This window comes from Benincasa hispida, chromosome 9 (genome assembly GCF_009727055.1).
Source record: "Benincasa hispida cultivar B227 chromosome 9, ASM972705v1, whole genome shotgun sequence".
In the NCBI taxonomy this organism is placed as follows: Eukaryota; Viridiplantae; Streptophyta; class Magnoliopsida; order Cucurbitales; family Cucurbitaceae; genus Benincasa; species Benincasa hispida.
Genome location: NC_052357.1, coordinates 72,659,812 through 72,731,900, shown reverse-complemented (window position 1 = coordinate 72,731,900; position 72,089 = coordinate 72,659,812). Strand labels below are relative to the sequence as shown.

Sequence of the window (72,089 nt, the reverse complement as noted above, 5' to 3'; positions counted from 1 at the left end):
ATTCGAGTGCACAAGCAGTCGAATTAAGCGTTCGGGATAAAAAAGCGTTAAAATGATGAAGTTAGGAGCCAAATTGAACAAATGAAGAAAGAATGAAGAACTCTGCCTTGCCGAGCATCGCAACGCTCTTCATATGCTTAAGTCCAATGCTAGCTCAACGCTGGAAGACAGAATGCGCAGCGGTGCAATGCCTGTCTCTTATACACATCTAGATGTGTATAAGAGACAGACGCTGGAAGACAGAATGCTCGGATGCAGGTCAGCGTTGCAACTCTTCAAAGATGTCCCACCGCCATCGTCGCACCACCATTCAACACTTCACATCAACGCTCTTGGACAAAATAGGTAGCGTTGCAACGCTCTCCCAAAGCATTGTGACACTACGTAGTTTGACGGACAGTCAGCCTCAAGCACGTGCAACCGAGCGTCAAGGTTGCTACACCGCGACAATTCTATAAAAGGGTCATTTGGGTCAGCCGATTACATCACAACACTTACACTCGATTTTGAGTGCTGCCACCATGTTCCAACTCCGTTTTAGCATACGTTTTCATAAGAATTTTGTAATAATTTCTTTCCCTTTGAACATGCATCGATTTTGAAGATGTTTTGTGGCTAAAAATAACATAGATTGGGTTTTGTAGTTTAATTTCGTTCCAATTCGAGTCTTGAGACTTTGTTATGTAATTTTGTGAGTTTATTTTAAATTTATGAGAATTTATCTTGTGCTTATTCTTCAATTGTCTTGTATAGGATAATCTGACAAATTAGCTATGCATGTATAATTGATTGTTTTGATTGGCACTAATTTGTAATCGTTAGGTAGTCGTCACCTAGAAGCAAAGGTTAAGTTTGTTGTGTTAAATTGGGATTCCATTTAGCAAGCATTTACTTTCTAACTTAGATAATTCTCACTCAATTATTGGTTAGACGATGGAAATCAATTATTTGGCTTAGCTTTGCCTTAAATCTTAATGCCTGTTGATTGATTGATTAGTTGAGGATTCTCGATTTTCCTTTAATTAACTTGATTTTATGGACTACCGGTTAGGATTCTAATCGAGTTGGCTATGTTGTAGTTCAAATTTCTCACGCATCTTTTGAATAGTCTGTGATAGAATTGAAAAGGAACGAATAAACTAAAATTACCCAAGTTAAGTATCTTGTTCAATTGATAAATTTTCGCATTCTTTCACATCGTGGACTTTTCATTTTCTTGCAATTTTTATTCACAATTTTCACAAACCTCCTCCCCCTCTTTGGTTACTTTCTACAAGTATCATTTTTTTAGGAATCCAAATTGACTCTCTGTGGTTCAACCCCAGACTTGCCGCTTATACTATTAGTTAGTATAAGTAGTTAGTTCAGTGCATATAAATATTACTTGTGTAGCACGGGTTCACGGACGACGGTGAATCCAACGGCCTACCAACACCTCCTCCTTGTATACAAGGTTTAAATGTCTTCACCATGCATAGGCCAATGCATAGATTCCCTTGAGGTGGCATTCTAACCCTTTGCATGTCCTCCCATGCGCCCATCTCATCCTTGGCTCAGCCAAGACTTCACTTGGTTGAGCCACGTACCTCACTTAGTAGTCAAATTGATTCTTAATGCCCAAGAAACTTATATTAATGCATGGTATCCTCATGTTGGGCACATGGTAACTTCACCATGCGTCCAACCCTTCCTAAGTAGTCATTTCTTGACTCTTGTTTCCTTTTCATAGCATGGTTTCCTCCCATGAGGGTTTATAACACACTATTACTCCTTCTCAAGCTCTTCTATGCATCCTCTGTTGGGTTTTATGTCCTAAAACTTGCAGTTTGTAAAATGATAAAATTTTATATAATTAATATACTTATTATTGATTTCATAAATTATATGAAAGTCTAAATCCAATAAACTAATACCATGACTATTGTATAAGTACTTGAACTTTATATGGAGACATAAGAGTGTATCAGGTTCGAGTAAATAGTCAAAATGATCTTTGGTACATGAATAAAGTTGGGTACCTTATTCTGGTAACACCATTGGATGCGGCCTACTCTGCAGTTGTTACAAATAATTGTAAAATGCTACATATGATGTGATCCTAAGTCCTATATGTTATGACATAAGGAGTGTGGGCGTCCTATGCAATGAATTTGCATAAGATCAGGACCAAGAAATAAGTCACTCTTACTTTATAACGTTGTTTATTTTTTAAGATTGACTATTTCACCTAGATGACCTAGGTAACTCAATCTTAATCTTGAGCTAACTATGAACTCCTGTTTATTCGGAATTGCCCTTAGATTTGCATAAGTGAGGGTTGGCTTAACAGCGCCGGCTCAATAAGACTCTCATTTCAGGGGTAAGACCAAATAGATAGCTAGGGACATAGGGTGCAAGACGGAGTTCACGCCTACCCGATTTAAGGATAGGAGAAAGGTTGTTCTCTCAAGTACTGAATCCAGGTCCTGAACAAAGGGTCTCATCCTCTCACTGGGTTGAGAGAGTTTGGTTTAGTGATTGGATCACAAACCAGATGTTCATTAGAGGATTAGTAGGGACTTGAGGAATAAGACGTAATCTCAAGGGTAAAACAGATATTTGACCCAGCCATTATTATGAACAACCTGTGAAGGGTCAACTTGCTGATTATGGTTAAATCATGTGGACATAATATATCTATAGTGAGGGGAGTGCAACTATGAGCTTTAGTGGAGTGACCCATCAGTTAACAAATAGGGATTAATCTTATCTAATGAGTTTAGCCAATTAATCTTGTATCGTTGAAGCCCATGATCTGTAGGTCTGCGAGGTTCCCCTACTAGCTCGTAACGGACTAACTCTAGAATAGGGTGATAAGTTAATTTGAAACATTCAAATTAGAATTAAGGGAATTAGTAATTATATGAGATATAATTACATGTTTAATTTGAGAATTAAATGGAATAGGAAAATTTATATATTTGAATATGATTTAAATATATAAAGATGAATTTGTGTAAAAATTAATTTAATATTTGATATTAAATTAATTAAGTTTTATTTAAAATTAATTTATGAAATTAATTTTATTTTTCAGTTTTAAAATAAAATTTTGATTTTTAGAGATAAAATTGAAAAAGAGAAAAAACAAAACACAAATGGAAAAATTGGGTTTTCTATTATCCATCACTTAAGTTGCTCACACAAATAGCATTCTTTTTGCCTTGTCTCCTCCAAGCATGAGCTGCAACTCATGCAACTCTCTCCTTTGTATGTTGATCTACAATATAATGAAGAGATTGGAGTGAAAATCGGGCATGCAATCTATAGAGAATTTTAGAGAAAATTCGGATTGAAGAAAGGGTTCTTCAACAAGATTACTGCAGTGAGCATTTCTCCTTCATCCCTTGATTCAAGCTTGTTTTGAGTTCCACAACTCAATCAAAAGCACCAAGAGAATAGTGGGGAAGATCTTGAGGTGGTCTAAAACAAGATTTGGAGAAGATAGCAGCTGGAGAAGGAGCTTTGAAGAAGTTCTACAAGAGGTATGTCTTGAAACTCACTTGTTTTCTACAAAAGCATGCTTTATATTTTGCCAAAACTAGTGAATTATAGTGCTTAGATGATTCTTGTGCTTCCGCTGTTGCTGATACAATCCTTCATCCCCATGGCCCCCTATGTGCCCATGTTATTCTCCATGTGCCCACATTCCAACTCTTAGGGTTTTCTCTACTCGTAGTGTCATATGTTGTTCAACACTTAGCCTCATTCTTACCACAACATCCCCATGCGCCCAATTCCTCCTCCATGCTTCCAATTTTTCCTCAACTTCCTTCTTCCTTAGTTTTCATCTCCTCCCCATAGCCTAACTTTCTTCCTTGAGCTCATGGCACTGCTATATGTCTACTCCACCTCCCCTCACCTGCGCCTAAACCTTTTTTTTCCATGCGCTCAACCTCTCTAGGCTGTGCATAGTTCAATGCATGGTTCATTCATTACTTAACTAGCTCTTCCCTAGAAGTCCACCTAACCCTAATTCTCCAAAGAAGGTTCTTCCATGCAAGCAACACATTCTAGTACGCGCCCAAGGTGTTGTTCCTATACTATGAGTTGAACTTATGTTACAAGTTTATGCTATTATGCTATGACCTACTTCTCTAACTATGCTATGAGTTGAATCCCTCTATTAACACTTAGCCAAAATTTTCCCTTTTTTTCTTATACTTATGGACTCAACTCCCATTCTCATAGCATAGTTCAGATATTTTGCCAAATTTTAGGTTCCTTAACTTAGCCTACAAGTTCTTCTTAATTTCATGGCCCAAGTGTTAGTTGGGCTTTCTTTTTAGTTCAGATTGAGGGTTTTACAAGAAGGATTGTCTCCAAGAAGGGGGTCCATTTGAATTTATCGCACGAATACGGCTTTAGCAAGACTCTCTAGTGCATCTTCTGCTCCCGACGCTTCCATTTTTATTCTCATCTCCGACACTGAAAAGTCCTTTCTATTTTAGAATCTGGTTGAAAAAGGTATGGTCTTCTTCTCATGCACCAACTCCTTCTCGCAAAACAAACAACTGAAGGGAACCTAATTCCCATGGAAGCGTGTGATCGCCTTATAATTTTTAAAAATGATTTTGTGAGAAATTAAATTTAGTGAACTTATGAAAATATTCAAAGGATAAATATACAAAAGGACTTAAGCATGCTTCTAATGAATAAGAAGAGAAGAAATAAACTCACCTTTGTGGATTCTTTTCCTTCTTCATGTTTTTCCTTCCAAAGGTCACGAACAATCTCGAGCTTCTCAACAAACAAGAACACCACCTCAAAGGCTACCTTGTTATTCTCTTAGAATAAAAAAAAGAATTAGAAGTATGGGCTCTAAGACCTTTTGATGTAGGAATTTTTAGAGAGAAATTCTTTTTGGAGAAGAGAGATTAAAGAGGAAGGGTAGAGGCTAAGTCATTTTTCACAAAAGCAAACCTTACCCTAAAAAAGGTTATAATAGTACATTTATAAGGAGAAAGGGTAACCCCTTCTCCAAGCTTTTCTACTTTCCTCCTTTTATCAAATTAATTAATTAACTATTATTTAGTTAATTAGCATACAGATTAAATAACTATATACTAAATAAAATTTAATATAAAGTTAATTAATTAATTAACATACAAATAATCACATATTATATGCATATATCTCTTCATGAATCTGATTCATATAAATCTAATATTTGAGTCCCATTCAAATACATCTCTCTTATAATATAGTTTGGATTTTAGATCATATCTAGTATAATTCACTATACTTTATATTAATCATATTAATATAAAATTCCTTTAATTAATTTAAACAATTCATATCATTCCTTTTTACTATCTTTAGCGAGCTAACAAGTGACCTTATGGACATACAAATTAGAAGCTTCAATGATATGAGATTAATTTAATTAAACTCTTTTAATAAATCAATCAATATTCATTAAATACCAATCACTTCACTAAAGATCGATAACTGCACTATTCGCATTGTAGGTGTATTTTTGTGTTCATGGATATAACCAATCAACAGTGAGTCGACCCCTCACAAATTGCTCATAACTACAGTTGGGTCAAAATACCATTTTACCTCAGTAGTTACATCTAACTCCTTAAGTACCACTAATTCCTCTAATGAACAAACAGTTTATAGTTCAGCTACAAACGAACATTTTTCAGGCGAGTGAGAGGTTGAGGTCTTATTGTTCAAGACTCGGAAGTGGCTGTTAAGAGAGAAATTTATCTACTTTCCCTATGATCAAGAAGAAGTGAATTCCTTCTTGTGTATGTGTGTTCCTAGCACCCTACTCAAACAAATTCCCAAAATGGTAGGCTTGTTGAGTCGGCTAACATAATTACTCTCATCCATACATATCAAAGGATTGCTATCATAAACAAGAGTTCACAACTTATTTAGGATTAAGGTCAAGCTACCTATGGTCATCCTGGTAAACTATTGGTTTTTTCGAGTAACGGTGTTATAAAGAGAACAATATGGCTCATATTGTCTATAACAATTACAACTCATGTAACAATTATAAAGTAGGTCGTTTCCACAGTGTTACCAAGATAAGGCATCCAACCTTATCCATTTACTGCAAACCTTTTAAGTTATAACTTGAACATGAACTACTTGTATGTCTACCACAAATTGTTCAAGTAACATCATATAACCTTGGATCTTAGTTTATTGGATTGAATTAATGAAATCTGAATATAAATAAAATACCACTTATTTTATTAAATAAATAAATTGTTCTTTCAAAATACAAGCTACAAGATATACGAGAATTAGGCAAAATCCAACAATCTCCCACTTGTCCTAAAGCGAGTGGGACATGTAATATCAAAGACAATACAATAAATTAGGGCATACAATATACCTAATAAAATCTCCCACTTGCCATAGTTTAAATGACTCATATCCCATGACTGTCCTGGTGACCCTAAAAAACCTTTAGTCGTGAGAGCCTTTGTAAATGGATCAACAACATTGTGCTCCAAAGAAATCTTTGTGATGATCACATTTCTTTGTTGCACAATCTCACTAATGAGACGATATTTGTGCTCAATATGTTTTCCTCGTTTGTGAATTCGAGGCTCCTTATAATTTGCCACAACACCAATATCATCACAATAAATGGTGATGGGTAAGGTCATGTTAGGAACGACTTCCAAATCCGTCAAAAAATTTCTGAGTCAGACAGCTTTTAGTAACTTCAGAAGCAGCTACATATTTTGCCTCCATAGTGGAATCCGCAATACATCTTTGTTTAATGCTACACCATACTATAGATCCTTCATTTAGAGTGAACACTGATCCTGATGTGGATTTCTTAGAATCCTTATCAGTTTGAAAATCAGAGCCAGTGTATCATTTAAGGTTCAAATCCTTACCGCCATACACAATTATATAGTTTCTCGTTCTTTAAAAATACTTGGAATAGTTATAACCGCTGTCCAGTGATCAAATCCTAGATTGGATTGATATTTGTTGACCATTCCCACTACATGGCAAATGTCGGGCCTAATACACAACATGGCATACATAAGGCTACCTACTGCAGATGCATAGGGAATCTATCTCATTTCCTCGACTTCTTGAGGAGTCTTAGGACTGTTGGGTTTTATGTCTTGAAACTCGTGGTTTGTAAACAATAAACATATTCTATTTTACAATAAAGTTGCTATTGAGGTTTATTCAGTAAAGATGGTATTCAATACATGAATTGCATTTAAGAACCCTAAATCTAATAAATCAATAACCCCTAGTTATAGCATGAATACTTGAACTATATGTGGAGACATAAAAATGAGCCAAATTCGAGTAATAGCTAAAACGGTCTATAGTATAGAGATAAGGCTAGATACCTTATCCTGGGGACAACTTGGATGTGGCCCACTTTATATTTGATATCTGATGTGATTTTGAATCATTCATGTGAAGGCATGCAAGTTGGGGTGTCATATGCAATGAGTTTGCATAAGATCGGACCATGAAATAGTCACTTTTACTTTATAACACTGTTTACTATTAAGACTACGATTTCAATATGATGACCTAGGTAACTCGATCTTAATCCTAAGCTAACTTTGAACTCCTGTTTATTCGAGATTATCCTTTAATCTGCATAGGTGAGAGTGGCTCGAGTTTTCCGACTCAATAAACTTACCATTTTAGAGATAAATCTGGGTAAATAGCAGGGGACATAGTCCTGCAAGTTGAAATTCACTCCTACCCGATTCTATGGATAGTAGTTAGGTTGTTCTCTTAAGTGCTGACTTCGGTTATTAAACAAGGGGCCCCATCCTCTCATTGACTCGAGAGGGACCCAGTTTGGTGGTTGGATCATAAACCAATTATTCATTAGTTGATTAGTGAAACTTAAGAAACAAAATGTAATTACAGGGGGTAAAACGGTAATATTGTCTCAACTGTAATTACGAACTGAATGGATCAAATCCCAAGCAGAAGCATGTGATCGCCTATTGAATATTTCAACAAAATGTGACTTTGTTTGTTAAACTTTTTAACAAAGTCAATCACTTATTGCATGCTTATAAAATATTTGCCCAATTCATCATCCAGATCGGTTCCTAGGTAGAGGTGTTCTGTTTCCGTCAGCTTAAATACCTCAGCCTAGACAAGACTTTCCTTAGACAAAGATCCCTTATGGGCAATTATTTTATAAATCTAATCTCTTTTAAAATTCATTCTAATCCTATTAAAACGAATTAAAAGATTAACCTATTTTTAATCTCATTAGAAATATGTTTAACATAAGTCTAGGTGAATTAATTTTAAACTATTTAAAATTAAATTGGAGCTATGTTTGCATGCAACTCTTTATAATAAATTTTAATTCTAATTTCATTATACTTATAACTATTATAAAATAATAAATAATGAAATCTATAATTGCATTCAAAGACAATGATAAAATATAACATTTATGTATATCTAAGTAATGTCATGCTCATTGCAAGATCTATTTTAATTGAAAAACGGAACACTTATATCTAACAATTATTAAGCACACATATCCATCATGTCATCGTATATTATAACAATTATAATCTAGTATGATGCATGAACATGCTTAATGTACCATACATTTAAAATAATATAACACTTATATTAAGATGCATAAGCATGCTAATTTAATCATGCATCCAAAAAATATAACACTTACATTTTGAAATGATGCATGAACATGTTTATCCTAAGGTGGGATTTTGAATCTAAATGACATACTTTATGCACCATTCAAAAATAATTTAAATCAAACGTCTCATACATAATTAAATTAACAAAATAGGAAAGTTAACCAGCTATTGGCATTCCTAGAAAATAAAATAAAATATGAACCTAGATTTTAGAAAATCCTAAAAGAAAATAGAAAACTACTTCTATTCAGCGGCAACAACAGATAAACCAAGGCTCAAAACACAATCCAACCATTCAAAATGAGACCTTAGGTGTCCTGAACATACTGACCAAATTTCAGTACGATCCAACAGTTAGAACTCCAGTTATCGATAAATTTGCAAAATTTGTCCCTGAAAAATCGAACTGCACTGCATTATTTTTCTCATTTTTTTTTCTTGTTTGGCTTTGTTTTCTCGGATTCTTTTCATAACAAATTTTGCCACGAAAGACACGGACATACAGACTTGATTTACAGTAAAAAAAAAAAAAAAAACATAAACATTTGGTTTTACATTGATCTCATTAACTAAAACTGTAAATCTAAATACCAAAAGCCTAAACAGTCAACCTGCAAACCACAATTAAAATCACATACATATCCTACATATATTTTAAAAGCAACCCACCATTCTATTCTGATTTTGTTTCTAAAAAATCGAAAATCAAAATTGCACAAATTGGGCTCTGACACCAACAGAAGGGATCGAATCTCAAGCGAAAGTGTGTGATCGCCTTACAATTTTGTTTTTTATTTTACATAAACAAAATACGATATAAAAATAATAACATAATGGATAAACAATCAAGATTAACATGCATTCAAGAGAAGAAGAGAGGAATAGTCCAAACTTACCTTTATAGATTCCCAAATTATTCACGATTCCTTCTGCGTCTTCTCCGAAACATCTTTTCAATGATCAAGGGACACCATCATAAGTGAAACTTTGTTATTCTCTAGGATCCCAAGAATTGGATGTGTAGTCTCGAAGACTTGGAAAAGGAAGAATAAGTAGTAGAGAAAATAAGAGAGATTTTAAGAGAATTAGTAAGAGACTATGATTCAAAATTCTCAATTCAACTGTGTCCTAACATAGGCCACGAAGACCTATTTATAGATAGGAGAGGTGACCCTCTTCTCCTAGTCTTTCCTATTTCTACTCTAGTTCTAGTTTAACTAAATAACTTTTATTTAATTAATTTGTCCAATTATCAAATAACCATATATATTAAATCCACATATATATATAATTAATTAATTAATTAACATCACATATTTATTTATCTATACTTCTCAAAAATTAATTAATTATTTAATTGACCATTAATAATTAATTAAACGACTATATTAAATCGTATTTAATATAGAATTAATCAACATATAATTATCACATATTTATATGTATACATCTCTTTAATATATGAATCTTATTCAAATATTTTTCTCTCTTAATTATAGATCACATCTATAATTAACCATATTATATTAATCTCATTAATATGCAATTGATTTGAACAATTCAAACCATTCCTCTTATATATCCTTTGATGAGCTAACAATAGGGTCTTATGGACTTACATTAGAAGCTCCAATGATATAAGATTAATTAATTAAACTCTTTAATTAAATTAATCATTTTTCATTAACTATCTGTCACTCCATTAAAGATCGATAGTTGCATTCTTTGAATTGTAGATTTATTTCTGTGTCCACAGATATAAACAATCAACAACGAGTCGACCCATCACAAATTGCTCAAAACTATAGTTGGGTCAAAATACCGTTTTACCCTTTTAGTTAATCTAATTCCTTAAATACCACTGATCCCTCTAATGAATAAACAGTTTATAGTCCAACTATAAACTAGCACCTCTCAGGACAGTAAGAGGTTGTGTAACAACCCGACCCTCTAGGACTCAAGCTAGGTCGTTACTAATGTATGCATGAATTTAAGTTAAAACGACATTCTTTTATAATGAAACAAATGCTAAATAAATGAGATAGCTAAAAAGATTTGCATTAATTTCAAATACTTAAAGTTAAATGATAGGGTACCCATAAATCATGAAAATAAATAAATAAGTCTAAAATTGAACGATAGCCTCAAATCTTAAAACTGAAAATGTAAAATATAATAGAAATATTAAAATCCGAGCGGAAGCATGTAAAACTAGTCCCCCATGGCTCAATCAAGGATTCCTCTTGTCAATCGTTGGTGCATCTCTACCCTTATCTGAAACAACAACATGAGAAAGAATGAGTATAAAAATACTCAGTAAGTAACCCCACTACTAGGGTCAGGCTAGGCATCTATGTCCTCTAGATGCCTATCTCTGGTGGAACATAAATACTCCTCTAGTCCTCGTGGAACTCATACTTGAAAAACCGATTTTTATCTTACTGTAGTTAAGTATGCTCACTACCTCTAGTAAGTCCCGTAGAACCCACAACTTCTGGTGAACCTCGAAGGAAAGCACCACCTCTAGTGAATTCTGAAGGAAACACAACCTCTGGTGGATCCTGAAGGAAACCACCACCTCTAGTGAATCTCGAAGGAAACACAACCTCTAGTGAATCCTAAAGGATAACACCACCTCTAGTTAATCCCGAAGAAAACACAACCTCTGGTGAATCCGAAGGATAACACCACCTTTAGTGAATCCCGAAGGAAGCACAACATCTAGTGGGCATCTAACTAATCAGTGAGGACACTATCACAATCTCAACATCACAAGTATCACAACATGGTTCTATAACATACATATACATCTCAACATCATAGTTCTACAACATACATATACATCTCAACATCATGTCTCTACAACATACATATACATCTCAACATCATGTCTCTACAACATACATATACATCTCAACATCCTCATATTAAATACAACCCCATGGAATCAAATATCATCTCATACTAGCATTCAAGTATCTATGTGCACAAACAATTTTTCAGATCCTCACACAAGAACATACATCGGTTATACTGTACTATCAGTCTCATGCTATCGTTTTGTCATAATATCCATCTATCATGCTAGCATATATCTAGTGCTTGGCCCGTGGGCAGTTTCCAGTAGTAAGATTACTTACCTTAATATTAGGTCGAACCAAAAAGCAATTGAATCTTTGTGAAATTCTCGAATCCTTAATCAAGCCTAAACATAAACCAAAATTTAAAATTAATAACTCGATTCTAATTCCATACACCTAAATATTACTAAATATTTCCAAATAAACTTACCTAAGGCGTGGTCGAATTCAAATTCACCTCCAAACGTTGAATTAAGCCCAAACAATTATTCAAAATAGCTTGTCTATGCGATAGACTTTCTCATTCACACGATAGTGTTGTTTGTTTACTTGATCGTCTTTGTAACGGTGAAATTTCTTCCTTGTTATACATGCACTGTGATGATAGATAATGTGCTACAACCTCATGTCCCCGACAATGGCACCATAAACTTGCAACAGTAATTTATATCATTAGTCTTTATGTGATACTACTTCTAAATATGCATTGTTAATGATATGCTTGTCGTATGCGATATAGTAATGCATGTCACAAGTTTCCTTGCGCTGAAACCAAGTATAATTCCAACACAAGTTTCTCAGAATAATCCAAGGTCGAACACAGGGATTGTTTGGTTAATGCATTACTTTTGTGATACATGCAACCGGTTTTTACAATTAATAAAGAATTGGGTTTATACAAAAATCTAAAGTGCGATGAAAATAAAATTGCGTTAATAAAATAAAGTTGCGTTGAAAATAAAATCCTAAACTAAGATGATACAAGATACAAGATACATGATACATGATACTGAGTTCGAGACTGACTATGAAGTTATACAGAGGATCGTGGTATACGATGACAAGTCTTTATGGATGAATCAGAAAGAGAAAGAGTAGATAGTAAAAACAACGTAAGTTTTTCAATTGCACTAAAGATGCAACTAAGGTTCCGCTTTCCCTTGGTGTATACCTCTCGGTGATCGGCCGCGTTCCCATATTTCTATGGTGAAACAGGGATGAACGTGATGAATGCAAGGTTGCTTCCATCTCTAGAAGTACTTCTCGCTTTAGATAACACATTCTTCCAACCTTCTCTCACTAGGCAAAATAACATCTTCACTTCTGCTTTCACGGGTGAAGATGCCGTCGAGCATGCTTTAGCTAAACTTAATTATTTCCTTAACACAAATTAATTTACTTGCTTAATTCTTGCTAATTACCCAGAGAATTAGGAAAACATCATGGAGAAAATGGATTATGGATGAACGGAAATAGATAGAGAGATGATAATGGTAATGATCATAACATTTAATACTAAGATTAAGCGGTCGATACATGGTGTGAATGAAAGATTAAAAAGATAAATACATATGATGAAATAAAGATTAGAAACGAATACAGAAAGAGTGTCAACGTCTTGACATAGATCTTGAACGGAGGTTGTGCTTGTCGGCGTGTGGAAGTAATGGAGAGGAGAGCTTCCCTATCAGGCTTGCTTTTCTGGTAGAAGTAACCTTCGCACAGAGCTTCAACGGCGGGGATTGGAAGGATTCTTTTCTTGGAGACTCACCTCTCGACTTGTCTCATAATTATCCCAGATCTACTCTGGAAATCGCTTCAGACCAGTCTCTCTCTCATATCAGTATATGCACGTCTCTATGTATTCGAGTATATCTTTCAGTGAATTTGCAGAAGCTATTTATAGGCGAAGCTTGGCTCTTTGACTTTGTGGTCCCCACTATATGGTTATGGTAGTTCCTGAAATGGCGGAGTGAATATTTCTTCTGTTACGCAATTAACCCGTCAGAAATGCACAACTGAAAGCTGTACACTTGTCAGAGTCCTCCACAAATGCGTTGCTCTTTACATCTTCGATCTATTGTCGCATGCGGTGTTATTTTTTATTACCGCATGCGGTTGAAATTGCGTTGATCGCTAGAGCTCTTGATTGATTGTCACATGTGCCGTCATTGCGTTGATCATCTCTTCATTCTCGATTGATGGGTGCAATGCGACGAGATGCGTTGTTTATTTTATCTTTGAGCCATGAACACATGCGGTGACTGATTTCCTACAAAACAGAAATTGAAACATTCTATTCTACCATCGCAAATGGTGTTAGTGGGTGTATTGACGACAATTTATAATTTTCGTATTTCTTAGCCAATTTCTATACTATCGACGCAACTTTTCTTTCTTTTAGCCGCAATATCTAAATAAAATAGTATAAATAACTTGTATTTCTACAAGTTATCACACCCCCAAATTTAAATATATGCTTATCCTCAAGCATATAACTTCTACTAAGAAAATATTGCTCAATTCCTATCCTTATGTTGCGTCGATTGGTTGCTTCGAATGCTCCACCTAGACAACATTACTTAACAATGCAATTTCCGTCCATCCTTTAATAATTCATAAGCATGCCCTACTTTATTCTTTTATACACCAAATCTCTATTAAAAAATTCTCTTTTTATTTCGAAAAGAATGTTTACCTCTTCATGCAAAAACAACTTGGTGCGTCTGTATGCGGTAGTCTAGTTTGCGTTATTTTATTAGAGACTGTTGATCATGGTTACACCCTTCATTTTGGCTTGTTCCCACGGGTGTCATGCGAACATCCAACTACGGTTGTGTGCCAATCTCAACTTCAACTCTTGATTTTCAGCTAAGTTTAACTTTTGTTGGTCAAAGGAGTTGTCCCTTATATTTTTTTTTTCATTTTTTTTCTTTTATTTCATATTCCGTCAATCTTGGAAACCCACCTTCGTTTTGGCTTGCTCCCACGGGTGTCATGCGAACATCTAACTACGAGCAGGTATGGAGAATGTGTTGCACATTTCTACGAAGCTGGTCAAATGAGCATGCAGGTCTTTTTCTTGTATCCGAATTGTCCTGCATTTTGGATCATTTGAAGCACGACCGGCCTTATCTCAAACCTTACATTCTCCGTACCGTAGGTCTTGAAATTCCAACGCTTAATTTGGTTCTGATGTGTTCCTGCGCGAAAAATACATCTGATCTCTAGGTCAGCTTAGAATTTTTGGATTAATTCCAGTACTCATAAACCATCAGACTGCTCTTCGCGATAAACAGCCAGTACAAAGAGATCTGTCCTGCAACATACCACAAGAGTATTCAACAGTAACCATTACCAATCCCTGACAACGGTGCCATAAACTTGTAACGATGAAATTTCTTCCTTGTTATGCATGCACTGTGATGATAGATAATGTGCTACAAGCTCATGTCCCCAGCAACGGCGCCATAAACTTGTAACGGTAATTTATATCATTAGTCTTTATGCGATACTACTTCTAAATATGCGTTGTTAATGATATGCTTGTAGTATGCGATATAGTAATGTGTGTCACAAGTTTCCTTGCACTGAAACCAAGTATAATTCCAACACAAGTTTCTCAGAATAATCTGAAGTCGAACACAGGGATTGTTTTCATTAATGCGTTACTTTTTTTATATATGCGACCGGGTTTTACAATTAATAAAGAATTGGGAGATACATGATACATGATACTGAGTTCAAGACTAATTGTGAAGTTATACAAAGGATCGTGGTATGCGATGGCAAGTCTTTATGGATGAATCAGAAAGAAAAAAAGTAAATAGTAAAAACAACGCAAGTTTGTCAATTGTGCTAAAGATGCAACTAAGGTTCCGTTTTCTCTTGGCGTACACCTCTCGGTGATCGGCCGCGTTCCCATATTTCTATGGTGAAACGAGGATGAACGTGATGAACGCAAGGTTGCTTCCATCTCTGGACAAGATTCACATTAATGATGTACATGGGTTGGGTTGAGGGGATTTTTTGGACCAACCTGAAATTTTGGGTTGGTAGGGTTAGCAACCCGAATGACCCGAATAAGGTCTCCAACCCAACCTTAAAATTCAGGTCGGGTTGGGATGCTGGGTTATTTATTTATTTATTCTTTTTTTTTACGTTTTTTATTAACTTAAAATACTTAAATATGTGTACAACACATACTAATAATTAAAATTTCATAAAACTCAAATGTTAAATATCAAAAACTAAGATATCTATTACAAATTTCATACAAACATCATAAAAATATATATGAGTTATAATATTTATAAATAATATATACATATATATATTAATNATATCTATTACAAATTTCATACAAACATCATAAAAATATATATGAGTTATAATATTTATAAATAATATATACATATATATATTAATAATTCGAATTGGGTTGGGTCAAATCGAATTTTTAAAAGTGCAACCCCAACCCAACCCAACTTGAAAAGAAACATAAAAAATTCAAACCTAACCCAAAATTAAAACTAATCCAACCCAACCCTTACAATTTGGGTTGGGTAGTCTAGGTTGTTTGGGTTATCAAGTCATTTGAACACTCCTAATTTACATACTGGTAAAGAATTTTCTTCTAACTTGTTTAGCAGTCCACTCTTAACCAACCTCTTAATCCTATTTAGATTAATAGGACTTAGTCTTAAATGCCAAAGATGAGCATTTTCTTTTGGAGAAACCTTTCTTCTTTTTGTTTTATGTGGTTGCAATGTTGAACATTTCAACATTATGAAGTATTTTAAATACTAACGACCTTAGTACGTATAAGTTACTTTCGTTTGTTGCAAAACATTTAACAACACCATTTTCGAGACAAATACTTTATCAAAAATAAAAGATATATTATAAGAGTGTTTTAACAAACATGAAATTGAAATCAAGTTCCTCTCAATATTAGGAACATAGTAAACATTGCCCAACAGTATAAACTTTGAATCGAAAAATAACTTTAAGCTCCCAACTGCAACCGTCAAGACGACTTCCCCTATTCCAATCCGTAGAGTTATCCCTCCAGCCTCAAGCTGCTTCTAGGAACTAATTTCCTGTAAAGAAGTACAAACATGATTAGTGGCTCCTAAATCAAGTATCTAAATATTTTTATCATTTTCTACTAAACATATTTCTAGAACCAGTAAATCATATTTACCTTATTCTTTTTGGCCAAATATTTAGGACGATTTCTCTTCTAGTGCTCATCCTGATTGCAATGGAAGTAGGTTCCTTTTGCAACTCTAACCTTTTTGTCCCTTTGGACAGTAGTAATAGTGGTGGCTTTATTCCCCCTTTTCACCATTTTTCTTATTCCACTTCTTGAAACTAGAAGAGGACGAAGGTACAAACTTAGTTCCAGAGGTTGAACCTTTGTGGAACTTCTTATTGGATAAGGCAACATTTTCCTCCTCACTGGTCTTTTTGACTTTCATTAAAGACTCAAAAGTCTGCAACTCATTAAGAATGGTGGTAAGGTTGTAGTCAATTTTGTTCATAACACAATTGCTACGGAATTGTAGAAAATTATCTGGTAGAGATTCCAGAATAAAGCTCACTTGATTGGGCTCATTGTTGAGACCTCCGTTCATCTGGGCAACATTGAAATGAAGCATCATGTTAAGGACATGTTCCATAACAAACAATCCTTCTGCCATCCATGCATTGAAGATGAACTTAAGACCATCATGCATGGCTTGTGAGGAAGGTTTTCCAAACATGTCATATAGTGATTCTGTGATCTCGCATGCAGTCATCATGATCTCATGTTTTTTTACTAAGACTTCAGTAAAGCATGCCACAATGTAGACTTTGGCCTTATCATTGGCCTTGATCCACCTCTCATAAGCATCATGAACATTTCATGAAGCATTGGGCCCAGGGATCGGAGGGCATTCCTCTATCGGAATGAATTTAAGGTCGCCTATGACCAAGACAGTATCTATCGTATCATTCCTATTGGATCTATACCAGCACGCAGCAGAAGAAATCGGGATCTATAAGCATTCTAATTCATTAATTTTGGTTGAAAAGAAACATGCTAAAAACAGAGTTTAATGGGTTTCATGAACATACCTTGGCCAAACCAACAAAATCTCCATTTCCAACTGCAAAATCCTCTGAATCCTTGTGTAGACCACCACAAGATCTTCCCTACTATCCTCTTGGTGCTATATATTGAGTTGTGGGACTCAAAATAAGCTGAAATCAAAGGGAAAATGGAGAAAACTCACTGAACAGAACCCATTGAAGAACACCTTCTTCATCCAAAATTTTCAGCAAAAATGCAGTCGGTTCTCATGCCTTTCTTCACTCCAATCTCTTCAATATATTACAGACTATCATGCAAAGAGATGTGCTGCATGGAAGACAGCTCATGCTTGGAGTAAAGCAAAGGAAAAAGTGGGTTCCATGTAAGTTACTTTGAAGATGAACTTGAAAACCCATTTTCAAGTTTTGTGTGATTTTTCCATTTTCCAAAAATCCAAAATTGATTTAAAAATAATTTTTTATTTCTAAAATCAAAATTTATTAATTTTACAAATTAATTTCAAAAATTAATTTTCTAATAAAATTAATAAATAATTATTTAAACGTGAAGAAGAAAAATAATCCACAAAGTTAAGTTCATTTCTTCCCTTTTTCTTCATTAGAAGCATGCTTAGGTCCTTTTGTATGTTTATCATTTGAATATTTCCATGAGTTCACTGATTTTAGTTTCTCACGAAGTGGAGACTAGGTCTTTTTTCACGAAACAAACCTTACCCTAAAAAGGATCATAATAGTATATTTAAAGGGAGAGATGGTAACCCATTCTCCAAGCTTTTCCACTTTCTTCTTTTTAGCCTACTAATTAATTAACTATTATTTAATCAATTAGTATACAAATTAAATAACTATATACTAAATCAAATTTAATATAAAGTTAATTAATTAATTAACATACAAATATCACATACTTATATACATACATCTCTTTATGAATCTAATTCATACAAATCTATTATTTGAATCCCATTCAAATACATCTCTCTTATAATATAATTTGGATTATAAATCATATCTATCATAATTCACTATACTTTATATTAATCATATTAATATAAAATTCCTTTAATTAATTTGAACAATTCAAATCATTCCTTTTTACTATCCTTAGCGAGCTAACAATGGGACCTTATGGACCTACAAATTAGAAGCTCTAATGATATAAGATTAATTTAATTAAACTCTTTTAATTAAATCAATAAATATTCATTTACTACCGATCACTCTATTAAAGATCGATAGCTGCATTATTCACACTATAGATGTATTTCTATGTTAATGGATATAATAAATCAACAGTGAGTCGACCCCTCACAAATTGCTCATAACGACAGCTAAGTTAAAATATTGTTTTACCTCTGTAGTTAAATTCAACTCCTTAAGTATCACTGATTTCTCTAATAAACAAACAGTTTATAGTCCAACTATAAACGAACACTTCTCGGGCCAGTGAGAGGTCGAGATCTCATTGTTCAAGACCTGAAACCAACTATTAAGGGGGTGATTTATCAACTTTCCCTATGATCGAGGATGAGTGAATTCCTTCTTGTGTAGTTGTGTTCCCAGCTCCTTAGTCGGACAAATCCCTAAAATGGTAAGCTTATTGAGTTGGCTAATACAACCACTCTTACCCATGTGGATCAAAGGATTGCCCTCATAAATAGGAGTTCACAACTTACTCAGGATTAAGGTCAAGTCACCTATGGTCATCCTAGTGAAATATTGATTTCTTCAGGTAGAAGAGTTATAAAGAGAAACCAATTATTTCGCGGTCCGGTATTGTATAAAATCTTTATACATGATACCCCCACCCACATATCTCAACATAGACAATATAGTCCATATTGTTTGTAACATTTACAACTCATGTAACAATTACAAAGTGAGCTGTATTTATAATGTTACTAGGATAAGACACTTAACTTTATCCATCTACTGCAAACCCTTTAGGATATAATTTGAACGTGAACCACTTGTATGTCTACCACATACTGTTCAAGTTATATCACATAACCTTGGATCTTAATTTATTGGATTGAAATAATGCAGTTTGAATGTCAAATAAAATACCTCTTATTTTATTAAATAATTGATTTGTTCTTTCAAAATGCAAACTATAAGAGATATGAGATTTAGGTCACTAAATCCAACAACAATAACAAAAAGGAATTAGATTTTCCTGGAGCAGGGTCAATGCAGTCGCATTGATGAGTCACAATCAACAATAAACTAAAAATTTCACTAGTCCCCAGCAACGACACCAAAAACTCAATTAATCGGATGCATGAGCAACAAAATGTTATGTATACGTAAGGTCTAAGTGCAAGCATACACTATCAATGAAGCAATAAACTCAGAGTATTCCAAATGTCAAATCTCACATGACTAGATTGATTTCAAGTTAATCATGACTATAAATCAATGAAACAGAGGTACCAAGAAGAGTTTGTATTATGATGAATGAGATAAAGCTTTAGAAATAGTAAACAATGATAATCAAATATGGGCAAGCAAAGTTTCAACATTTCAAGTGCCATGCCTTAAATGATGAAGCCACATCACTCCTGAAAAATGAATTACACATGAACAAAAAACTACACCTATTCGGTCTTATATAAAGTTTCGTTAGGTGGTATAAGCAGCTAATGCCTAATGTTAAGTTTCTTTATCCTATGATGCCCAAGTCCTATTTCTAGGCTCGAAGTCCCATATCGCTTTGTGGCATCCGCTTACGCCCTAACCTTCTCGACATTAGAGCTTCACTAGATCGTTAAATTAAGTGGCCAATTTAACTTACCGATTTTATCTTTTAACTCGACAAGAGAATGTGTAAAATAAGATGGTTTGTTGTGCTACATAACTTAATTCATAACAACCCTAAGGCATCCACATTGTCGAACCCTTAGAAAGATTTAGCCCACAGTAAATGATAAAATAACATACTTTATTAAATCATAAATCATTGCTACAATGTAGAGTATGGTTGATGGGGATGAAAATAAAAGAACTACAATAAATAAATGAATGCAAATGCTAGAAAATACAACTCAAGGAGTCTTGGAACCAATCCTCAATTTATAAATCAAAGCGCACAAATAAAAGCCATAAAACATGTCATGTATCAACGACTCTTTATTTAGAGGGGACAAAACCCTAGGGTTCCCTTTGACCTATTTAAAATAGGATTTAGTGAGGCTGATTCAGTCTTTTGAGGTAGGTCGAGGATGTGGGGCACGAGAAGTGGATGTTGAAGGAAATCGGAAGCGAGATTTCTATGAGCAGTCGAAGAAAGATAATCCAAATCACAATCGTGAATGAACATAAAATTTATAGTCGACTTCAAACAAACGGTTATACAAGTAATACAGAAATTACAGCATGAAAAACTCAAATGAACATAGAGCAAACTCTACGCACATTTGAAGATGTGTCTCCACACTCTATTGCGCGACCGCTCGAGCAATCAGCAACCTCGAATGCTCGATCTACGCGACTGCAACATCGCAATGAACACAGCATGAACACTTCGTGCTCCTCCTCAACGATCTCCTCGGTCACGAACTCTTTCGCACCACGAACGACCTCCAAAAAACCTTGATGGTGTTGAGGTGAGTCTGACACCACCAAAAAGGCCACCTTGGTATTCTCGGTGTGAGAATCCAGAGGGTGGGCTCTATTCGGACTTGGTATGAGGCAGACGAAGGAGGAAACACCGATCGTGTACACGACCGAGCAAGTGGAAGATGGAGGAGACCTATCATATAGGTCGATGCCCAATCGTTTAGCTAAAGCTAAGCGATCGTCTAGCAAAAGCTATGCGATTGTTTAGCTCGGTCTGTCGCCTACAGACTCTACATGATCGTTTATTTTGGGTAAGTGATCGTCTAGCAAAACTATGCGATCGTTTAGTAAATACTGCACGATCATTTAGCTCACCACTACATGATCGTTTAACTCGCCCAGCCGTCGTTTAGTAAATCCGTATTTACTTGACGACTCTATGAGTTTCTTTTGCGTGAGAAATAAAAACTAAAAAAACTTTTTAGCGTCTATAAATGATCTTTTCAAAATAGGAAAATCATTTTTTTAAAAACTCACGGTTACCATGAATCCAATAACCACCCACTCATTTAGTTATTTAAAGAAAAAGAATTAATTATCCAATAATTAATATTATTATAAATATAAATGATAACCAACTTATCATACTATATTTATAACCTATAGCTTTAATATTTCATCGCGTGAAACATATAAACCATAGTTCTTTTTCTATTTCATGATACTTAATGTAAATCTCACTTACATCATACTGATTATATCATATATAATCAAAATATATCTTGTCAGTTTGAACATTTCAAATCAACACCAATAACTGATCCTCAACTGAATCTATTAAGCTACCAAGGGGACCTCATGGACCTGTAGCTCGAAGCTCCAACTGTATGTGAATAGCTGACTAAACTATTTAGTCATATGATCTACCATCTATTAACTGCCAGACACTCCAGTAAAGACCGATAGCTGAACTCTCCTTACCACAGATAGATTATGTGTCAATCTTAATCAATCAGTAGTGCGACAACCCTTCACAGATCACTGTAAGTACAGCTTGGCCAATAACCGTTATGCCATGTAGTTACATCTAACTCCTTAAGTACCATTGATCCCTCTAATGAGCATAAGTTATAGTCCTACTATGACTGAGTCCTCTCTTCCAAAGAGAAGTTGTGGCCACTATGTTCAAGCCCTAGAATCAGCCCTTGAGGGAGCAATCTCTCTACTTATCCTTACTTCGGAAAAGGAGTGAATTCCATCTTGTGGATTGAGTTCCCAACTCCCATATCAGACAAGTCCCCAAAAAGGTAAGCATGTTGAGTTGGCAATCTGGCCACTCTCACACATACTAATCAAAGAACTGCTCTCAAAGGTAAGAGTTCTCAAAACACTCGGGATTGAGGTCGTGTCCCCTATGGTCGTTTAGGTGAGATGTAAGTCTCTAGTATCAACGACGTTATATATAGAGTTTAGTCATCTCGTGGTCCAGGTCTTATACAAACTCTTTGTATAGGACATTCCTGTTCGCACGTCTCCACGTGAATGGTCAGGATCTACCATCTGTAGGAGTTTACAAACTTGCAAACCTCTACAAAGCGGGCCGTATCCGTAGTGTCACCAGGATCAGGTATCCCACCTTAATTCTTATACTATAGACCTATTTAGGTTATCCCTTAAGGCATGATCTACTTGTATATCACGTATACATGCTTAAGTTCACATAAGATAACCAAGAAGTTTTATTTATTGGATATGAGTAAATGCCATGATTAAATAATACTTATTGTATTCATTGAACAATGTGTATCTTTACAAAACAACGAGACTCTGGGAGAATTAGGACACCAATCCCAACAGATGTCCATAGAGGAGATGAATGACCTTGCCCCCAAGGCCAAGGTAAACTAACTTCCTTACCTTTTATCCCCCTCGCCCTTTTCCTGCACTATTTCAATCATCGTATAACTTGAGCATTCCCAAAATACTCCTAGTGTTATGTCCTGTTTGAAGTTTTCCATTCTTGGTAGGGATGCAAGGGTAAACCGAAAAACCCCAAAATACCAATAAAAACCGACCAAAACTGCTTCGACTTAGTTCATTACCGATTCGGTTCAATTTTTTATTTTCACATTTCAAAAATCAATTAAAATGAGTTAGTTCTGGGTCTGGTACTGAACAAGGATGAGTCCCTATGTTTCACAATGTTACATTTTTAGTCATTATGAGTTTGATTTTAATTTAGTTTATAAGTTTCAAAATGTTACAATTTTACTACAAAGACTTGAGTTTTCTTTCATATTGGAACTCAAGTTTGAAGATTTACACACTCAATGTTGATTTTTCACTAAAACTCACTTTCAATTTCTAGTGTTAATATCTCTTAATTAATTTTAAAAATAAAAAGAACTACGACTAATGGTGTTTACTATTTTCCACCACCACTAAAATTAAATTTTCATTCCATAATTATTTAAAATTAATTAATAGATATTAACATTAGAGACTGGAGTGTGTACTCAATAAGAAATTAATGTTAAAAGTGTAAATATTCAAATTTAGGAACCAAATTGAAATAAAACTTGAATCTCAAGGGTAAAATTGTATCATTTTGAAATTTAAGGACTAAATTAAAATCAAACTCAAAATGTATAACATTCTAAAACGTAGGAACCAAATAATAATTAGACAAAAAAATTAGAGACTAACAAGGTATTTTTTTCTTGTATAATTCAACCTTATTTATTTATTTATTTATTTTTTTATGAAAACTTCCTTAAAACAACTAAACATCAACATAATCTTCATGGAAAATAGAGGACGACCAATCTGAAAAGTAGAACTCCCAACAAGCTTCATATACTTCATGAACAGGAAAAGTGGAAAAAAAATAATAATAATACACCAATATAATATTTCAATATTTCATTCAACAAAAATTTAAAGTAATTATTTTAAATAGTAAAACTGTTAAAAAAATTTATAAATATAGTAAAATGTCACAATCTATTCGTGATAGACTGCAATGGACATACTTATAGATGTTGATAGCTCGTGATACATGTCTATTATGATTTATCGTGGATAGACAATGACATTTTATTATATTTATAAATAAACTTGTTACTTTTTTTTTTTTTTTTATTTGAAAACACCTGTGAAAATTTAATTTTCGCCTCAAATTTAATATTAGCTAAAGCTAACGGTCGAAGAAAATATAATTAACGGTTTGACTAGGTCAAATGTACGTTGTTGTACAAGAAAATATACGGTTGACCAGTCAATGGACGGATGGGCTACATACACTAAAACCTCATCTCACAAAAGACAAAACCCTTCCCGCCATTTTCACTCTCACTCGTTCCCTCGTCTGATTTCCCACGGAATCCTCTCGCTCGTCGGAGCTCGTCGAGAAAGGTGGTAGACGAAGCAACGGCCGAGATGCTGAAGCCGAAGCCATTCGCCGGAGCTAATGTGTTTGTCTCCCGCAATCTTGTCGCTCCGGAGATGTTCGACGCTCTTCACGACGCTCTCAAGCAGAATGGGGCTGAGGTTTTCCTTTGTTGCGATCCCTCTCGAAACGGCCCTAATGATTATCATGTTATCTCCTCCCCCGATCATGTATGAAACGCCCAATCCATTTCTTGTTCAATTTATGACCCTACTTCGGATTGGCTATGTAATTATTGGTTTTTGATTATTGCTTTCAGGAAAAGTTCGAGGATCTTCGTGCGAAGGGATGCAATTTGCTAGGTATGGTTGTTGTAGGTTTAGTTAATTTGTAGTTCCGACTTTTTTTTTTTCTTTTGCGGGGATAGGATTGGAGAGCAATTTTCGACTGGAGAATGAGATTAATAGGAAATTGAATGTCTCGATTAATTTGACGAATGTTACAGTTACCGAGTTGCAGTTAAACTTTCTCAATGACGTGCGTAGTAGCCCAGTATTATATACTTCAGTGTTCTCTGTTTTCGAATAGGCAAACCTAGTTGTTTGAAATTTTCATTACAGTCCGACGCCTGGAACTTGGTGCGTCGCTGACGACTTGCATTTCTGTTCGGAAGGTCCTCAGTGCGTGATGTCATGTGCAAAAGAGCACAGACCCCTTCCTCAACAGGGTTTTACTTGCTGCCTTGCAATGGATGGTGTGAAAATTCTAGCATCCGGATTTCAGGAAGATGAAAAGGTACGTTGCAAATGTTCCTATTTCACCCCTCTTTTTTAATGACTAATTTTATTTTTGTAGAAGTATGTTTCTTAATTGTAACACAAAATTGCATTGCAGGTTGAGATAGGGAAGTTAGTTAATGCAATGGGAGGAGTATTGCATATGAAAGCATCACTAGATGTCAGCTTTGTTATTGCGAAGAATGCATTGGCTGCTAAATACAAGGTCGTGTTGCTTGACGTGATGTGTATGTGTATTTAGGCTCTTTCATTCATTTTTTTAAAATATCTCCACAAATTTTTATACTCCAAAATTTACAATTTCTGACAATTATAATTCTAAATTTGAACAAGAGGAGGGATTGAAAGACCAGATCTTGAAAGAGGATGGTTTAGGGTTGGCTCAGGTGGGGGTGGGGTTGGAAAGGAAAGGATTAGTGATAGTTGAAACATGATTATTTGAAACACTATTGTAATTTGTGACCTAGAATACTGGCAATGATATGGGAAATACTAATAATGTCATAGCCTTGTTTAAATTACCAGGAAGAATTATGAGGAAAAGGCCTGTAATCTTTATGATACTAAAAAACATTATAACAATCATGATGCAACAGCGTCGTTATCTTAAAATCTTTTGCATGCAGCATAATTGATGTCATCAATTAAGGCACAACTAATATCTAATGTCGTTTTTATTTTATTAAAGGCAAAATGACTCCAAAGAACTACTGCTTGAAATCACTTTTCTGAACTCAAAGTATTTATTCTATGCTTCATACTGAAGTCAAGTTTGTTACTTCACCACACTTTTAACTTAATGTAGGAACAATTTTTCTCTTTGAGTTTAAGAAATTGGCTGAATTTGTTCGTATTGATTGAATAAGGTAAGCTGCTGGCTATATGTTAACACTTAACTGTACGTGATAGATGAATTTAATTAACCGAAGCTTATGGATTCCTTAATCTGCATTTGCTATTTCTTCTCTTGTTTTCTACCCTAAATCCATGCTAGGTTATATTGAGACACCGTACACATATGTTCTATTTAGTTAAGGTAGGTTTTTAGTTTGATACATTACAGCAATTCTTTATGATGGATATCCTGTATGTCAAGTTTTGAAAGAAGCTGAACTTCTCTGGTTGATGGTAGAAAAATGGTCTTGAACTGAAGGTGGTGCTTCTTTTGGACATGCATGGTTATTGGATGGTTGGCATGATTTTATATTTAATTTTAAGGGCAAATATCAATTTATACCTCTAAACTTTGAGTGTTGTATCAATTAAAACTCCGAACTAATAACTGTATCAATTTAAGCCCTAAACTTCCATAAGTGTATCGATTTACCCCCTCCTCCAGATTTTGTTCCGTCAATATTATATGAAACATATGATTTGAGTCAATTAAACTCCAAAATTTTCATTATCCAATCAATTTAGACCTATAATTACGATTACATTTGGAAATCATCATTATCAAATGTGCAGTAGACTTTTTCAAATGTTGGTTTGACAAAATGGATGACTAGAGTAAATGCTTGAATGATTCTCGAAAGGAAAATTCTGATTAAGAGTCTAAAATGATTAATTTATGAAAGTTTAGGGGTTTGATTGATATAATTATAAGTTTCGCACGAGCTTTTCCAAAAAGAATGTAGTGGAGGGTGTAAATTAATACACTTATAAAAGTTCAGGGTTTAATTCTATTCTGTCTTAAATGTATTGCAAAGATTTTGACATATATGTTTATGTTATTTTCTCTGTTTGCAGTGGGCACTAAACATTTCAAAGAAACCAATTGTGACATTTGCTTGGTTACAACAATGCTGGATTGAACATCGTGTAGTGCCTCAGGAGGGATATCGAGTCCTTCCATTTTCTGGATTGAATATATCGGTATCTAGGATTCCTGCAGGTTGTGTTTTATAATATTTTACTTCTTCTCAGGGAAAATTATTCCCTTGTATTTTTTCTTGTATTTTTTCATTTTTAACATCTATAGTCCTTTTGGGGACATCTGATAATATTGTGTTTGTTCCATCATTTCTGGGTCTCAGGTGAGCGCAAGGAGATTGAAAAGCTTATCTTGCAAAATGGTGGAAGATATTCTGCCGATCTTACAAGAAAGTGCACACATTTGATATGTGATATATCCTTTTTGCAGTTTTTTTTTCTAGATCACTTTTGATATTTTCACTCTCTTTTTCGTTTGAAGCAGTCAAATTTATATACTGAACAATATTTTTCTCTTCTTCTTTTTTTTTTTTAAATAATAATAAGAAGCCTCTGGATCTTTCAAAGGGCCTCTATTTCTTTTTAAGTACTATTATTGGTTGTATTTGGCTGTAATGGTCGTAATTGCTTTATTTTATTTCATTGTATTTTGAGCGTTAAGTCTCACTCATATATGAGTATTAACTTAATCATTCATTATTCTTTCCCATCTGGTAGCAATGACCCTTCCCAATGTCAGGTGATTCACTTATGATGATAACCATGCTTTTAATGATCTTTACTGGCTGTAGTTTCTTTGCCATATCTCTTAGAACAATTTAAGAGGATGTGAAATTGACATGAATGAGATACTGCCTCATCCAAGAACAAAATTGATCACAATTTTTTGTTTCTCGACAATCTCTCTAGTCTCTGTTTCAGGTGGAGTGATGGGAATGACTAACCATTCTCACGCATGTTTGTTTGTATGGTCATTGTAAGCATGCTGCTTGCATAGTCAATCCATTTCTAATAGTTGCATAATATGTTTACTTATTGGTATTCAATATTCTTGTTTGAATAAAAAGTTTTCTTTAATGATTAAGTAAGCTCCTGAAGGTGACAAGTACAAGGTTGCACGGACATGGGGCCGTATCAATATTGTTACTCGGAAATGGTTTGATCAGTCCATAGCTAGAAAAGGTAGTAATTCGGGTTGTATATTTGAAAACAAATATGATTTTTAGATTGTTGGCAGTTAGTATTTAGTCGTCAAACAATTTTATTATTTTGCTAACTTGTTTGAAATCCTTTTTTTATCCTTTTAATTGTTAGCATGTCTTAATGAGGAGTTGTACCCTGTTGGTAGCGTTTCTGGAACTTCGAATAAAATGACAAGGGGTTGTTTGACTGCTCACAATAGCCAAGAGAAGATTACTGGGAACTTGCAAGCTGTACCATCCTCATTTATTGCTGATTCAAATTTCTCAGCAGTTTCTGGTCCTGGGTTTTCAGATATGGATTTTGAAGCTACTCTTTCACAGAGCACATCTATGTTTTCAGATGCTTCTCATTTTATAAATGAGGTTGATGTTGAAGTGCCAGTTGTGATGGGAAAGAACGAAGAAAACACTGATAATTGTATTGCAAATGACTTTCAGTCTGAAAACGACCTATATTTGTCAGCATGTAGAATAAAAGTTGTTGGGTTTGAAGCTTCTGAGATGCGGAAGATTGTGAATATGATTCTCAGAGGTGGAGGCTCCCGATACATGTTGTTCAATGACAAATTAACACACATAATAGTTGGAAATCCCTCGGAAATGTAACTATCTTTTTTACTTTAATTGCAACATAGTTTTAGTGAACTGTATCGCGTGAATTTGTGAGCTTGCCAGTGCTGTGAGCTTTTTGATTTTATTTGAATGATCTATCCGCCTATTTTGAAATTGGTTTTATCATATGTCAAATGGCAGGGAGAAAAAGGAGGTCAGAGATATTGCAGCTTCAGGAGTCATTCATGTTGTTAGAGCCAACTGGCTTGAAGATTGTGATCGTCAGAAGAAGGAGATCCCTATTCTTGGTAGACACATGGCATATGATGAACTTATTCCTAAAGGTTTGATATGTATGGTTCATATTCTAAGCTATCTGTCTTTTTGAATGGCAATCTTAAACTACCATCATGCAGAATAACTGCAAATTTCATCTGGATGCATGACCAGTATTTGTTTGGAGATCCCTAGCCTGTTTGTCTTGTTTGTCTTATTATAAATTTTCAAGCGGGTTACTTTGCAGCATCCAGTAAAACGAGCACCATCGTTATGGATCCAAATAAAGTTCCGAATGTTCATCCAAGCGTGCCATCAAATGTGTTAGAAGGAAATGTTCATGTTAGAATTGGAAAGACATCGACGACAGAGGAAAAAATTGAAGAAAAAATTGAAACAAACGTGAGTGGTGACAGGACCATGAAATTATCCCAGAAAAGCCACCAATGCGTAGCAAATGGTACAAACAAGAGTCAAGAAAAGATGTGGCGTGATTTCATGGTTCCAAGTGGGAAGTCATCATGTGTGTTTAAGGGGAAAATATTTTGTTTTTCTAGTTCCTTTCCAGAAGATCGGGTATGTTGTGAAGATTCCTTCCTCTTGTTTTGAGCAACATGATTTAAATTGTTCATTATACACCTTAGGTTTTAGATACATTATTGTGGTACATAGCATCCATTTTGTAAAAAAGAATAAAGTAGGGTCTCTGTATTCAATATCAGATGAGTTGAAAGTAGGTTATTAGTGCAGCTCTGGGAGCTGTTTCTAGTTCAAAAGTTCCAGCTCCAACTCCATGATTTTGAAAGCATGAAAATGGAGTAGATATAATTCTCGATCTGGTGTTTCTTTAACACTTCCATTGTGTTAAGAGAATGATATTAAAAAATTTAAGATAATTTGGCATTTGAAAATATTACCATTTTCATTTAGCATTGAAGAATATGCCTTTGAAAAATTTATCCATTTTATTTTTTAACATTGTAACAAAATTCCATCAACTTCTGACTTCCGTAATCCCAAATATTATATATATATATTCTGATGATCATATTTGAAACTCTTCTACTAGAGGGCTGAAATTGTAGAGTGGATAAATCAAGGGGGAGGGGAGGTTGTTGAAGATCATACAAAGCAGAAAGTGCACTTCACTGTTGAATGTCATGGTGAGATACCAAGGAGTACAGATGTTCATACTACTTACGTGTCAAGTCATTGGGTCCGATCATGTTTAGAGGTACAATTGATTGTCTTATTGTGATTTCTATTTTCGAGCTCTACTATTGGATTTTGTTTGTGTTTCCCTTTTTGGACATAAAAACTCGTCCAAAAAGTTTTGACGGAGTAGTATGTTTTATTGTCCAATTTCTCTTTGATGAAATGTCTATCAATCTCCACATGTTTTGTCCTATCATGCTGAACAGGATTATTTGCAATACTTATTGGTGCTTTATTGTCACAAAAAAGTTTCATCGGGAGTTCACTGTCTTGATGGAGATCCGTCAAAACTTTCTTCAACCAGATCTCCTCACATATCCCTAGGCTCATGGCCCTATATTCAGCTTTAGCGTTACTTCTGGCTATAACTCCTTGTTTTTTACTCCTCCAAGTAATCAAATTCCCCCACACAAAGGTGCAATACCCAGACATTGACTTTTTGTCAACAACAGAACCTACCCAGTCAGAATCGGTGTAAGCTTCAATGCAACGTTTATCAGACTTCCTGAACATCAAGCCCTTACCAAAACTTGTCTTAAGATATCTTAAAATGCGTTCAACAGCCGTCATATGTCCTCGTAGGAAGCTTGCATAAATTGACTGACAACACTCACCGCGTAAGATATATCAGGTCTAGTATGGGATAAGTAAATTAATTTCCCAACTAGTCGCTGATATCTCTCTTTATTGATGGGAACTCTGTTATCCATATTACTAAGCTTTGTATTATATTCCACAGAGGTGTCAACAGGCTTACACCTGGTCATACATGTCTCTTTAAGTAAGTCAAGAGTACACTTCGGTTGAGAGACTGAAATACCCTTTTTTGATCGAGCAACTTCGATCCCGAGAATGTATCTCAGCTTTCCAAGATCTTTAATCTCGAACTCCTCGACCATTTTCTTTTTTAGTCTCATAATCTCAGTAGCATTGTCTCCAGATAAAACTATGTCATCAACATAACAAATGAGGACTGCAATCCTCCCTTAGATCGACTTCTTTGTAAACAACGTGTGGTCTGAGTGCCCTTGATTATACCCTTGGGATTTTACAAAAGTGGTGAATCTATCAAACCAAGTCCTCGGAGACTGTTTTAACCCATACAACGACTTTCTCAGTTTGTAGACTTGATGCTTAAACTGACTCTCGAATCCCAGGAGGAGGACTCATGTAGACTTCCTTTTCCAATTCCCCATCAAGAAACACATTTTTTACATCTAGTTGATGAAGAGGCCAATCTTTGTTCTCTGCTAGTGATAACAACACCCGGACAATATTAAGCTTGGCCATGGGAGAGAAGGTTTCTGAGCCGTCTATCACGAAGGTCTGAGTAAAGTCTTTGGCAAACAGTCTAGCCCTATACCTGTCAATCGTCCTATCAGACTTGTATTTTACGATAAACACCTATTTTCATCCAACCGTCTTATGTCCTTTGGGGAGAATGACCTGATCCCACATCTTGTTCTTCTCAAGAGCCCTCATTTCTTCCACAATTGCAGCCTTACATTCAGGAACCTTCATTGCTTCATGTATGCTACTTGGTATCATTACTGTGTTTAGGCTGGTGGTGAGAGCCTTGAACTTGGGTGACAGGTTATTGTAAGACATGTAACTGTGCATAGGATACTTTGTATAGGACCTAGTGCCTTTCCTCAGGGCAATGGGAAGGTCGAGAGAAACGTCAAGATTCTTCATTTCGTCCAACTTTTCACTGCATTCGGATCACTCTCATTTTCTTATTCTTAACTTTTTTCTTTTGAACGACCTTGTTAGAGCAAAGAGGGAAGATTTCGGGAGACTCTGCTTGGCAAATTATACTGAAATAATTTAACAGAAATCATATTTCCACATTGATATTTTTGTTCCATAGTAATCTATACTCTTATGACATGGGTAGTTTTTGAATTTGTATAGGACCATTGAACCGGCCCAACCAGACATAAAAACATCCCTTTCCATGTCTTCGGATACAACCCGGTCGTCTGCTCTAGTGGTTTATCTTCTGAGGGATCTTCCACATATTCATCCTCCTTAGTACCACTTTTAGTATCTGGAGTTTCCTCAACACTGTTATTTTTAATTGTTTCTTCATTGCTCATGGTGTCCTTGGCAGAACCGTCAACTATTTTTTTCATCTTTACCCACACTGCAAACATCATTCTTAGCACAAGTACCAATATCATTAGTGGCAGGAATACAAATACCTGAAATTGATGTTGGGTCAAACTCATGGACTGGAGTCGGAGAAACGATAGGTGGCATTGTTTCCTTCCTGAGATTCTTCCTATAGTATGTTATCCATGGGACTTGATTGGTAGGAAGGACTGTGTTGACAGGCTCAGGTTCAAAAGACAACTCTAAGGGCATTGAAGATGTGTTCCAATTAGTCTTTCACTGGAATTCTCCCCCTAAAGATGACTAATGGGAAAAAACGGTTGATCCTCGAGGAAGGTAACATCCATGGAAATGAAATATTTTCGAGAGGATGGGTGATAACATTTATACCCACGCTAATAGAGTGGATACCCAACAAACACACATTTCTGAGCACGAGGGGTAAACTTCGTGCGATTAGGACCATGGGTGTGAACAAAGACTACACACCCCAAACACTCGGAGAGACACATCAGGGATAAGACGGATGGTTGGATACGACTCTTTGAAACAGTCAAGAGGATTATGGAAGTTCAGGACACGAGAAGACGTGTGATTAATTAGGTGGACGGTAGTAAGTATTGCATCCTCCCCTAAATAGGAAGGAAGAGAGGTAGATAACATGAGAGAACAAGCAACTTCCACCAAATGGCGATTCTTTCGTTCGGCCATTCCATTCTGCTGAGGAGTATAGGCACAAGAACTTTGGTGGACAGTTCTCTTTGATGCGAGGAAATTTTGGAAGGAGTTGTTAAAGAATTCACGCCCATTGTCACTTCGCAGAATTGCGATTTTTGTGTTAAACTGTGTCTCTACAGTGGTATAGAACTGTTGGAACATCGATGCCACCTCAGACTTATCTGTAAGAAGGAAAACCCAAGTAAGTCGAGTGTGGTCATCGATAAAGGTGACGAACCAGCGTTTACCGGTAGTGGTAGTGATGGGTGAGGGGCCCTAAATATCACTGTGGATAAGGGTGAAGGGCCTGGATGGTTTGTAGGGTTGAGAATAGAACGAGACACGACTCTGTTTAGCCTGAATACACACATCACACTTTAAGGATGAAATATTAACATTGCGAAACAGATGCGGAAATAAGTATTTCACGTATTGAAAACTGGGATGCCTAAGGCGAAAATGCCATAACATAAAATCATTCTCAGAAGTAGAATAACACGAAGAAACGAGACTAGTCCTATAACAATCCCTAGAGGAAGTATCATCAGTCAGGAAATAGAGTCCCCTATCGTGCGGGGCAGTGCCAATCGTCATCCCCAAGCTCAGATTTTGAAATAAAACAGAGTTTGGTGAGAAAATGGCTTGACAACTCAGATCTCTTGTAATTTTACTGACAGACAATAATTTATACGAAATCTTTGGAACATGTAAAACATCACACAACATTAAACCCTCAATCGGGGAAAGATGGCCTTTGCCTGCAACCGGAGCCAAATGACTCATCTGCAATTCTAATCCGTTTGTAAATTGATCAAATGAGCCGGTTAAATGGTTTGTAGCTCCTGAATCAACAATCCATGGTTTTTTACCATTAACACTAAGAAGGCCAAAGTACTGAACCGTATCTGACTGTGCAATGGCACTGACACCTACAACACCTGAATTATTCTGACCGTCTACTGGAGGTTGAACCTGAGGGTTTCCATTTGTCGAGTCACTCACAAAAGCACGCCCGGAGTTTGACTTGTCATGGGATTGTTGCCGTCTACTATTTGGAGGTCTCCCATGCAACTTCCAACACTGATCTTTCGTATGCCATGGCTTCTTGCTGTGTTCACAGACAGGAGGAGTCTATTCTGCTTATCATTGTCAGACCTGGAAGATTTCATAGCAAAAGCCGCGACATTTGTTGATGAGATTATCGGGTTATTCATGGCACTTGATCTGTCCTCTTTCAGACGTACCTCCGAACAAACCTCCATGAGGGAGGGTATGGGACGCTGGCCCAATATCCAGCTACAAATAGCATCGAACTTTGAATTCAACTCAGCCATAAAGTCATAAACTCGATCAGTTTCCTCAATTTTGAAGTGTTGGACTCCCCTGCAAGGACAATCCCAGACCATCTCTCGACACAAGTCCATTTCCTGCCACAGTAGAGACAATTTATTAAAGTAGGATTTCACGTCCATTGATCCTTGTTTATATTCATGGACCTGTTTGCGTAATATGTACAACTGAAAATCATTCTGTCTTTTTTAATATAATTTCTGTACGGCATCCCAAATGTCTTGGGCGGTTGTAGCATAGAGTAATGGCTTGCCAATCTGGGGTTCCATGCTGTTAACCAAAACCGATCGCAATAGAGAATCTTCTCCTTTTCAGATACGTTCCCGAGGTTCTCCTCGCCTCGGTTTCGGTATCTCTCCGTTATGTATCCAAATTTATGACGCCTTTCCAAGGCCATCTTGATTGATTGAGACCAGGAAAAATAGTTTTGACCATTCAACTTCTCTCCAATAATAAACTCTGTAGAATTTCCCATTGATCCAAACATAAAATTCGTTGTGGGTAAAGCAAGGAAAGAATTTACCGAATTCTCAGAATACATCAATATGTTAGCGGAGGGATCTGATTGGACTGTTTTTGAGTTTGTACCAAGAATGGCTCTGAGAGCTGCAATCTGCTGCTGGAGGTGGGCAAACTGATGTTGGACCTCATTTGGGCACACACTGATAGGTCCTATATTGCCCTGATTTCCTGGAACCTGTTGCGGTACAAGAGACTGAGACGAAGACTCTCCAAGTTCAAAGCCGCTTGAAGCCATCGGGATTAAACTATGACCTGCGTTGCTAATGCTTGGTGCGGCTAGAGGACCTTGCTGATAGAAGGAGGCACCATGGCTTGGCTGAAGAGAGCTGCCACTGATCGGCTCGGGTTGAGGACAGCCGTTGGGTTAGCGTGGCTGGAGGAGTTTGCAGGTCGGTTGAAGGAGTCGGTTAGGGCAGCGCCTAAAGGGAAGCCGATCTATTGGCTAAAGTTGGCGGTTGGAGCGATTGCTATTGGGCAAAGACGAACGGATGCGATCGGCGGGAATGGGTAGACGGATCGGCGTCGATTGACGGAAGAGCCACGACTGGATGGCCTTCAATCTAGTGAGCGGCGCAGGTGGGATCTGTGCTGATCGGAAGCATCGGGCCTTCGATCTGGTGAGCGGTGCAGGTGGGATCGGCGTGGATCTGAAGCGTCGGGCAAGTTTCGGCTGGGCGGCTCCATTGGTGGCAATCGGCTGAAGAAGATGAGGCAGCATGGTCTGAAGGTATCGTTCAACGGCTGCCTGTATTGTGGCTGCAATATCAACGTTTGGAGTTGATAGAGACTGTGGTTGATTTTCGTCAATGACGGCTAGGGTTTTGTTGCTATACTCTGATACCATGATGAAAAAAAGGAGAAGAAGAGAACACACAAGTTTAACGTGGAAAACCCTAGAACAGGAAGAAAAAACCACGATAGGAACTGATTTTTTATTATTTTCTGATACACTGATTACAAGAAGACTGCTCAAATAAATAGACAAGTAGGAAGCCCTAGGTGCATGATAAATTACAAAAAAGCCCCCTAGAGTAAATATTTATCTTCAACACATTTTTTTATTCTTTAATTTCCGATTTCGTAACATTGATATTTTAATGTTTAGGGGAAAGTGGTTACGTAAATTTCTCAGATGATCCATTAAGGGTGGTCAATTTTGGAAAACATATTTTGTCGCTCTGTTTTTTCTTCACTTTGTCTATATTTAGAAATATGAGTTCTATCATTTTGTGAGAGGTTTCTTTATGGACAAAATTAATAGGAGTTCAACATCTGAAGAAGTCTTTCTATGACCGTCCCTTGAACTTCAAAAGGTTTTCACTCCGTCCCTGTGGCAGCGACTAGATGCGTCTCAAATATTTTTCTGGAGGAATTGAGAAAGAATTGATGCATGCATCTGTTAAATGTGTTAAATTATGGCTTTGAAGTTTGAAGCCAATTTTGAATTGATAGCTAGAGTTGAAACTGCCATTTTTTGATGAAGTTTGATACTATTGAATCTGACGATGTTTAATTTTAATTTTAGTTTTATTATTTATTTTTACTGTTAACTTAATTATGTTCAATATTATAAACTGATATTGGAAACGACAATTGAACATTTATCTTGCTTTTGTTTGTTTACTGACTACTTCAAATAAATCCGTTGTGAAGGATGGATGCTTGTGGGATACCAATGGGCACATTCTCTATTCTCCTCTTCCTTGCCGTGTCCCTTTGTCTGGGTTTGAAAACATACGGTTCTGTGTTTCACAATATGATGATAAAGACAGAGTACTGTTAAGAAATCTGTGTTTTGTACTTGGGGCCAAGTTTGTGGAGAAGTTGACAAAGAAGGTAACACATCTAATATGTAAGTTTTCCGATGGGATGAAGTATGAGGCTGCTTGTAAATGGGGAATACATTCAATTACAGCTGAATGGATATATGAGTGTGTCAGACAGGTACCTTCAGGATTCTGGTGCTCTTCAATTATTTATGTGTTCATATACAGGCATGTCCTGATAGAAATGTAGAACCGGTTGTGTTTATCTTTCTTTTCTCTTAGACATGGAATGATATTGTTTGAATACAAATTTTTCAGAGTAAGATTGTTTCTCTTGATTTGTATCGCCCAAAAGAAGTTACAGCTCAAGACAGAGCGGCAGGCTTATGCACTGTCAGTCAGTTTCCTACTCAAACTGTCCAAAGGATAGCCAGCGAAAGTGAATCCCAGTTTCCTATCCATTCTGCTATCCCGAGAGACCAATCAACTGGAACTAACAGTAGCTCTATAGGAGAAGTTGAACAAATAAGTTTTACTAAAAAAAGGCGCAAGTTCCTTGACGAAGCTATACAAAAGCGTTCACTTTTTGTTGGAAACAGTTCCACTCATTTTGACTGCAATTTGAACTCCACAAAAGAAACTACATCAAAATCTTCTGTGGTAACTTCACACGTCCCTGATGTCGCTGCCGCAATTGAGGATTTGTTGGAGCAGACAACTAAGGTAAAATCCGGATAGGGCTTCAATACCATTACTTTTTTTTTTTTAATTAATATTCGTGAGTATCTGGACCAGCTTATGTGCATCTCGTGCATCTCGACTAATCTCCCGATACTATTGCTTTATTCTTTTTTCTTTTTTCCTCAAATCCTTTTTTTCCCCTTTCTTTTTAAAGATTCACGATCAGAAGTCACCTGGAAAGACTGACTGCGACAAAAGTGTATCCTTCTATTGGGATTTTGATTATTTAAACTTTTGGTTTCATTTGCATTTGGTTTAATCCTTAACAATACCAGATTTTCCCGCCCGACTGTTCGGGCGTTGGTCAAGACCATTCAGAAGCTCCTCCAATTGGTGGTTTATCCAACCAGTGGTCAAAAAGGTAAATTTTGACATTTTCTCCTCGATCTTCTTATAGAAAAACCATGCTGAATTGGTGTTTAATAAGAACGGTTGCTGAATGGAAATTTAGTGAGACCATCCAACAAAGTCATTATGAAAGTTGGTTTATTTCTCTTCTCTTTTCTTTTTTTTTTTTTTTAAATAGATTTTTTTTTGTATATTTTTTTAGTCTTCACTGATGAATTGTTTCCTAGAATAATAAAATTTATACTTTCTTTCAAAATAGGTTATTTTGTATAATAATATTAATTGCAGAACTCAAATAATCCAGATTGCTATTCTTAAAATCCAGCATTCAGAAATAAATGGTATCCTTGAGTAGTAATTTTTTTTCCTTATAAAAAAATCAATTTTGGAAATAATGGCAGTAGCTTATTTTTTAAAACTAGCTATTAAAGACCCCTGTATTTTGAGGTGATTTTAGCCTAATGAAAACTTTAGTGTTTATTTCCATTAAAAATATTGATTAAAAGAGCATTTCATTACTCAATCCTAAAAAGGCTACATTGAAATTACTCTGAGACTATTAAGTACAAACACAATTCAGTTTTGCCTTTGTAACCTGGATTTTGAGACTTTTGTGTCCTGTATGTGCTCAGAGCTGAAAGAAAAGAAGACGTCAACAATCCTACTACTGGAGATGGGAGTGTAGGCATATATGATGGCTTTAGTGAAACACAAACTGAGTCTCAGGTGTGTGCACATTTTTTCTTTTTGTCAATTATAATTATAACTCTATCAATTATAGTGATGGATTTTTTAAAATTGTCACCCTTTCTGTTGGCTTGATTTCAAGAGAACTAAATAAACTACAACTTATAAGATTTTAAAATCATTATTGAAGTTGAAATTGATACTAAGAAGAAACTCATTATTTAGGCCACATTTGGTAACTAGTTTTGAGTCTTTTGAAAATTAAACCCATACGCACCCCATTCAACCTCTAAATTTCTTGTTTTGTTATCTATTTTCTACCAATGTTTTCAAAAACTAAGTCAAGTTTTTAAACACTTAAAAAAAGAGTAGTTTTTAATTTTTTTTTTAAAAAAGAATTTGGCTAAGAGTTAAACTTTTTTACATAAGAAAGATGAAAACCATGACAAGAAATTGAAAGAAAATAGGCTTATTAAAAATCTAAAAACAAAAAACTAAGGCCCAATTTGGTATTTGGTAACTATTTGGTTTTTGATGTTTGAAAATTAAGCCCATAAACACTCCTACTTCTAAATTTCTTGATTTGTTTTCTATTTTTCACCAATGTTTTTAAAAACCAAGTCCAATTTTGAAAATTTAAAAAAAGTAGTATTTAAAAACTTGTTTTTGTTTTTAGAATTGGGTTAAGAATTCAACTCTTGCACTTGCACTTAAGAAAGATGCAAATTATTGTAAGGAATTAAGAGGAAGTATGCTTAACTTTCAAAAAAAAAAAAAAAAAAAACAAAATAGTTACCAAATAGAGCTTTAATTGTCGATTCTGGTCTGTTAACAACTCAATGCTTGTAGGTTGTGGGTTATGAAGAGGATTTGTCAGGAAGGCAAATGCTCATAGACAGAGTTCGAACTCGGAGTAGCATGACTTGAAACTACATCTGCTCTTGTAAATACACAAAGCCTTAAAGATCGTGGTAGGACTAGCTGCTGCGTTTTGAAGGTTTGATTAGAAGTCCTTTTCCAAATGAGTTTAATGTTATTCAAGCATTATTTCCATTTAGGAGTTGTAGAAAATATTTGAACCTTGATTGGTTGTATAGTTATAACCAAAAAGACCAAAAAAAAAAAAAAAAAAAGAAATCATTGAAAGATCAGTTTTGCATGGGGTTTTTATCCATTGTCTTGTGATTCAATGACATCTTGGCACTTGTAAGCTGGAAATTGAGCTATACTAAGCCGTTTTGCAAGTTATAGCCGTTTTGCAAGTAACACAGAAGATTTGTGGAGATTTTCGGCTAACTGATGGATGGTTATTCTACTGCCCTCTAAAAGGTAATATCTACTCATTTATTTGAATTTGGTATTTTCCAATTACGATAAGCGTGGAAAATTTCTATTGAGTTATTTTGTAACGACCCGACTTCCTAGGATTCAAGTTAGACTGTTATTACCGGCATGCATGCATAAAATTTAAAACGACACCATTTCATAACTTAATAAATACCAAATAAATAGTGAAAATAAAAAGATTGCATCAAAACTAAATAATTAAAATCTAAGTCTCAGGGTACCCAATCAAATAAAAAACAAAGAAACCAATCTAGAAAACTCTCTAAAGGTCACAAATGCAAATAACGAAACTTAGTGAGTTTGAAATACTAAACCAAGAAACGAAAACATAGGAAATCTTGAAAACATAAGCGGAAGCATATGACTAGTCCTTGTGGCTCGATCATGGATTCCACTTGTCATTCGTTGGCGTACTCTTACCCTTACCTGAAAAATAAAACATGGAAAGAATGAGTATAAAATACTCAGTACGTAATCTCACTACTGGGGTCAGGCTAGACATCTATGTCCTCTAGATGCCGATCTCTGGTGAATGTACATAATTCTCTAGCTTTCATGGAGCATAAATAAATATTTGAACTCATCCTACCGTAATTAAAAGTATCCACAACCTCTAGTGAATCCCGAAGGAAACACGGCCTTTGGTGAACTCTGAAGGAAACACAACCTCTGGTGAATCCCAAAGAAAACACAACTTCTGGTGAATCCCGAAGGAAACATCACCTCTGGTAAATCCCGAAGGAAATACCACCTCTAGTGAATCCCGTAGAAAACATAACCTCTGGTGAACCCTGACGAAGGTCACCACCTCTAGTGGGTATCTAACTAGTGGTAAGGATGCTATCACTATAGTAAACATCACATGCATCATAACATAGCAGAATTGCATATAACAAAAATATCGAAGTCATGCCAGCATTCAAACATCTTTCATGTGTAATTAGTTCCTCAAAGTCTCAAATGAAGTCATACATAAACATCAAACTAAACAAACAACCTCGGAACCGCAATAAAACTTTAAATTTTCGTTACCTGGCACACAGGCAGTTCCAGTAATAAGATTACTTACCTCGAATTGAACTTCCAAAAAAAAAAAAAAAAAAATCAACTTAACCAAAATAGTCTCCACAAAATAACTCCCGAGTTAAATCCCCTAACACAAAACACAATACTAAATTTCAATCTTTGGAGTCAAAACCAAAACGTACCAAGTTTAATTCAATGATCATCAAATAATTTACCCTAAACGAAACTTGATTATGGCCATTCCCAAGATTTTAACTCCAAAAATCTCCCCTTAAACGGATTCTAATTCCAACTGATGACGACTTGGAACCTTCAAAATATCAGAAATCAAGCCAACGTTTAATTCAATAATTAGTGGGTGTCTAAAAACCAACAAGGATCACAACACTTACCAATTCTTTGCCTGCTCTTGACTCGAACCAAACGGACAACAGTGCCCCTCCTTCCAAAACTCATCCTACATTTAACCATGAAGTTTATGGACAAAACAAAATCAAAACTCAGTGGCATCTCAAAATCTCTCAAGAAACTCAACCAAACTAACTGGACCTTACCCCAAAACAAGAATTTTGGCCAAAACGACGTTTGAACTGTGTAGGTGGGTTGAACGGTGGTGAACCGAACGGCTAAAAAACGTGGACGAGGCTGGGACGGCGCGCAAAGGGGCTGAGACACGAAGAAGCGAACGGTTGGTGGACGAGATGAGCGACGAAAGCAGGACAACGCAGAGGGCTGGGCGTCAACGGTGAGGCGCGAGCGGACGGTTGGAGGGTTGGGCATCAATGACGGGGCGTGAGCGGACGGGTGGAGGGCTGGGTGTCAACTAGAGATGTCCACAGGACGGGGCGGAGCGAGGGATGCCATTCCCTATCCCCGTCCCCGCTCCCCGTTTCATTCTCCATCCTCGTGAAATTCCCCATGGGGATTGGGATGGGGATTCCCCGCGGAGAATTCGCGGGGATCGGGTTCCCTGCGGGGAATTTTTTCCTCTTACCTTTTTTTTTTTGTAAAATGACAATTAATTTAAATCACCAATGTAAGCAAATTTTAATTAAATAATTAACTTTATTACTAAATTGTTTATTATGGTTAGTTTTATATGACAATTTGAATTTAAAGATAAATTACTCAAATTTTGGCCTAAAAAACTAATTAATTTTTTAGTAGAAAGAAATAAATATAAATTTGTTCATATATATAATCTAAATTTAAACATATTCATTACTTTTCCCAGTAAATAATCAAATTTGAAATTTAAATGTAATATTTATATAATAATAATAATAACATAACATTAGCTCACGGGGATTTTTTTTCCCCCACTCCCTTCCCCATTCCCTGCCTAATCGGGGGATCCCCGTCCTCATGAGGAAATTGGACATCTTTAGTGTCAACGACGAGGAGCGAGCGGACGGCTGGAGGGCTGGGTGTCAACGGCGAGGCGCAAGCGGACGGTTGGATCTGAGCGGCGGGAGGAGGCAGTGTGAAGGCTAGGGAGACGGCACGTGGCCAACTAGGTCTGAGCGGCAGAGACACTTGAGTTTTTTATTTTTCAGCAGGCGGGGTCGCGTCTGGCCTTTCGGGAGGGGGGGGGTTTGTTTTATAGAATATATATATATATATATATATATATTTAAATTCATTTCTTTTCCTCTTTAAAATTCAAATTTCAAAATTAAACCAATTCTCCCAAATAAAATCTCATTTGTTACATTAATTTAAAATTAAATTAATGCGACATAAAAATCCAAAATTTTCCTTTAAGCAAACTAAATTTCGAAACTGACCCAATTGTCCTTAATTAATACAAAGAAAATGCTTAATTAAATCACGAAAAAACTTGAAATGTTACATATTGTAACGATCGGCCTCCTAGGACTCAAGCTAGGCTGTTACTATACACATGCATACATAGAATTTAAAATGACACATTTTCATAACGAAATAATTGCTAAATAAATGAAGTCAAATAAAAGATTTCCATTTAAAAAAAAAAGTTCAGTAACAGGGTACCCATAAATCATAAATAGATATAAACAAGTTTAGGAACTTTAAAAGATTGAAAATAATTCCAAACGGCGAGTTTCAAACATTAGAACTGAAAGTTTAAAACATAAAAGAAATCTTAAGACATGAGTGGAAGCATAAAACTGGTCCCAGTGGCTCGATCACGGATTCTGATTGTCATTTGTTGAGGTATTCTTACCCTTACTGAAAGATAAAACATGGAAATGATGAGTATAAAATACTCAGTAAGTAATCCCACTACCGGGATCAGGTTAGGCATCTATGTCCTCTAGATTCCATCCTTTGGTGAATGTACATAAATCTCTAGTTTTCATGGAGCATAAATAATATCTGAACTCATCCTACTGTAGTTAAAAGTACTCGTAACCTCTAGTGAATCCCGAAGGAGACACGACCTTTGGTGAATCCCGAAGGAAGCTCCACCTCTAGTGAATCCTGAAGGAAACACAACTTCTAGTGAATACCTACCTCTAGTGAATCTCGGAGGAAACACAACCTCTAGTGAATCTTGAAGGAAACACCATCTCTAGTGCATCCCGTAGGAAGTACAACCTTTGGTGAGCCCCGAAAGAGGTCATCACCTCTACTGAGTATCTAACTAACGGTAGGGATGCTATCACTATAGTAATCACATGCATTATAACATAGTTCCATGTTGTAATTCTGAACTTTTCTCTATATTTCTTATGATTTTACAAGAGGGAGCATCCCTTATATATACAACTATGATAGCTAATTATGGAAAAACTTATAATGGTAAAAAATTGTACATATGGTAAGAATAAGAATAAATGCAAATTACAGGGAATAAATTTCATATGGACAAGGTAAGAGGAGGCTTTCCATATTCAACACTCCCCCTCAAGTTGGGTAGTATATGTTGATTAAGTCTAACTTGGTTTTTAAGTCTTCAAACATATTCTTGAATAAGGCCTTTGTAAGTATGTCAACAATTTGCTTCTTGGTAGGTATGTAGTTGAGTGAGATGCTTTTGTTTTCAATTTTTTTCTTTAATAAATTGTCGATCAATGTCCACATGTTTTATGCGATCACGATGGATTGGGTCTTTGGCGATACTTATAGTAGCTTGATTATCATAGTGTACCTCCATTGGTTCTTCTGATTTGATTTTAAATTTAGATAGAATGCTTTTGAGTCACATTCCTTCACATATTCCTTGAGCTAGAGCTCTTAGTTCAGCTTCGGCATTGCTCCTGGATACTACAAATTGTTTCTTACTTTGCCAGGTGACTAAATTTCCCCAAACAAAGGTGCAATGTCCGGAAGTTGATCTTCTGTCTATTTTTGAGCTTGCCGAATCGACATCTGTGAAAATTTCGATGTTTCTTCTCTTAGATTTCTTGAAGTATAATCCCTCTCCTGGAGTTCCTTTCAAGTACCTGAGTATTCTGTATACAGCTTGCATATTGTCTTCTATTGGACTGTTCATAAATTGACTTACAAAGCTACTGCAGAACAGATATCAGGTCTTGTGTGAGTTAGGTAAATCAATTTTCCAACTAGCCTTTCATACTGATCTTTGTTAACCATTTTGTGATTGGTTTCTTTGATCATGTGATTGTTTGTGTCAATTGGAGTATTAGCGGGCTTGCATCCAAGCATTCCAGTTTCCTTTAACAGGACATATTTTCTTTGAGAAAAGTTCAAGCTTGTTTTTGAGCGGGCCACTTCCATCCCTAGGAAGTATTTAAGGTTGCCTAAGTCTTTTACTTCGAATTTCTTGGCTAAGAGAAGTTTTAGATTTCTTATTTCTTCTTCATGATCTCCTGTAAGGATAATATCATCTACATAGACAATGATAATTGCTATTTTACCCGTGCAAGAATGTTTGATGAAGAGAGTATGGTCAGATTGACATTGTGAGTACTCGTTTTCCTTTACCACTCTTGAGAATTTATCAAACCACGCCCTAGGGGATTGTTTTAGGCCATAAAGGGATTTTTTGAGTTTGCATACCTTATTTATGGTTTGAGTAGATTCTACACCGGCAGGTATATACTTCTTCTTCTAATCTCCATTAAGGAAGACATTTTTTATGTCTAATTGGTGAAGAATCCAATCATTATTCACAACTAGGAAAAAAAGGATGTGGATAGTATTTAATTTTGCCACCGGGGCAAATGTTTCTTGATAGTCAATGCTATAAGACTGGGTGAACCCTTTGGCGACGAGTCTAGCTTTGAACCTATTTATTTCTCCATTAGTTTTGTATTTGATGGTGAAGATCCATTTGCATCCTACTGTTTTCTTTCCTGGAGGTAGGTCTGTTATTTCCCATGTGGTGTTCTTTTCCAAGGACTTTATTTCGTCTAATACAACTTGCTTCCAATTAATGTCCTTGAGGGCTTCATAGACATTATTCGGAATGTGTACTTGGGATAGTGTAGTTGTGAATGCTTTGAACTTAGGAGAGAGATTTTTGTAGGAAAGGTAGTTTTGGATGGGATGCATCGTATAGGTTCTTACCCCTTTCCTTTTTGTAATGAGGAGATCAATGTCTTCAGTAAGGGTGTATTTGGTATGTGATAAAAGTAAAGAGTTGAGTTAAGTTGAGTTGGTAATTATTATTCGGAGAGTTAAATATCTGGGGAGTTAAATTATCTGTGTTTGTTTGCAGAGTTGAGTTGAGTTGGTAATTATTGTCTGTGTTTGTTGTGCAGAGTTGAGTTGAGTTGAGTTGGAGGATCTGATGCAATTTTTTTGTGAATGAGATTAGTTCTATTTTTTCTGTTTGTTTTTTTTTTATTTCATTCTTTTATTTTTTAGTTTTATACTTTGCTATTGTTGATTAATTTTGAAATATACACGTATTTTCTCAAATCATTTATGACATAAACTGGACAATCTCAATTTTTTTTTCTTAATTTGTAGAACACAATATATTATTTTTCATATATTCTTTTCAAAAACTGTAATAATTCTAATTCTTTTCCATCGATAAAACATACCAACAAAATATATTTTCATATTGCTGCTTAATTAATTGGTATATTGTATATTGTATGTATATATTGAATGTATGTATATATATTGAACGTAATTATCCCAATTACTAATTGGTATATTGTATGTATATATATTGAATCTTGCTAACTTAACTTTATTATTTCACATATCATACAGTTTATTTTTATATAATATGGATAGTATATTTGGGGGATCCAAACGGCAAAGATGAGGGAAGAGAGAAAGAAATGAAAATAGAATTCAAAGGTTTGACGATAAAAGAAAAAAAAAATTGGATCCAAACGGCAAAGATGAGAGAAGAGAGAAAGAAATGAAAATATATTGATGAGGGGATAAAAAAAGGGAGTTTTGAGTGGGTAAAAATGGGGGTTTTAATAACCCACAGGTTTTCTTTATGGGCTTAACAAACATGGGTAATAAATACCCACCCAACCCAATAACTCATACCCATTTATCAAATACCTTCTAAGTGTTTCTATTGTGGAGTTGGAGACATGATTTTCCTGTATTTCGGTTGGGTTCTGATTGAGTATTGGTTCACGTTCAAGGGTGTTCTTCCTTCTAGTATAGACTATAGGATCTTTCCTACTTTCCGGTGGGCCTTGATTGGGAACATCGATTTCATGTATATAAGGAACACAAGGAGCACTCTCTTCAATGAGATCTAGTTTTTGGTTTCCTTCGTTTTTCGTTTTCTATGAGAGTGGAAGGTTCGGTGGTGTCTTGCTTTTGGAAATAAGGTTGAGTTTCAAAGAAGGTTACATCCATGAATGTATAGAACCTTTTAGTAGTTGGTGAGTAGCATTTGTATCTCTTTTGGCTTGGAGCATAACCAAGAAAGATGCATTTTATTGCCTTAGGATCTAATTTACTCCTATTGGGTCTATGATCTTGGAGGAAGACTGTGCAACCAAATATTTTTAAAGGGACTTGAGAAAATAATTTATCATGTGGAAATACTTCCTTAAGTTTTTGTAAGGGAGTTTTGAAACCTAATATTCGAGAGGGCATTCTATTAATAAGGTAGGTGGTTGTTATAATAGCTTCTCCCCAAAAAAGGTGGGGGTGTTAGCGTGACATATTAAAGCTCAAGAAACTTCTAAGAGATGTCTGTTTTTTCTCTCCGCGATTCCATTTTGCTGGGGAGTGTTAGGATAGGTACTTAGGTGGACAATACCTTTGATAATTTGATTGTGTCTATTGCACTAACATTAATAAGTACTCTTTTAGCGTAAAGATTACCTCCATATATTCTTGCTAATTGCTAATAAACTTTTAAAGAATGCTAAAGTGAGCTTAGTTCTGTGGCGATTGACATGCATTTTTACCCTTAGGTTAGAGGATCGATTTTTCATTCCTATTTATTGTATGAAAAAAAACTTTTAAAGATAAACACTTGGAAGATATTTATTGTTTTCTTTATGAAAATGACAATTTAATGTCTATAGGCTATTTAGATTGTATGTTTTATATGGACATAGATAATGAATATTTATTTGATAGCTTAATATAAGATTTAAATATGTGCGTTGGATATGGAAGAAAACTAAATGTCAAGCTAATAAGTTTAATTAATTGAATAATAAGCAATGTTTTAAATGCTTAAAAGTTAATCATAAAGGAAAGGAAATGAACGAATGAACGAATAAAATAAACTCTGATCTTCTAAGGTCAAAATATAATGTTGAAAAACAATACTGAATACTGAATATTATTAGTCCTTCGGACACATTCCATAACATACAACCATAAATGGAGATATAACAGCAAATTACTAATTTACTAAAGCAAACACACACAAACCCTAAGGGGAAAGTGGTTCCTTTTGTTTCTTTTCGTGGGGGGAGAGTGCGGAAAGAAGTAGCATTATTCAAATTTTGTCACTACTATATGAAAACCCTTGAATGAAAGGCCATCAGGAGAGTGAAATCTAACAGTAACTCCTTTTGATTCACGCTCCTTACATTGCTCTGACAGCTTGAAACCTTGGTTCCTTTGGGAGGAACTTCTGCTCAGCATAAACTGACATGTAGTCTCCAAACACAAACTTTGGATATCCTTTTTCCACCTCCTGGTTTGCTTTATCCACTAGCTGTGCTGCAGGAGCTATGGTTGCTTCCATCGATGGGTTGTAAAACGAAGCAATCGATCTTCTGTTCCCATTTGGGGTGGCCAAAACCCGGTGCCAAACACTCTTGTATCTCCCATTGCTCAGCACCTCAATCTGATCACCTGTGTTGATGACTATGGAGTTGGGTAATGGCTGCACATCTATCCACTGCCCATCTTTCAGGATTTGAAGGCCTCCCACCTCGTCGTCTTGGAAGAGCAAGATCACACCGCCGGCATCGGTGTGGGCACGGAGCCCATTCACCAGCTCTGGGTGTGGACATGGTGGGTAGTGGCTGACTTTGGTGCCAAAGAAGGCCTTTTCCAGCCCTTCGCCGCCATTGAAGGCAGCTTTTATGTATCCCTCAGGTAAACCTAAGTTCTCATCCATCACTGCCATTACCTTTTCAGCTAGCTTCTTCAGCTCGGATCTGTACTCCCTCATGGTTTCCCTGCCATAATTGGATTCATATACATAAATTCTTTACTGATTTTAAGGAAAAAAATGCATTTTCGTGATATATTTTGACTGAATCTTCATTAAAGTTTGGAGTGTAGATGGTTGCTTACTTGAATCCAGGAATGTTGGAGGGCCATTCGTTGTTATCATGGAGGAGGAATACATCTTCCCAATCAAGATTTTCCAGCTTCTCACCACTCTTGTTCTCCAGCAAATCATTCAGGAGCTTCACAGGTTTTGAACTCTTGAAACTTTCTTCTCTTTCCACCTTGTAGTACTCTGAAGAAATCTTCTTCACCCTCTCTAGGAGCTCTTCAGGAATCCCATGGTTCACCAGCTGATGATATTCAAGCAACAAATATTTTTTAAAGTCAACCATAATCCAGACATCTAGGCTCCACTCCATAATCATTTGATTTTTGGTTTTTGAAAATTAAGCATATAAATACCACTTTCATTTATTAGTTTCTTTGTTTTATCATCTACATTTTAGGAGTGTTTTCAAAATCAAAGACAAATTTTGGGAAAAAAAAAGTTTTCAAAAACTTGTTTTTGTTTTAGAAATTAATTAAGAATTCAAATATTTAGATACAAAATATGAAAACCACGAGTAAGGTATTGTGAGATAATCACAATTTTCAAAAATAAAAAACTAAATGTTTATCAAAAGAGGCTTTAATTAGTGCTATGACATGAAAATGTTACTTGAGTCAATAGAATGCCTAGAAAAGAAACACTAGAATGATGCACTAAAAATACTATTCTTTGGACACACTTTGGATATGTCTTGTCACGTTCAAAATCAATTTAAACATGTTTTGAATTGACTTTGAACATGTCCTAAAACACGTTCTTCACATCAACCTGAAACGAGCAGAAGAATATAACTAATAGATCAGAAAGTACCTGAAAGAATCCCCATTCTTCACAGCCATTCGCTATTTGAGCCAATGTCTTGGGTCTTTCTTCTCCATTAAGCTTAGAGAAATCAATGACTGGAATTGCCATTAGAAGTTGAAAAGATCGGTATTTTTAGGGAGAAAAATGGATTAAGGGGATGAAGTTGATGAGAGAGAGTAGTTTATGTTGATGGGTTTAGAAAGGAAAGGGCTGCTCCTATTTATAAGACTTTTCCTCCAACTTAGATGTCAACCCTTTTAGTAATTAAATCCGCTTTTCTTTTAAAACAAGTCCCCTCCTTTGAAATGGGACGGTGACTTTTTTAGTAAAATATTATTGAAAAAGTCAATGCTCTCTCTCAAATTCTACCTTTGTTTGCAACACATTACTGAAGCACTCAACTTCAGGTAGGGGGGCCCCACATACACCTCATTGAGTAATTAATTATTTGGTTTTGATTAATTGTTCTTTCATTAATCGTTGCCGACCCCTTTTTATTGGCTGCAATCTCTTGAACTTCCAGGCTAATCATAGGGGCTACATTCGATATATATAGTCTTAAGTTTTGAGTACAATCTCTTGGGAGGCTATTGGGATAAAGAGTTGGATATTATAGTCTTAGGTTATTATAATTGAGTTGTAATAGTTTATATTTTGAGTGTAGATTATTTTAGTTTGGGTTATAATAGTATGTGTTTGAGGTGTAAACTATTTTAGTTTGAAAAGAAATAGTAAACACTGTAGCAAAGAATAAAAAAATGATGAATGCAAAATAGTAAAAACTGTAACAAATAGTAAATATGGTAGCAAATGGGGATTTTAAAATAGTATTTACTATAGTAAGATGTGGTTATTATAGTCTTAAGATAGTATTTGCCTCAAATTCCCTCTTAGTTTTTAGGTTAATGCGTTTACACTTCAATAATTAAATGCTCACTTTTGATCCTTAATGTTAACTTTTAATTAATTAACTTAAAATCATTTATGATGTGAAATAATTCGAGAAAGACCATAAAGACTAAAAGTAGACATGAGATAAAATTCAAGTGTAAAATTGAATCTTGAAGCATTTTAAATTAAAGAATAATTAAATTCAAAACTCGTAGATAAAAATATAACATTTTGAAACATAAAAACTAAAGGCAAAAACTTAGTTAGGTTAAAGTTTCAACTTTTGAAAATTAGGGAGTAAGTAGATACTATTCTCAAAACCTAGGGCTTGAAAAGTATCCTTCAAAAATTGGTCTACACTTTTTTTTGGTGTTCAGGTTGGCCTATGGTTGATTCTTATTATTATTAATTCTTATTATTATTTTTTAGGGTTGTAGATTCTTACTAAAGTTCCACTTTTGTTTTTTGTTTTGAAAAATTTGGCATATTTTCGTTCAAGTTCTTACGATGATTTTCATCATCATTTTTAGGTAATATAGTTGAATTGTTTGCTAAATTTTTAAAACAAAAAACACGTTTTTTTTAAAAAAATTAGTTTAAAAAATTTGACTTAATTTTTAAATATTGATGGAAAGTAGATAACAAACCAAGCAAAAAAGTTAGAGGTAATCTTAAAAACTACCAACCAAAAATGAATGGGTTGGGCTTAAGTTGGTAAAGAAAAGGAATACCACCCAAGAAAGCTTCCAATTCTTTCCAACTTCTATAATCTTGTCAACAATTTTGCCTATTCTTTTTGTGGTTTAATTTCTTTAAATTAAACCAGCTTATTATCTTCTTCCTTTTTTTCTTTCTTTTTTTAAAAAATATAAACCAACTTAATATCCTATCATAAGGATGCAATTGAAAACAATGATAAATGTAACCCCAAATCTTTGTCACAGGTGGCAAAAATATTTTTATGTAGCGTCCAATTTGAAAACATATAAAGCTAATTATGTATGATACTAATCTTACTCAAACATGAATCTGTGCGGACTACCGTTCATATTGCTGACTTTTTTTTTTAATCTTCAAGGTCCTAACTTTGACTCTCTCACATGGATTTGCATTACACATATATAATTAATTCTTCACACACTGATTTGAAGGCATAGTTTTTGGGTTAAGGAAGAGGCTACATAATGTCATGCCTTCAAGTTTTAATAATAATAATATACATACATAAAGGAAAAGCACCTTAATTAATAGGTAAATTATTGGTTAAACTATAATTTTTATCAAAAACTACTTTTGCATTTGGATTTGGACTAATATCAATTTTCAATCTCTATTTTCAATAAATCTTAAAAATAAATCATGCAAAGTCAATTTAAGTTATTGTTGAATTTTCAACAGAATTTTAATCTCTGTCAGCATTTTCTTTATGGATTTTAAAAATATATTCGCAATCTCTTTTGTGGCGGCAATAAATTTTAAAAATATTATTATTTAACCATTTTTGTTTGAAACTAATTTTGAAGTATTAAATTTAAAATTATTGGAATATATAGAGAACAATACTATTGGGGTGGTTTGTTTTTTCAGGAATACAGGTAATTGAAATATTTAGATGTCCAAAATTATAGATGTCTAAAATTGTAGATATCTAACATATTTAGATAGTCATGTTTGTTTTGTAGAAATGTTTTCTAAGATATATAAGAATATTTAGATAACTGTATTATTTTGTACTTCGTAGGATTTCTAGTCAAGAATGTCTTAAATTTACATAATGTTACAAAAATATATTTACGACTATTCACTAATGTATAATTAATTTAATATAAGTCTAACTTACATAACATATTTGTTTTTATTAATTTGAATTTATTTTTAAATTAATGTAGTTTAATTATTTTATTTGTTATTTTTTTCAACAAAATAATATATATTAACTTATTTTTATAAAATAAATATCAATTTAAACTTGAGTTTGAACATCTTTCTAAACAAGTAAAAATAAATACAATAAAATCAAAGAAAGTGAAATATATGGTTGAAAATATTTATTTTAATTAAAAAAATATAAAATAAAGAATAGGAATGTTTGTATATATATGGGGAAAAAATTGTTAAAAAAGAAAAAGGGATGTCTTCAATATGGAAATCTAGAAAACTCAAGTTTCAGAAGGATGTCGAAAACTCTTGAGATATCCTCTGTAAGAATGTCTTAGGATTATTGAGAATCTTCAAGTATCTGAACTTCTTACATTAGTGTAAAAGAAATATGGTAATTTAGATATTCACTTTATAGAAATGTTAGATTTCTAAAGAAATAAGTTAAATTATTTCATTTGTCAACGCTTTCTTCCCCTCTAGAAGTTGTATACAGAGGATAATTTTAAATTACACTCCTTTAGATTTTTAAATAATTTCGAACACGTATCGTAATTTGCAAAACTTATATACTTGATTTCATTGACATTGCCACACGAGTTGCTCTGTGCATGCCACGTGTACTCGTTCTCTGTTTTGTAAATGATTAAAAAAATTGATCCTCAACTAATTTTGGGGGTTGATGATTTTTTTAATGTGCTATGTTCTTATTAAGATAACAAATGTAAGTTAGTGTAAGTAACAATTAAACTAAGCTCATGCATTATATTGTTTCATCTAATAAATCAATGGGTTTCTATAAATAGACCATCAAATCATATAGTGTAAGGTGGGGCAAAATATCACAAATTGAAAGAGAAATTAAATAAAAAGAACTTTAACATCCGTGTCAATAAGTCAAAAAGCTAATAAAATGCCATATAGATGCAGCCAAGTAGAAACCTACTACAATAATAGAAAAATATATGACACAAAGTACTACTTGAATAAGAAAAATAAAAATAAAGTGATAAAAACTATTAGTAAGCGTGAAGTTGTGAACTCTACTCTTTGTTTAATCCAAGAAGTTCGTGAGTTCTACTATTAAAAAAACGTCAATTTTATGTCTTATTAACTCTTTACAGTTCAACTCTTCAACTTCACATCTTCTTAGAGTTTATAACTCTACTCCTTGACTCAATTATCCCTTTAGGAGCTTTGTCTTTTACCTTTAAATAAATTATAGTAGTTCGTTTAGAAAAGGAAAAAAAAAATGAATTAGATAGTATAAGAGATGAAAATTTTGAATCTCTAACTTTTAAAAATTTATGGACTCAAATATATAACAAATTACTAATCTGTCTTTTTGGGAATACCTTCAATACACAAATTTTAAAGCCTAGGGGGTAAAAGAAAATGAGACTTCTTCAAAGGAACTGAAATCGACTCGATATTTTCAAACAAGACATTAACATGAATTTTCAAAATCAAGTTAATTGCCTCCATACAATCAAATTCCACATAGATGCGATGTTGGTTTACGCTATTATTAGCCAATTGAATGCCTTTCAGAATAGTCTGAATTTCAGCCAAAGGAAGATCAAAGTAAAGATGGTAAGACATAACAAAGATCGTAAGTAAGCAGCTCGCAAAATCTCAAATAACGTTAAGTAATTTGTTAAGGGAGTAGAGGTTTTCCAAATTGCATCGACATTAATTTTAATTACATATGTCTTAATTAATTGAGTTATGTTTAGATTGAGATAATTTTGAAAGTTCTAGTCTATACTTATAGGTGTCATAGAATTATTTATTAACACTATATTTAAAAGCGATTAAAAAAACAATATATCTTTTGCAATAATATTGGGATCATAACTTTTATAAATAATGTCACATCAATAGATGACAATTAAAGATATAATCGACAATAATAAGTCATGAAAATGAAATAATAAGTCATGAAAATGAAATAATGAGGGTAGTTAACTCTACTTTATTTTTAATATGTTTATTCTTTTAAAATAAAAGGAGAATGACCTATAATTCATTATGTGTTGCAATATATGCTTAACAAATCCACATAATTTTGATTTGATTCCAAGTGTAGCAAGTTTAGGGCCCCAAAGATCTATATATAAAAATCAAACAGAAATTATTATACATGTATCATTTTGAATAATTATATACAAGCCTATCATGTATGTTAAAATATTCCCTTAGCTACATTATTTATGTTAAAAAAAATTGAATATATATATATATGTTTATAGGTATATATATGGATGGTTTTCAAATATAGAAAAATGAGTCAATTTATTTACAAATATAGTAAAATGTCAGACATTGATAGATAATAATATTTTACTATATTTTTAATAGGTTTTCTATATATATATAACCATTTATTATTTCTTTACCAAACACTACTGTAACCAATCTAAGGTTTAAATATGAAATTTATTAAATATTAGTTTGTTTCATATTAAATTAATTCATTTTAAATTACTCTTCAATCTTGATTTGATTTGTAGTCTATACTAAAAAAAAAAAAAAACAGAAAGAGGAGGATTTTCCATTTTTTTTCGGAATAGCCTAATAAACTAGGATATATTTGATAAGAGTATGAATAAGACAATTTATATAATATATACCAAACAATATATATGATGTATATATTTATATATTTCAATATATTTGTAGACATGCCAAAGATAAACAAGGTATATGTGAGGTAAATTTACATATTTCTATATACTACCATTATATTCGATATATACTTGAGATCTTATGGGAGAGATTATTAGATGTAAAAAAAATATATAAATAAACGAAATCTCTTAAAATTAAGGAAACATTAATTTGAAATATTCTATAACAAATTCAATCAACTTAAATTAATAAATATAATAAAAATAAAGTCAAAATTTGAAAATGATATTAACAAAGAAAAAAGTAAATATTTAGCAAATTTTGAAATAATGTTGAAAAGGTTAAATTGGTCCAAAATTAAAGTTAAAACTAAAAGCTTAGGGCAAATATCAATTTATATGTCTGAACTTTAAATATTGTATCAATTTAAACCTTAAGCCAATAATTGTGTCAATTTAAATCCTGGATCTTGGGAATTTTATCAATTTAAATCCAAACGAATAATTATATCAATTTAATAAATCTATCAATTTAAACCGTGAACTTTCATAATTATATCAACTTAAACCTTCCATTATGTTTCATTTGAATACACTTATGAATTTTCAAGGTTTAAATTGATATATCTATGAAATTTTAGGATTAAATTGGTACACATATGAAAGTTCATGGTTTAAATTGATACACATATGAAAGTTTAGAGTTTAAATTGATATAATTATTAGTTTGAAGTTTAAATTAGCACAACCTCCAAAATTTAAAATTTAAATTGATACAATTCTTAATTTTAGGTCTAAATTGATATAATTCATAAAATTTAAGGATATAAATTGATATTTGTCCAAAAATTTATAAAGGAATCATTCCAAATCTATGGTGCACAATGGGCTCTTCGTGTAAAAATTAAAAAAAAATAAATTAAAAAATTAAAAAATATATATTTTCTAGAATAGACTACCCCTACCATAGTGGGGATCTTTTTATTTTTTGTTTTTTTTATAAATTTTGTCTCTTTTTAATGGAACATGCATGGGTTCATGTATATTCTTTCGTGCTATAATGCCAAGTCAGTAGCCATTTATCGGGCTTAATAATTCCCAATTAACTTTAAAAAAAGAAAGTATTACCTTTTTCTCTCTCTCTCTCATCATTAATAATGGACTAAATGGCTAGAGATTTTCTTGAATATAAAAATAAAAATTAAAATATTAACAGCAAAAAAGCAAAAATATATATATTTTTTAAAGAAGCAAATGTTTTATTGCAAACTTTAAGACGTACTCCATTAATGGTTTTGGTAAATTAAAAGTATAAAAAATTGTCTTTTTAATCCTCGAATTTGGAAGATTATAAGGATTCTATTCTTATATTTTTAAAATGTATCCTTTTAATCTTGAAGATTTTAATAATAGATGCATTTGATCCTTAAATTTTTAAAATATATTTTTTTAGTTTTTAAATTTTTAAGAATAAATGGTTTAAAATGTCCTTGAAGCTTTTTTTATTTTTTAAAATTATCATATGTTATTTAATATTAAAAAATATATTTTTAAAATTAATTTTAGAGAGAAGATGCCATTTTTAAAAATTAATTTTCTAACTTCAAATGCCACTTAATTATTTAAAATAATAATAATCAATTTTTTAAGGACTTTTAAACTTGTTTTTAGAAACTTGAGTATTAAAAAGTTACATTTTGAGAATTGTGGATCAAATGTATTCTTAAGAACTTAGAAACTAAAAATGTTTATTTCAAAAACTTAGAGACCAAACACGTATCCTTCAAACTTCAAGGACTAAAGAGGTAATTTTTCATTAAAAGTACATTGAAGATATTGTCATGTCATGATGAATTATTTAGTGATTTTTTTAAAAAAAATATCAATTTATACTCTACAAATTGTATCAATTTAAATCACGAATTAATTACATAAATTTGAACTCTAACTTTCGTAATTGTATCAATTTACCCTTTTTATTATGTTTTGTTTAGATAAATATCGTGCGACACTTACAATTTATCAATTAGACCTCTAAACTTTCATAAGCAAATCACTTTAAAATCTCAACTGAAACCTCCTTTGAAAATTGTTCATGTAACATTTCTAATCGTCCATTTTGTTGATTCGACATTTGAAGAAGCTTATACACATGTAAGAATTGAAGGTATGGACAATTTTCAAATGTAATCTTAATTGGAGATCTAAATTGATTCACTTATAGCAATTTAGAAGTTTAGGGCATGTTTGGGAGTTATTTTGAAAAGGTAAAATCATTTTTATCGTGTACAAAATTACTCCGAAACATGATTTTAATAGTTCAAAATCAAATTGTATTATATAAAAAAAATCACATTTAAAAATATAAAATTAAACAATATAATGATTTGGAGGGAATAAAAACTGTTTTATAATGATTTTAAATACGACATAAGTGATTTTAACTATTTAAAAATCACTTCCAAATATGTCCTTGATTGAAAGGATTATATGCCTAGCACAATAATTTTGGTACTAAATCTAGAAAAATGTATTAATTGATATACTTATACAGAAATTAAATATAGGATTTAAATCGACAAATCTCTCTATTTTTAGGGATGTAAATTTTTTAAAAAAAAATATTCAAAAGATTTAAAAGCCATATTTTAAAGGGGGATTTGCCTTGTTCTTTCCTAGCTTGGCTGGAGATCCAATCTAAAAAAATGGCATAATGGTTGACATAAGAGTTTTAATTTAGGGATTGGTGCAGCTTAAACCATGTAAGTTCATGCATGACATATTGCCATATTAATTCATCATCAAAATAAATTAAAAGGTCAAACACATGGAGCTGAGTAATGGTTCTCTTACAAAGCACCCCATTTAGGTGACAAACCATTTGTCTAGGTTGAATGCATCTACATAGATTTCTTGTCTTTTTTTTCTTTTTTAATTAATTCTTAGTTTGTACCTTTAGGCTTTACCTTTCATATTTATTATATTGTGTTCTTTTTTGCTTTGCTTTACCCTTTTCAATTATGAAGTTTCATTTATTTCTTTTAGTTCAATCTTATTTTAAGTTTGTCAGATTAAATAACTCAATGCCTAATCTATGAATAGTTTGTTTTGTCCTAGTTGGAATTATTTTTATCGTATTCAAAATCAATTCATCATCTTTTTTTTAATTATTTAGACGCTATTGATGGTAAAATTTGGGGGTGCCACCAATTGGTGAATTTGTATTTTGAGGAAGAGGTCGTCTGCAAAATATAATTAGAAAACATACAAATACTTCGATGTTTAAGTTAGTTTTCACCCCAAGAGTCAAAACAAGCTTTTAAGGAATAAAATGAAATTACATGATATGGAGATATCATGCTCTATTGATAGTGACGCTAAACCTAGGATTGCCTTTATCCCTTTCCGAATAGGACTTAGGAAGTGTAGGTTGAGCTTGAGCAAGAGAATCGACTAGGAAGGGTTGGTCTTGGCCTCGACCTCCTAGATGGGGCCTTTTGGGCCGAATGGCTCAACTGCCCCCGGTTGTGGGCTTGTAATGAGAGAGGAGGAAAGAGTTGGGGGCCTACAAGAAGTAGGCCCCATAAAGCATGGTTTGGCATCGACCTCTTCCTTAGGATCTCATTTGGTCCTCTCGAGTGTGCCTCTTGTGCATTTCAAGCTCGGTTAGATTTTGGCTATACTTGTTCTAGTTTTTCCATCAATGTTATTTTTTGTTGGGGTGTATGCTCTAAAACCTCGTAGCTTTATATTATTACTTGTGCAATAATCCATTAACCTAAGATCCAAGGTTATCTGATGTAACTTAAATATGTATGTGGAAACATACAAGTAGATCATGTTTAAATGATAACCTAAATGATTTGTAGTATATGGATAAGGTTGGGTGCCTTATCTTGGTAATGCTGCTTATACAACCTGCTTTGTAGTTGTTACAATTGTTGTAAAGTACTACAAATGATCTGATTCTGATCATTCTTGTGGAGACATGTGAGTGAGGGTATTTTATACAAAAGTGTTTGTATAAAGACCGGACCACGAAATGTTAAGTCTCTCTTCATAACGTCGTCGCTAGAAGAGATTTACATTTCACCAAAATGACCATAAGTGATTTGACCTTAATCCTGAGTGAGTTGTGAACTCCTGTTTGTGAGGGCGATCCTTTGATTTGTATGGGTGAGAGTGACCAGATTCGCCCTACCATTTTGGAGATTCGTCAGATTGGGAAGCTAGGAACACAGTTACACAATAATGCATTCACTCATTCCCTATAGTTAGGGTAAGAAGATAAATTGCTCTCTTAAGGGATGATTCTGAGGCTTGAACAATGAGGCGTCTCACCCTCTCCTGGCTAGAGAGGGGTTCGGTCATAGTTGGTTATGACTAATTATTCATTAGAAGAATCAGTGATATTTAAGGAGTAAGATGTAACTACAAGGGTAAAACGGTAATTTGACCTAGCTGTACCTACGAGCAATTTGTGAAGGATCAATACATTGTTGATTGATTATATCCAATGGACACGTAAATATATCTATAGTGCGAAAAGTTCAATTGTCAGTCTTTAGTGGAGTGGCCAGCAGTTAATGAATGTTTATTAATTTGATTAAAAGAGTTTAATCAATTAATCTCGTATTATTGGAGCTTCAATCTATAGGTTCATAAGGTTCTCTTGTTAGCTCAATAAGAACCAATGGGAATCAAATTAATTTTGGTGTGATTTGAATTGTTCAAATTAATTAAAGAAAATTAATTGTATAAGATATAGTTAAATAATGCATATTAATACATTATATAACATAATGTATGTTGATACATTTTTATGAGAAAAATAAATATTTGAATATGATTTAAATATTAATTATATGAATATGATTCATATAAAAGCTATATGTTAACATTTAGTGTGAATATGATTCATATTAAATTTATATAGTTTTATGAGAGAAATAAATGTTTGAATATGATTTAAATATTAATTATATGAATATGGTTCATATAAAAACTATATGTTAAAATTTAATGTGAATATGATTCATATTAATTTATGAGATAATAAATATTTAAATATGATTCAAACATTAATTATGTGAATATGATTTTTATAGAAACTATGTATTAAAATTAATATAAATACTATTCATATTAAATTTATATAGTTTGATTAGAAGGATTGTAATTTGAATGTGATTCAAATATTAAATTATATGATGTGATTTATATAAAATCTATAGGTTATATTATATGTGATATAATACAAATTTTAAGACGTACTCCATTAATGGTATTGGTAAATTTTGAATTTGAATTTTGAATTAAAAAGGGGAGGGAATTATAACTCCCTCAATCCTCAAATCTCTCCATTTTTTTTACGTAAAGAAAAAAGAGAGAGAAAAGTGGCTCTCTGATTTTCATCTCATTCTCTCATTGTTCTGCAAAAATCAATTTTTCTCAGAATAATCTCTCAGTTCTCTTCTCCTTCCCTCATTCCAAATTTAACTGCAAGCCCACACCTCTGCACAATTCTCGTCCCTAAGAATGGTGGTGTCTGATGCGGTGTTCGTAAGATCGGGAGAAGACGACGCGAATTGGAGAAGAACGCGAAGAGTTGGTCTTCAAAGGTATGTGATATCCTAACCCTTCTTCTTCTTCTTGTACAATAGAACACATGTTTAATTAGTTTTGTTTATCTTGTGTTTCCATCCTTTAATTATTGTTTTGTAAAATTAAAATTGGGACATGATTTCACTGCAGGAAATTTCAATCCATTCAATTTCGTTTTTGGGTTTTCTTCTTACATTCAAAATTACCCATAATAAGTCTCGTTTATATTTCGTTTTTTGTTTTTTGTTCTTGAAAATGAAATCTATAAACATCCTTTCACCTCTAAATATTTTTTTATTTGATATTTACTTTCAACCAATATTTCTAAAATAAAAAAATTAAAAATTGATTTTTTTTTTTCAAATTTTACTAAGAATTCAACTCTTTCACTTAAGAATGATGAAAATCACCACAAGAATTGAGAAGAAATAGACTTAATTTTAAAAAACCAAGGGGTTTACCAAATGCAGCCTTAGTGTTTGAATTTACAATTTTAGACATGGTTTTCATACTATAAAAACTAATTCAAAATATGTTTTAGAGTCATTTTCGAATTATATATACAAAAGTGATTCAAACCTTTTTGAAACCTATGCCCTAAATATACAAAAAAATCAAGTGGCTTAGATTATTGTTTCTAAGTTAGAGTAAACTGAAATTTATTGTTCGAATACACAGTTTGAATCGAGATCTCCTTCACTCACTCACTCAAAAAATAATAATAATAAAAAGAAAAAGAAAAAAAGAAAGAAACTGCATGTTCTAAGTTTAAATAATAATTATACAAGTATTAATGATGTACGTACCTTATAAGTAAAGTATTAATGATGATGATGATGGGGAATATTCTTGGCTGGAAAACTATATATTAAAACTTATCTTTGACAAACAGATTATATTTATTGTTCATCAAAAACCACTGAACCAAACCAGCAACTAATCAAGTCCAAACACTGCCTTGATTATTCTTCCAACTCCCATAATTATGATTAGTCAACTAACTACCTCATTAGTGAGCATTTATAGTTTTTCATAGGACCACTCCCAATTTTGGAATTCTAATATATGCTATCATGCCTTTCAATGTACAATGTACGCAAGTTACTCTAAATGGTTTATAAGGAACCTATGATCGTTAGTTGACTAACGATAAAATGATGTAACGGTTAGATTGATGAATTAACTATTGGAAAATTTTGTTAATATTTTTTTTTTATAATGTGGCCTCTATCTTCTTTCTCTTTTCTCCATTCCCACGTTCAACCCTCCAACAAATTTCATTGTCATCTCCATTCATATGTTGTCTTCCTTTCTTATTGTCATTGCAAGTTTCCATGTAAGAATTTGTTTGATTTGGAAGTTGATTGATGAGACCTCTCCTTCGTTCCAAATCTTGGATGAATAAGTTTTGAAAACTTTCTTTCATTTCAGGTCTGGAGCGATCTCTCCTTCACTAAACAAAGGAGAAAAAGCCTTATTCTTTCATATTGGGGGAAAAAACAGAGAGAGAGAAATGAAGGAAACCTCTTTGGAAATTTGAATCATAGTTAAGAAATGCGATGAAGTCTTAAAACATGAGAAGCAAGAACAAAAAACGATAAACGGAAATGTTATTGAACCAACCCTAATAGATTTGATCTCATTATTAGGGCCAAATCACTTTGCTTGGATTATGAAAAGTCCTAAACTTTCATAAACAAATCCAGGCTTTAATGTTAATTTAAAATTGATATTATAGGGGTACAATATTGGTTGTCAACCGATATTTAAGATCATGTTATTAAAGGTCTTCAATGTCGTTTTTATTGTCGGATTTCAACCAACATTAAAGACATTCAATTGACACTAAACACCTTCTTTAATGTCGGTTGTCTGACATTAAATATTTGTTTTTGTGATAGGCAATGTTTGTCATGGTTTTGTTATTGAGTTTAAAAAAATGTTTGCATGTACAAATCAATGATATTTCTCTTTTACCTGTATATTCACAAAATAAAATCTTAATTGTTTTTGTATATATAACTCAACTTTGAGCAAACACAAATTAACTAACAACAAAGAAAGTAATAAATTGTTTAACTAACCTATCAAAAGTTACATTGATTAATATATCCATACAACTATCAATTATTATGGTTCAATATATACACCAAATAACCTATCAATTATTACTAAAGAAAAAAAAGTAGAGAGGAATAGGGTGCTAATCTCCCATGAAATCATGTAACAAATCACTAACTATACATTGATCAATGTTATTCATTCTTCTGTATTACGAAGCTCTCGTGAATAAGCTTTCATAGTTTTCTGAAAAACTCTAATGCAATCTTCCTATCTTCTTCCAAATCACTTAGAATCAAAATTTATCATGGCAATCCAAACTTAAACTTAACAAAACATTTCTAAACGCAAATAAAATGGGCATATATCCAAACAAAAACTGAAACTAAAATAAACTTCAAAACGTAAATGAAAAGAAAAGAAAAACTCACTTACCAACTATTGGGGTTAATGCTCTAAATCTCGTAGGATCCTATAGTTTGTAAATATATTAAACAAACTTATTGTTTATTTAATAAAATATATGATATTTTATTCAAGCTCATTGTCTATTTAATAAAATATATGATATTTTATTTGCATTAATCACAAACCAATAAACTGACATCCAAGGTTATCTAGTAACTTAAATATTCATGTAGAGACATACAAGTGGATCATGTTTAAATGATAACCTAAATGGTATGTAGTAGATGGATAAGACTAGGTGTCTTATCCTGGTGATACTACGAGTATAGCCCGCTTTTTAGGTGTTACAATTGTTGTAAAGTGCTACAAATAATATGATCCTGATCATTCATGTATAGACATGTGCATGAGGATATTCTATACAAAGAAGTTTGTATAAGACCGGACCATGAAATATATAGTCTCATTATATAACACCATTCATAATAGATACTTACATTTAACTAGGATGACCATAGGTAACATGACATGAATCTTGAGTGAGTTGTGAACTACTGGCTATCAGGGTCGTCTTTTGATTTGTATGGGTGAGAGTGGCCAAATTTTCGACTCAACATGCCTACCATTTTGGGGATTCATCTGATTGGGGAGTAAGTCGTTCGTCTCTCCAGAGGCAGTCCTCCTTAACATGCCTAAACTGCTAGCAAAAGAGACAGAATTTGTGGGTTTCTTCAACACCAAACCTACATGAAGAGCTCCCATCAAATTCTATGAATATTCTCCAAGGTACCTCTGTCCTGGTGCCTCGTAATGCCTCTGCTATTTGAGATGAACTTCCTGCTACGTTGATTTTTATTTCTTTATCATAGGTTAATTCTGGTAAGAACCTCTAGTCCCCACTGTCTATGGATTTGATTTGTTGTAATTGATTTAAGACTTGTTCCTTTCTCTCTCTATTTTTTTTTTCTGAAAATAGTGACAATTTTTCCGGATGTGGTCATGTTTCCCGCAGCCAAAACATATACCAGTCCCTTTCAAACGCGGACCTTTATGATCTTTCCGTATTTCGGACATCCCAAAATATTGGCGAATGCCGATAAGTTCAATTCAGGTTTACTAAAACAAATATCATCAAGTTCAAGATTTGATTTATGGTCGCCGTCGCGGATCGCCTCCAATGGTCGGGATGTTGCCACCTCCAAGGTTTGTTTCTTGGATTCATTTCCTACATTGAAAGTCATTTAGATTATTTACTAGATTAACTTTTTATTTTCCTTCAAGGTCTCCTGTACCCTTTTTTCCCCTAAGCTTACTATGAGATAGCCAAAACTTCCCATATTATTATTTCCTAATATCAACTAGGTATCAAATTATCCTTCTCAGGTTCTATGTAAACCTCGCTCACCACTACTTCCCAAGGTTTTTCGTAAACCATTGCTCTGATACCACCTAATCACACCCCCTCTCAAGTCTTATCACCCAGACCGGAAGAGGATGTGAAGCCAGCCAATACCACCCTTTTATGGTATCAACTGTCTGACCTCGTCAGCTTGACAACTAGATTTCTATAACTCATTAATGAAAATAAATAACTAGACATGTTGTTTTATATGTTTTTAACTAATGACTTCCATTTAACATGATCCAAGTCCCTCCCTGTGAGATAAAATTAATTCAAACCCCTGGTGGTTCTCCCAACCAATCGACGTCCGCAATCTGGGAGGGGAAAGAAAATAAAACATGGAAAACGTGAGCTATAAGCCTAGTGAGTGGTGCCTTTGTAAGAAATCAAGCTTAACTTTAGAAATTCATTATTGGGAAATACAATTCTAGAAACAAATACATATCACATAATAATAAATGTAACCTCCCCATCTTGCCAGCTAAATGTTCCTGGCAAGATCATGTAATCCCAACCCCCGGGTGTTTTCCGCATTATAACCCGCAATGACCGATGTGGAAACAGTCTCAGTACCCTATAACCCGCCGAATGTTCACATGTCGACATTTCCTGCTAGACATGTTTGGGTACGCTGACAATCCCAGCTAAATACCCTGGCAATCCCAGACACGCGACCACAAAGTATGCTAACAATATCTCGGGTACAAGTCCAATTCCCAATATAACTACTTATGCATTATACTAATACAACAATAACAAATCCAGACAAAATACTTCTCCTAATCATGCCAACATTTTAATTATAACCTATATATATATATATAGAAAACAATCATACAAACAACGGAGTAACCACTCACAGTTCTTCCTGTAAAGATTCTTTAAGGCAGCACCTTGTCTTGCTCCTTGGATTCCTTCTTTTTCCAAGAATTTCAAATTAATCCATTATTTCTTCAATAATCTCAATTTATTCACAAATAACCTCAAAAGTCATAACAACCAGCTTACCCACTTAAAGTAACACAAGGATAGGCTGAGTTATTCCAAAATAGCTTCTTAGAGGTTATTTTGACACTTTGGAAGGCGTTAGGAAGCAGAGGAACACGTTGGTGCACGCAGATGGATAGAGGGACACACTGGGCGGTCATTCCTGCACAGACAGTAGTTGGACGCCTGGGCACGCGTCTTGCTAACCGCGTGGGCGATGCGGCGTGCGTCTGCCTGGTGATACGTCCCACAGAGCGCATGCGCTGGGTTGGCGGAAACGCGTGACAAGGCTGCTGGCGACAACCTATGCCGGCCACTGGACCACTTTCACTCTAACGCAGGTTTTCCTCTTCTTCAGCGCCTCAAACGCAGTGAGTTGTGAGAGTTCTTTGTCCCAAGCCCCCTATTTATAGACATCCAAAATCTTCCCCAGCCCAACACCTCCTGCTTGGCTACATGGCCAGTCGTCTTCTCCTCATGTTGCCAACGCAACCCCTTGCCACAACGACACTAAAGTGTCTTCTTTTCCCTTAGCCAACGCACAAGTCTCTCCTTGCATGCATCCTCAATCATCCACTTCATTTGTATGAGATCTCCAATTTCCCTAGCTGGCCACATGTCCAGACAAGTTGGTACTTCCAACTTGTCCTCCAAGTTCTACCTTATCAACGCATCCCCTTTTAACTCGATCGCATGCTTGCTTGGTCGCACGGCTTTAACTTTATCCACCCATAGGTCTCTTATCAATGCATCCACGATGTTGTACTAACCCGTAAAACATCGCAAGTCCTCTCTTGGTCGTATATCTTTCTTCGTCTGGCTTACTCTTGGCATATTCGCTCTACTAGGCCTATGATCCTCATAATCTTTCAACGCATAGCGCTTGCTCCAGCCTTGTCTTATGCGCCTATATGTCCTCGGATGTCCCTAGTGCATAGCGTATCATCAATGTATACCAACCCTTGGATCATCTAAGTCTCAGCTCGTCGCCTCATGGTTTGTCTTACCATCACCTAGCCTCTTGCTAACACGTACCTCATGACTCACGTTAACATACCCTTGTTGCTTGCCAACGTCCTTAGTTTCTTGCTCAAGACTACCGCAATCTGACTGTGCAAGCCCTATATACCGTAAGCCTTTGCAACGTATAGACACTTCACCATGCGTCCACCATGGCTCGGTTCATCGTGTAGTTCTTCCGCTCATTGCCAAGTAATCTCCCGCGGTCACTCATCATCTAACTCATAGCCCATTGCATAACGTTTGTGCCTATCGCATAGCGCTTACGCCCCATCACACAACTTCATCGTCTAGTGATCTCTCGTTGTTGACGATCTCGCTATCGCAAACCTCTTGCTCACGATCTCGCTATCGCATACCTCTTGCTCATCGTAAAGCACTAACGCCTATCGTCTAACGCATTACACCCATCGGCTAGTGCGTTCGCTTATCGCGTAGCGCCATCATCTAGTGCTCGCGCCTGTCAAGTACGCCCCATCGTTTAGCGCTTCGCCTATCGTGTAGCGCTCACACTCATCATGTAATGCCCATCGTGTAGCTCTTGCGTCTATCGCCCAACGCCCGCGCCTAACGCATCGTCTAGCGTCAACGCTTATCGTCTGGCGCGTCCGAGCTCATTGTTTAGCGCTATCGTCTAGTGTTATCGTTTAGCGTCGCATGCATCTACACGATCGTCCGCTCGCATCACTCCAACGCACAACATCTAGCGCATACCAGTCAGCACGCATGCTCAGCCTCAACGTCATGCGCCTTGCGCTCACTATCTTTCCTTTTTGCTCATGCTCACGCATCATCTCATCATCCCCACGCATGAGCAACCTTTGGCAGTGCCCCTTTGCTAATGCTTTGGTCAACATGCGTCCACACCTCACGAGCTCAATGCATAACCTCTGCAACTTAGTTTTATTAAAGTCTCATGCATTGATGTTTCCTAACACCAAACACATGGTTTCTTTTTGACTTCATACTTAGCCAACTTTTACTAGTTAAAGCTTATCTCAAAGCTATTTAAAGAAAATCTATTCAACATTTAGAATTTTCCTTTTTCTAAATTGTAAGATTTAACTAATACTTAGTTAATTTCCTTGATGTTGTGCTTATGTAGGAAGAATTGAAATCCAGGTTTCACATGGCGCCACACCCTCTCCTAGCTCGAGAGGAGTTTAGTCATAGTTGGATTATGATCTATTGTTCATTAGAGGGATCAGTGGTACTTAAGAAGTTAGATGTAACTACAGGAGCAAAACAATAATTTCGACCCAATTGTACTTACGAGCAATTTGTGAATGGTCATCATATTGTTGATTGGTTATATCCAATAGACACATAAATATATTTGTAGTGTGAAGAGTGCAGTTGTCGGTCTTTAGTGGAGTGCCCGAAAATTAACGGATGGTGAATAATTTAATTAAAGAGATTAATTAATTATTCATATACCGTTGGAACTTCAAGCTACAAGTTCATGAGATTCTCTAGGTAGCTCAATAGAACTAAATGAGAATCAGTTTTTGGATTACTTTGAATTGTTCAAATTAATAAAGAGATTTAATTATATATGATATAATTAGGTTCAGCTAGATAAATTTCTCTTGCCCTCCCTATTCCATATACTCCTAATAACCAAAATCATATTCATTATATAAATGCATTGACTCTACCATGCATTTCAATTTTATTAAAATGAATTCACTTTTAATGCATCGCATTCGATTCCAACACTTGTTTGGAATTCACTTCAATGGTATATCGATATAAAAATCTCCATGAAAGGAAGGCCAAAAGTGAATACAAGCTGTCATTTACTTTCTCGTTCCAATATAAACGGTAACAAAACCAAAGAAGAGTTATACACTTCAAATTATTAAAATTTTCAAATGTGCTTAGAAAGCATGGCCAAAACCCTTTATAACATTGAAATCAAACAGGAGACTATTTGTATGATTATGGTGAAGTAGGGGATAAGCATAAAAAGTTTTCAGATAGACCATATATTTGGAATGGCCTAAACTCGCAATGCGTAAACGTTGTTAACATATTCTATTTAAATAACAATGTTGTTGAATTTTTTATTTAATAAATTACTATTGATATTGCATCGTTCTATGAAAATTCAATAAACGAATCCATAGCTATAACATGAATATTTTAACTTTATGTGATGACATAAAAATTAATTAAGTTTTAGTATGTAGCCAAAATGGTCCTGTACAATGACTTTGCATAAGACCGAACCTCGAAATAGTCGTTTTTCTTTATAACTGTTAAAACTAACTATCTCAAACTCATTGACCTAAGGTAACTCAATCTTAATTCTGAACTAACTATGAACTCCTGTTTATTCGATATTATCTTTTGATCTGCATATGTGAGAGTAGTCCAACAGCATGGCTCAATAAACCTCCCATTTTGAGGATAAAACCGGATAGATAGCTGGAGACATAGTTTTGCAATATGGAATTCACTCCTACCCGATTTAGGGCTAGCAGATGGGTCGTTCTCTTAAGCGTTGATGTTTTGTCTTGAACAATGAGGTCTCGCCCTCTCATGGAAGATAGTGTTATGATTTGTAAGTTGGACTATAAATCAATTGTTCAATGGAGAATCAGTGGGAGCTTAAGGAGCCAGATGTATTTATAAGAGTAAATCGGTAATCTTTGACCCAGTTATAAATACGAACGACCTGTGAAGGATTGACTTTACCAATTATGGTTAAAATGGACAGAAATATATCTACAATGGGGATATTGCAACTATCAAGCTATAGTAAAATGTTTTGGTAATTAACGAATAGTGATTAGTTCGGTTTAAAGAGTTTAACCAATTAATTACAAGTCGTTGGAGCTCATGATCTGTAGGTCCATAAGACCCCTCTACTAACTCGTAATTTGGATCAGTAAATTGAGTAATCTTGATAAGATTTGAAATTAGAGTTTAGAATATGAAAGGTTCAAATTCAATTAGAGTTTCTATTTATTGTATTCGATGCAATTAAAATGTTTAATTTTATCAAAATTAAACAAAATTGGATAAACGATTAATGTTTAAAATATAATTTAAATATTAATTGAATAATATTTATGATGAAATTGTTTTTTAATTTTAATATTAGATATTAAATTAACAAAATTAATTAATTGAATTAATTTTTATAAAATTAGAAAATGATTTTGGAAATCATTTTTTTGAAAATCAAAATCATATTGGAGATTTCCAAATTATTCACTCAACTCCATTTTCTCCCTGAAGTATGAGTTGACCTTCATGCAAGTCATGAATTTGCATGGTGAAAGCTCTATAAATTGAAGTGTTGAGTTGAATAATGGATCCATGCCTACAATAACTTCAAAAAAAACTCTGCAGAAACCTCCAAACCCTCTTCAAATCTTATATACATCCAGTTCAATTTAGTGTGTCCACCACACAATCCTTGCAAGAGAATAGTAGAGAAGATGTTGGTGGTGGTCTATTTGAAGATTGAAGCTCTTTCACGTGGAACTTGGCTGGTATTGAAGAGGAGTCTTCAAAGGTATGGTATTCTGCAAACTCTTTTCTGTAAAAGTTACTTTGAAGCATGTTTTAAGCTCAAATTAAGTATAATTAGAGTACTTATTGATTCTATTTTTCTCCGATGCACGTTAACATACTCTAACACTACATGTTTTGTAGAATAAAAGTTTTCACTGTATGATTAAGATAATAGCCTACAAGACAACCATTAAAGGACTATTCTTTATTGCAACTTTCTATGCAAAAATTAGTAAAGATGGAAGTTAGGACGGGTTTGAAAAGAACTATTGAAAGAGAAGAGAATGTAGTAAACAGTTCAATAAATAGTATAGACAAAAAAAAATATCATGATCTTGTAAATATCACATACATTAAAGAGCCATATATATAACATAGATCCTACAAGATTATCCAAATAAAGTCAATGGAGGAAATAATCTTAACATGAATCTAGTCAATAGATTATAATGAAATCCATCCTCACCCTTGAGGATCACAATTGCAAGTCATATTTCAGATCAAACACCACAAAATGGAGTTCTCAAGAAATATTATTAACTTATTTCACCCAAGTGGCAATGTCATGTGAAAATAAGACTTCCATTCTATTAAAATTTAGTTCACCTTCTTCATTTTGAAGCAGGACCTCTCTAATTACCTCATCGAAAGCAAATCAGAAAGCAAGAAACAAAGTTCATTGCATACCCAACACAACAAACAAACAACATTTATGTATGTTTGAAATAATATATGGGAGAGAATTGGGTTTGCAGATGAAAAAACCCAACCTGCAGCTCTCTCTAAGGCATTTCAGTGAATAGTTTAAGAGCATATACAAAATAATTTATTTTAGTATTGGATTTCAAAGCTTTTATCTAAATTCTTCCCAAATCTCCCATTTGTGCATTATATTACAACAAAATAAAACCAGAAGCCCATGAGAACACAAGTTTTAAAAAATGCAAACAAAAATTAGGGCTAGACGATACTCTCCATTTTTACTGATAGAGTATATTAGGATAAGAAATTGAGTGAACTTACTAGCCTGGGATGCTTAAGCTCGAGGATTTGATGTGAGGACCTACCATTAAACATGTATGAATCTCAATCCATCAAACCTCGACGCGAATTTCTCCTCCTCTGACGAAGAATCCGAGACGTAACCTCTGTTCGCACCAGATTCCGAAACGAAGCCCTAAAAAGAAACACGATCCACCAAATCAATTTTTTTAAAAAAATTATTTAAAAAAAAAAAAAAAAAAACCCCGATTAGGTCATGAAAATTCCTAAGAATCGAGAAAAGGAACAGTCAAAATCAAAGGCGATGGAGATAATACCTATTGAGAGGGAGGATAAAGAGCGAGGTCGCAATCTCCACTGGAGGAGGAAGAAGAAGAGGAGAAAGCCATGGTGGAGGCAGCGAGGACGGAGGCGAGCAATGTGCATGAGCCTTTCATGGTGGTGGAGAAAATCCGACGACGGTCATTAGATCTCGACTGATTTGGGAGGGAATAAGGAATAGGATGAACAGCGTACGAGCGGTAATGGTGAATGGAGAAGTTCCATAGAAACACCGACGTGTGGAGGGAACTTGCGAGGACGAGAGGATTTTTTTTTTTTAACCGACATTGTATGTTCGTGCTTATTTATTTCAACCGACATTAAAGGTCTAATTTCTTCTAGTGTTGAGGAGTTGATATAATTAAATTTACTATAACCTAAAGGTTAAAGATTTTGGATTCATTGATGATCTAACTAGTGTTGATATAATATCTATTGCATGAAATGATGAACATGGACATTCTCTGAAGTTAAGATGGTCCCTAGCTGACATAAAAGGAATTAGTTCATCATCGTATTATATGTACAAATTCATGTTGGAATTAGAAGAGAAAAAATAGTCAATAGAGTACCAACAAATGTTAAATACATTGATTGATGGAAATGATGAAGAAGAAAAGTATCAAATGACTCAACGTTGGACTAATTTTTTCAATTGCTATTACTAAGTATGCTTAGTCTGTGCGAAAAAAAGGCAACATGATTGTCATTGTCAATGAAAAAGAGCTAATCCAATCAGATACTATGATTGGTTGGCACGTCTACATGGACTATAGAAAGTTCAACACATCAAATCAAATGCTAGACAAATATTTAGGGAAATAATTGAAAATTCCACGAAGGCTACTTCTGGTGGCTTGATTCAAATTTCAAAATCTTTAAGAGTGAAAATAAAAATATTTAAAATCTAGACA

The 72,089-nt window shown here is 34.3% G+C and overlaps 2 protein-coding genes and 1 long non-coding RNA gene across 6 annotated transcripts; 1 reads left to right on the top strand and 2 right to left on the bottom strand.

Moving 5' to 3' along the window:
- Positions 1–24,523: 24,523 nt before the first annotated feature.
- On the top strand, positions 24,524–48,085 carry LOC120086273 (DNA topoisomerase 2-binding protein 1). 4 transcript variants are annotated; one of them, XM_039042827.1, is made up of 18 exons: positions 24,524–24,817; positions 24,907–24,949; positions 25,261–25,382; positions 25,482–25,589; positions 27,134–27,278; positions 27,421–27,512; positions 28,186–28,279; positions 28,412–28,901; positions 29,053–29,204; positions 29,375–29,703; positions 30,197–30,361; positions 36,700–36,990; positions 37,131–37,535; positions 37,708–37,752; positions 37,829–37,914; positions 38,534–38,627; positions 39,438–39,917; positions 47,955–48,085. In XM_039042827.1, the coding sequence occupies exons 1-17, from the start codon at positions 24,638–24,640 to the stop codon at positions 39,513–39,515; spliced, it is 2,919 nt and encodes a 972-aa protein (XP_038898755.1). In that variant the 5' UTR covers positions 24,524–24,637; the 3' UTR covers positions 39,516–39,917; positions 47,955–48,085. The 4 variants fall into 4 exon arrangements, with proteins under 4 accessions (XP_038898755.1, XP_038898756.1, XP_038898754.1 ...); XM_039042828.1 differs by lacking the exon at positions 47,955–48,085 and adding an exon at positions 41,560–41,645 and having other exon boundaries at positions 29,053–29,195; XM_039042826.1 differs by lacking the exon at positions 47,955–48,085 and adding an exon at positions 41,560–41,645.
- LOC120086275 (1-aminocyclopropane-1-carboxylate oxidase 5) lies at positions 46,085–50,124 on the bottom strand. The gene is made up of 3 exons (XM_039042830.1): positions 49,453–50,124; positions 48,657–48,883; positions 46,085–48,538 (listed from the first exon to the last, which is right to left on the bottom strand). The coding sequence occupies exons 1-3, from the start codon at positions 49,552–49,554 to the stop codon at positions 47,938–47,940; spliced, it is 930 nt and encodes a 309-aa protein (XP_038898758.1). The 5' UTR covers positions 49,555–50,124; the 3' UTR covers positions 46,085–47,937.
- A 20,034-nt stretch (positions 50,125–70,158) lies between these two features.
- On the bottom strand, positions 70,159–71,547 carry LOC120085233. The gene is made up of 2 exons (XR_005483851.1): positions 71,172–71,547; positions 70,159–71,029 (listed from the first exon to the last, which is right to left on the bottom strand). It is a non-coding gene; the product is annotated as an uncharacterized LOC120085233 (long non-coding RNA).
- Positions 71,548–72,089: the final 542 nt, after the last annotated feature.

What these genes read in the sequence shown, in the direction of transcription:
- LOC120086273 (XM_039042827.1), top strand. Translation starts at nt 24,638, where the DNA reads ATGCTGAAGCCGAAGCCATTCGCCGGAGCTAATGTGTTTGTCTCCCGC. An exon ending in GGGTCCGATCATGTTTAGAG is followed by an intron (nt 30,362 to 36,699) that starts GTACAATTGATT and finishes TCCGTTGTGAAG; the next exon opens with GATGGATGCTTGTGGGATAC. An exon ending in TATATGAGTGTGTCAGACAG is followed by an intron (nt 36,991 to 37,130) that starts GTACCTTCAGGA and finishes CAAATTTTTCAG; the next exon opens with AGTAAGATTGTTTCTCTTGA.
- LOC120086275 (XM_039042830.1), bottom strand. Translation starts at nt 49,554, where the DNA reads ATGGCAATTCCAGTCATTGATTTCTCTAAGCTTAATGGAGAAGAAAGA. An exon ending in AAGAATGGGGATTCTTTCAG is followed by an intron (nt 48,884 to 49,452) that starts GTACTTTCTGAT and finishes GAATATCATCAG; the next exon opens with CTGGTGAACCATGGGATTCC. An exon ending in TCCAACATTCCTGGATTCAA is followed by an intron (nt 48,539 to 48,656) that starts GTAAGCAACCAT and finishes CAATTATGGCAG; the next exon opens with GGAAACCATGAGGGAGTACA.